The sequence below is a fragment of the Argopecten irradians genome, unplaced genomic scaffold (assembly GCF_041381155.1).
Source record: "Argopecten irradians isolate NY unplaced genomic scaffold, Ai_NY scaffold_0078, whole genome shotgun sequence".
NCBI lineage: Eukaryota > Metazoa > Mollusca > Bivalvia > Pectinida > Pectinidae > Argopecten > Argopecten irradians.
In genome coordinates this window covers 15001-79833 of record NW_027187545.1, presented here as the reverse complement: position 1 = coordinate 79833, position 64833 = coordinate 15001, and the positions used below count along the sequence as shown (strand labels likewise).

Genomic DNA, 64833 nt, shown 5'->3' with positions numbered 1-64833 from the left:
CAAAATCTCATCTCATAAGGATGCTTACAGTCATATTTGGTTAAATTTCGACCAGCTGTTATGAAGAAATTTATGTTGAAAGACGCCCGCTGAAATCGCAAAAGCTGACCTTGGTCATTTATCGACACGATGAACTTTATAAATGAAGATAATCAACTGATCATGTTTTTTGTATGTGAAATTCAGAACCATCTGATATTAATGTTAGAAGTGTAATACACTTTATTTGTGCGAGGAAATTTATATGGGGTTTTGGGCGTAGCGCCCCGGAGGCCCTAGAAGTGTAGACATGATTGTTAAAGATAGAATCCATGAATGTAAATACACGCCTTCTGTTGTTTGGGTCCCCCAAGATTTCAAAGACAGTATTGAACTAGGAGATCGTACAGGGCAGGCACTGTTGGGATACTTTTTGACAAATTCACATTAAAAGTAAAAGACCCAGCAACCTAAAATAACGACATGCTTTGTACAACAACGATACCGTTACATGTAACTGGTCCGTAGGCACAGATCACCATACTCTAGTTCTTCATCTAGTTTTGTTGTTTGGTTTAGCCTTTAAGTGCTAAATGCTATGAGGCCAATTATGCAAATCAGTAAACGATAATAGATTTTAACCATTTTATTAAAAAAAATAGAACTTTACGGTAATGAAGCCCGAGGTGGGAGTTTACACGTTATTTCATTCAATTTGCTGCTAGCTTCTCGTCAAATAAAAAAAAATATCGGTGATATCTGGTTACAATACTGATCATTATTAGGATGCACACAATGGTCAAACAAACAATACATAAACAATACCTACAGCTATTTCTTCATCTGAAGATTTTTGGCCATTGCTTTTCGCGCTCTTTTCTCAATGAAATCCTGAAATTTTAAAATATAGAAGCTCAATTTTAATAAATTTAGTGACGTACAATTTTACATATTTCGAAAATAAAAGCATGAATACCGATACGAGTTTTATCTTGCGAGCCGAGATCGTTCGAGTTTTGTTTTCAATCTACCTAACACCAGAATGTGATCCGACTCGGTCCAGAATCAACCACATTATTTGGTGATGTTACAAGTTTATCAAGTAACGAGTAAACCTTCAATTCTATTTTTTGGAATTGTTTGAAATATTTCAAAAACCTGTTTGCAATTTACTGCCTTAATTGAAGTTGTCATAGATAAATATATACATAACTACACCAAAAATATGTCCCTCGCATAAAGGTCTTAAACTGATTCCGCAAGAACTTAACTATTTTTCTTTACTGCTTTGTCAAATCACGACAAATTCCGATCTTATCTTGTAATCAGGCAATAATTCGAAGATTCTAGAATTCATTAAAATGTAAACATTCTTGGGGAAAATGGTTTATCCCAGACAACACTAACAACGTCAATAAATAACAATAGGACGCTTCTTCACGAACCATATGGAAAATTTGCCCACGAAACCAATTTTCATTAAAATAATTAAAAATGTTATAAAGAAGCTAACAGGAATAAAAGATGCCAAACCCTTCCAAATAACGTTAAAAACAATTCAATAAAGGTCCCCGAGCAGGTCCTGTGCTAATTTGCTAAATTAAAAGTTTGCCACATTAACGGTGTTGTGACAGGGTTCGCTTACTTTTTGAATCCTCAACAATGGTAATCAAAATAATGTTTTTATTGTCATCAAACAGTATCTATTATATCTAAAGATAAGTAATTTAAATAATTACTTCTATTATTGAATCACAAAATTTGTATGTGCAAATTTAGAGCAATACGCAATTTTGAGGCTCACATGTTCGAAAACCGTAAACTGTCGAAATATAGGGGGGGGGTCGTGGGTGGGGGGGGGGGGGGGAGGGGGGGGGGGGGGGGGGGGGTTTTTCGGCCGATGTCTTCATTATAAACATATGGTAATCATCAACCCACTTTCAGTTTTGAGAGCAACCAATAAATATTTTCTAAAACCGATTGCCTCATTAACCTGAAGTAAATATTGTGAAAAATTTCTAGAAAAATTAGGTGACTCTGGTAAATTTTGTCGATTAAAAAGGTTAACCAATATGACTAGATAGTCTAGATTTTTTAGAATCCATAGATTACATACATGATAAATGAATAATGCTTCTATTTTGCATCATCTCCAAAACACGAAACTTAGTGTGTATAACATTAATATATACATCCAATACTCCTCTTTAAACGCTTTGAATAAGCTACCAAATTGGAATTTTATTTAACTAAGTGATATCTTGTAGAAAAATATTCAAGATTTTAACATAATCAAAATTCTAATACAAATCTGTTTAGGTGTTTAAAGACTCTATAATAAGCTATTTTGCATTTGACAATAGCTTCACTAATATCATCATGTTCCTAATGATTTTATTATTAGTAATTATAGAGCATATTTAACAGTGCGAAGAGGGTTGATTTAAAATGGGATTCTGAGATACTATTGTTTGGATATTGAGTCAGGGAAAGAGGTTTTACCAGGTTACATGGGTCATGAGTATACATAACCGCTACTAGTAGTTCAAATATTTGTCAGGGCTAACACTTCTGATAGATTAACATTTAATGTCTATTTAATGCTAACAAATGTAAATCTCATCACTTTAACCATATAAGATTATTACCTTGTTTTAGATTTTAAGTTTAATTTGGTCGGGAAACCATTTATAAATCATTTTTAAGATTTAGATTACAATAATAAATAATTCTTGTAATCTTGCAAAATAACTAACTGAATGTAGCAGTTTTAATAATGAAAATAAACGTTAATTGTAAGTAGATTGTAAACACTTGATTATATCTTTATTGTCAATAATTATATTTGATTTCCATGTTAGTACTATTTGAAAATTAGAAAAATTAAAATAGCTTTACTGAGTATTATACACAAAAGAAAGGCTTCGATCACAGTACATGTACATTATGTATATCGGCCTTGGTAAAGAGTGTGTGGCGATGAAACCGTCTTATTCCATATAATACTATATAAAACTGACTTTGAGTTTAGAATATATGAATTTTATTAGTAATTCTGAAGTATTCCTTATGGACAAAAACATCTCTGAAATGTTTATTAGCGAATGTGTTATAATCGTACAGAAATAATGGAGAAACAGTCAAACAGAAAATGAGAGTGTCTGATCAAACTGGAAATCATTTAGATGCAGTGTATTACATATACTGTATGTTACTTAGCTTTGTGTCACGTATAAAGTAATTTATTTGGCTCTCCCTGATATGTATAATTCATGTTGTTACAACCAAATTTCTTATAAAATCAAAATGTGATACCTGAAATGATATACCTTTAGCCATTTTGATTGATAGTAGGATGTGTTTATGATACACAAAGCTAATTATGAAAAATAAAACTGTGGACCTCAAAAACGTTTGACTGTTTCATTAACAATAAAAGATGCTGTTAGTTTTTAAATTGGAAAAAAAAACTGAGTTAACCTTTATAGAGGGATTCATGAAAAGTCTCGCAACGAAACTACAAAAACTTGCTGAAATACAAAACATCAGGTTTGGTGTGAACCCGAGGACCTATATACAAAGAAGTTGGAAACCTCATTCAATAGTCTTTTTATTACAGTTCAATAAAATGGGCATCCGTTTATTAGGCCGTTTTAATAGGCGCATAGCAAAATACTTTGCCCTGGATTCTTTTAAAACTACTAAAGTAAGTGTATTCTTATCAAACCCTATATTGTTTCTTGCATCGGTTTGATAAGAACCACACTTTTCCGAGATTGGAATTTATTTTGGATATGATTGTTTATGAGAAGCATTTTGAGCGAAAACATAAGACACCATAGTTACTATTAACACTCAGTATCTTTTACAGCAAAAAGACGTGGCATCTAATAATATTGGATAATCAACATAAGATGTCGATCATCACGCGTTAATTTATTCAAAAAAACAACAATCACTAACACATATAACACATTTTTATCTTTCTATTATCTCAAGAATCGATACTTCAATTAACCATCGTGCCAAACAATTAACTGAGCGCTTTTTAAACATACATCCCAAAGTTTCACTCTCATCCCTGCCGAACCCCGCTAACAAGTCGGAAAATCTATGGGTATACTGTTTCTGATTGCATCACCAAATGTTTTTGTAACAATCATAAAATCTTAAACAGCTAAGATACAATATATTAAATATAGTTAAATTAATCCAATATCGCAACATGAAAATAATAGTGTCATATATAACAAAATTTAGTAAAACGCACTCTCTTGCGAGCGATCTTTTTATTCTAACAATACACTAGACGTGAAAAGCTGCGTGATTTAGCCTGCCATTGAGAGCACAGCAAACTTACAACTGAAAGCACAATAATAAAACAGGCAACCATTATACATATATGTCACCCTCAATATACTGAGATGTGATTAAAATGGTCATTACAAACATAGATATTCATCATTACATAATAATCCTAACTACTACCACGACCCTTTTTTTTTTCTGACTTTTTGTTAGCATTTCATTACTTAATATGTGACCATTCAGAGGTAACCTTCGTTAACAAAAACACAAATCACTTTCACTGCGAAAGGCATGCATTGAGAGCAATCAATCATCTAGCTTGAGAAAGTGGAATGACACACTCATGCGCCTGAAAGTTCCGGAAATATCGTTTGTTTTTTGTGACATAAATATTTTTTCTGCAATAATTATTCTATATATAGGCTAAAACAATCATATTACTTTACGTTTAAATGTAAACAAATGAGAGACAATAAAATCTGATTAAGAATGTAGATTTTCCTTTGTTTTCATTAATTTTACGATTGCAAAAGGCCGTGGTGCGACCATGGTGTAATATTACTTAAAATACACCTTGCCTCTCTAAGACTTTTAAACGACAAATTTACCGGTCCACAATTTTTCTGAAATTTTCACTACAAATACTTCAGGTAATAAGCCAATTTTTAGAAAATATTTTTGGTGCACTCAAACTGGAAGTGGGTGAAATGCCATCGTTAATAATTGATATGGCCAAAAATAACACCCAAAATTTCGATATTTTCGGTCTTAAAATTGTAGCCAAAATTTTATTTACTACATTTTACCTACATATTGTGATCAAAACATGTTATTATTTATACTCTTCATAAAATAATACAGTTTTGATGACATAAAACATTATTTTGATACCTTTTTGGATCAAAAGGTGGAACCCTGTCAATAACTAAACCTCTGACTCTGGCATACTCTGTCCTTAATTAGGCCACAGCACAGGCCCCGTGGAGACCTTTATTGAGACATTTTTTAAACGTATTCCAAGGTAATGTCTCTTATTGAGTAGCTAAGCATTGATAATTCCTTTTACAACATGTATACATTTAAACCTTTCATATAAACAAATCCGATTAGGTTCTACGTGGCGCAAATTTCCATATTATCGAGAAAAAAAACAAGAGTCCTTACATCAAAACTTTATTATTTACCCCATATAAACACAATGTAAGCTATAATATGTCCAAAATGAAGGCATTTCAATACTCCGACAAAAAGGGACGACTATGAGTCATACTTTTGAAATCGTTTCCCCCCTAACCACACAATTGCTTCATGATCCAAGACGCAAGGATAAAGAATGATATTAACGATCTGATCGATGTCCATCTGTACATTGTCTAATTAATCAGACGTTTTACTCGAACAAAACAAATGGAAAGCGCGGTCCAGCATGTATGAGCCGAGTGGACAAGGATTAAAGGCGAGAGGGGTGGTGAGGTGAGTGGAATTGGATGTTAGGGGGCAACCAGTGGGTGGGGGGAGGGCTGTGGTGTGGGGGGGGGGGTGGGAGGGGGATGGTGTGCCCTGGTGAAGAGTTGTGGGGGGGGGTTTGTGCCATGGGGTTGGTAGGGATATGGGTTTTATGTGATTATGGGGGGGGGGGGGGGGGGGGCAAGTTGTAATGAAGGGCAAGATTATGAGTTTTACGAAAGGAAGGATAGCAACGACGCTTGAATAAGCCGCAGTCGTACGAGCAATTAATTACACGTCCGTATGGTCCTTATTTAACCCTGGCTGGTTTATGAGGTGAGTCCAAGTACATACAATTAAACCATACCAAGCCCAGGACACGCCCCCCCGGGAAATACTTTGATATCTAGATAGCGTGTGTAGACTAACCTAAACAGTTTGGTTTTTAGGAGTCATATTGGCTACAGGTGCGCGTCCATGAGTGAGCGCTGGTAGTGTGGGAAAAGTAAATATGACATGAACCTACGGCGGAAGACCGAGAATGAAATATTCGGCGTATATCGTAGCGCATCGTACAGAGAGTGGAGAATCTACTGTGATAAACTCTACAATCTACGATTCTATAAAACGAAATCACACACAAATAATTCAGATCTTGCCTAGCCGTACTATAGTCAGTGCGAGTTTATTGTAAATTACTGTATTATGTAATGTAGTTACAAATGTATGAGCCGTCATTTCTCATTACAAATTGACTCGCGAACAATATAGAAAAGAGGCAGTCCAGGGCTAACTCGCGCGCGCGCAGGCAAGAGCAAACATTACTATTTGATATTAAAAATGCTTTATTTTTTATATTTAATTTTGACAACTCTGCAAAACCGTTGACTGATCAAAATATACAAGTACATATACCATTATTAACTGTTAACGTTAATGGCTCTAAAATATACAATATGAGAACGAAATTATTTTAAATGAAAAAGCCAAAAATAAATCCAGGGCGTTGCAGTGTAATATCACGACTTAAAAAAATTGTTGCCTGTACGACTGGCAGCTATATAACGATAATTCTACCCGAACCTACCCTTATCACGTGATCCAACTTACGTACGAAGCGAGTAGCATGAGCCTTTTATACAACATTTTCCCGGCTTATACTAACGAAACGCGGGAAAATGCAACAAGAGGCCCAAGGGCATTAACGGTCATCTGACTTCCTTGGCAATAGTAAAATTAATCATATATGGGGTCATGGTAGCCACCTTTGATTTGTGGATCAACAAGAGATCATTTCAGGATCATTTCATGCAAGTTTCAGCTAAATCGCACTGGTAGAACTTGAGAAAAAGTTCAAAATGTGTTTTCAAGACGGCGGTTGTGGTGACCATCTTGTATTTCGGATCGACCCGAAAAATAACAACACTTTGTCGAGACCATGTCAGGATCATTTCATGCAAGATTCAGCTAAATCGCACTTGTAAAACTTGAGAAGTTCAAAATGCGTTTTCAAGATAGGGGCCATCTTGGATTTCGGATCCACCCGAAAATTTTGTCGGGACCAAGTAAGGATCATTTCATGCAAGTTTCAGCTAAATCGCACCTGTAGAACTTGAGAAGAAGTTCAAAATGTGAACAGTTAATGCACGGCGCACGACGACGGATGAAACATGATGACTATAGGTCATCCTGACCCTTCGGGTCAGATGACCTAAAAATGTGTACTTTTGTTTGCGAAAGCTTTAGCAATTGTCTTTCTTTTACCGATAGGCTGAAAATAGCCAATCTTTTTATTTACAAAAGCTTAAGTGTTAATTGTAGCCCACAATGGTTATTAAAATCGCTTTTCGCCCGTGGACCGTTCGTCCTTCACAATTTTTGTTACCGCTATTTCTCAGAAAGTACTGAGATCTTTCTATTAATGTGCAGGTTTACCTAGGAGACTAGTTATGCATATTGAATTTTGAGACCGATCGGTGAACAAGATGACCAATATGCCGCCATCTTGGATTTTGATAATTGAAGTTGGTTCTTGATATATCTCAGAAAGTAATGAAATTATCTTTTTTCAAATTTCATATGTAGTCAAAGTGTGAAAATGATACTCTCTTTCCATTGACAGACTATATCATTCTTTAGTGGGCGCCAAGATCCATTTAGGATCTCTTGTTGTAAGGTGATAAGGAGCCATATAGGCTACAGAGGTCGCCATTAGACATGCTGATGTTACGTTGTTCCAACAACAAGTTTTATATATTAGCAAGCGGTCTGGTGGGTTCTGTCTCCTGGCATGGAAACCCCAAAGTCTATAAAAGTGGTAGTTCCAGCTCCTGCATAGCGCTCAGTATTAAGGGAGCCAGGGTCATGGAAGGACGGCTTCCCATGCATGCGGTGTGTAGTGTGTATGATGTGTGTGGTGCGTGTTTTTGGAGACTGCGGTATATTCGTGTTGTGTCTTCTTATATACTTGAATAATGGGCCATTTTATAGTACTATATCACTAAAGCATGCCGTCGAAGACACCAAGCAATATACCCCATTATACTGACAACACACTGAAGCATAATATTAACGTAAACAACACGATGATCTTTAGAGCTAAAGACAAACAGATAAAGTTATATACTTACCCAGCATGGTTTCATGTTGTAGTACACAAATCTAATCTTTGTCGGTCAAGGATTAGTAATACTGCGTTATAAACACTGCTGGTTTCCGTTTCTGACACCGCAATGCACACTAATCGTTACTCAAAAATCCAACATTATGCAAGTAACTCACAAAAGATCCGACAATTTATGATTTGGTGATTTGACCAGTTTAATACCTCACTTATTTTAGAGCAGATATTAGTGTAGTCATTATTTATAACCATAAAACTACTACATGAAATGACACACCATAGTCTTTAAAAGTGGTAGTTTCTGCTCCTTCTTAGATTACAGCAATAAGGGAGTGGAAAGACCGGTTTGCAAAGATTACCGGCAAAGACGTAAAAATGTAACGGGCAACATTATATGGGATTTCTAATTTCAAAGGTCATTATATCGCCTGCATCCTGTCATTGAGGGTGATTTTCTATACATTGTTTTCGTGATTAAGTAAAGTTGATAGTTGATAGCTAAATATTCCATGTTTCTGTGTTAAAAAGGATACACAAGGGTAATGGTTTGTATAAAAACACAAGATATTTTTTGTGATTTGAAGTCAATTTTCTTTTGTAGAATGGAAAGAGAATCATAAACAGCCTGAAATAAAGAAGAAATAATAACTCATGTAATAAGGTAGCTCCATACTTTTGGGAAAACCCATGTCATTTTTTTCTAACAGGTCTTATTTTCTTGCATTTTTCATGTAGATTTCAAATCTGTAAAGATAAATAGGTGTTCTCGAATTACTTTTTGAGATATTTGAGCTTGAAATATACCATCCATGCAAATTTGCTGGCCGAAAATAGAAAAACTCATAAAATTATGTTTTCTGTAATATTAGGGTGAATGTAGTCTCGATGCTGTTGATGTTTTGTACTAAATTTCTAACGAAAGAACAATATACAAAACTCTTGTATTTTTACAAATGCTAGCTAATTTTTGTTATTTCCCAGGACCGTTTCTATACGTAATTATCATGTGTTGCCATATTTTCGCCTGTAAAAAATCGATGAATAGGCCAAAAATGAAATGAAAACCCATGTCAATTTCACAATATTTGTATATGATATGCCCAAGGTAATATGTTTTTCAAATATCATATAAACACATGGGGTCCTCGATCAAAATTTCACAATTTTGTAAGCTTGAAGTTTGTAACTTGCAACCCTACCCCCATTTCATCCAGTGCTAAGGTGGGTCATATTTGACTATTTATTGAAAATCATCCCGCAAAAAAACATTCCACATTAGTTCATATGTTTTTGTGATATAATATCTGGTTTATGTCTGTTTGCTTTTAAGATTTTCTCCAAATTTTGTGTTTAAAGGAGTCCGTATGCGATTTTTTAGAATTCCGGAATTTCGATCCGGACGGTCCCCTCTTATCATTTTATAGCGACGAACGGCGCTTCCGGTGTTTGAAAATCCATTCCCATTTACGACAGGGACCGCAAAAACCTCAGAGATAGCATAACATTTTCACTTCATTGTTTTTATTTGATTTATTTAATGATTTCAAACATTCTATATTACATGTACACAATTTTCACCTATTGAAAAAATATCCAAGTGGGATGTCGTGGCGTATCGGAAACCATTCTGGAATTCAAAACAACCTCCGCAACTTCCGGTATAGCGTCGTATGAATTGGCGCGGTTTTCAAAAGTATGGACCTACCTTAACATTACAGAATCATTATTATCTGGTCAAAACATAAATGTTATAAACAGGGATACTTACAATAAGCGGTATACGTATACGCATACGGATATGTACATGTACGTATTGGAAGGGGAGTGACCATTATTCTTAAAATATTCTTTCTATTTTCGTGTTTTGAATATTGAATTTAAAATAAACTCATACTACCATGATTTGCATGCTAGAAGTACAATACTCTTTAGCATGTCAATACAGTACCTGAACCGTTTAACGTTTCCAAATTTGCGTTTCGTTTGCGTTTGCGTTATTTCCGTTAGCAATCGTTAGCGTTAGCAATCGTTTATCGTTAATCGTTATCGTTTGCGTTAGCAATCGTTAATCGTTAGTTGCGTTTACAATCGTTTGCGTTAGAAATCGTTTGCGTTAATCGTTAGCAGGACCCACTTCCGCTAACGTTAGCCACTAAAAATAGAACCAAATGCCGGTGAGATGCTTTGACGATCCGGATATGATATTACGTTTACCGCTTCGTGTAGAAGCGATTATCATAACATCTATGAAATAAAAAAAAAATATGAATAAAGTGTATTGTATTGCATTCTATATCTCTTTTGGATGTATATATGTTTGTTAGATGTGGTTGAAATAAAAATATGTACAGTAACAAGATCGCATACATGACGTACGCTCCTATCTGTGAAAACGTTCTGAAATACTCGTATTTAAATGACATTTCAAAACTTAATGTGATTATCACTTTTTTACCATTATTATCAGAAACGTAGTTACTATGATTTCTGCGAAAGCAATTCAAATATTAACGAAACTGTCTTACAGAATATTAATGTCAAAAGCATTATTTTAGAAAGAATCCACGACAACTGAAAGATTACACAAGAAAATAGCTAAACAGATAATAAAAATATAAAAATGTTATTACAGACACGCTGCATAATATTCGTCTTGTTATGTTAAATATTATCAATGTACGAAGAACGCAAAAAAGACTCGGGAGATTTGTAAATAAATTCGTGAAAAAAATCATTAATATGACGAGTTTGAACACGGGGAATAGGTGAGATTTGGCATTTACATGTACATATTTTTCAAACGCAATTAATTAGTACTTGTATCTATATGAAAATGGAATGAATGATGTAAATGTTTGCAATGTACGAGTCAAGGACGTATAAATCCTTGGTACGAGTATACCTACAACTACATAAAGAACACGTGTAGAGAATTCGAACTGTGCAGGGGTACATGTATCTGTACGTTACATTGTAAGCCTTCACACCGTACTGTACGCGTGTCAAATCAGACACGGATATATACGTTTAGCTCATATCAATAAAAACTGGACAGTCACCTTCTCACATGTGTTCGTTGTTATTTGTACCTGGAATCTTTTCAATTCCCAGCGTGACGCGCACGGGTATTTTACCTGCACAGGTTTATAGGTCACGACTGGTGTTACCTTGTGTCGACCCCCTGTAGCTGGCCACGGGCGGAGTTCACCTGTAATTAACACCTTCTTGGGAGGGAGATTAACTGTATACCCAACTTACCTGTGCCCCGTACAAAAATGTACACTGTGACAGTACATTTCACGGACATAATTTATATGTACTGTCGTATTTCAAAATTTTGATGTGTGCAATATGCTTTCCTATAGATTACGGTGGAATGAATTAGCTTACACTTATACATTGTATGAATAATTAATTTGTTTAAACTGTAAATTGAGGAGTTGCTTGATGTGAAATGTGATCAAATAACTATATTTCTTACACCAGTTACAAATATACGTAGACAATTTTACAGTTATCTTCAGTGTTCATACATGTATGCATGTGCATCACTATCTTCATCGTCGTTGTCATCAATGATTATGCATAATTGAATTAATTTGAATATAAACAACTGGAAGTGAAATATTTTCATTCTTTATATCTTTATTATATGCATGAACTATAAAATGAGAGAACTGTAAATGGCGAAACACGAATTCAAATGTTCAATCTTTAATCTTTATTACAGTAGCTGTGGCGTATGTACGTGCATTTGTAAATGTACATGTACGACCCTAGTCAATTGTAAGCAATGAGCTTTTATGAATGCACACCCTAGTAATATACAGGTGTAATCCGTTATGAAACAAATATTCCGAGAATACAATTTTCCATGATAAGCGGAAGAGCCTTTCGACAATCTGAAAAAAAACCCTGAAACTTGTGATTGATGCGGGAAACACGATAAAATGTAACTTATTACATTTGTTGAGTTATGGAACATCGATAATAGAAATCAAACATATAGATGAAAATTTGATTTACAGCATTTTAAATGTGTTTTAGTCCGAATGATTCTGACTATCTATCCGGATGTCAGTATAAAAAGCGGATAGATAGTCAGAATCATTCGGACTAAATGTGTTTGTGTGAAAATATTTCCATTTAAAGTACATGTACCAGTATACGCATGATCGCTTCACTAATTATATATAAAGTTATGACATTGTGACGGTAATATTATTAATACAGTGTTGTTGTAACAATTTGTTTGTTATTTCTTAAAATGTCGGACAAATATGACACTTAGAATAATACAATTCTCTCTTAATACATACGGTTGTACAAGTAATTTGTAAACGTACGTGTGAAGTGGAAACTTCGTATCGAGTACAGTCGTGTTTGACTTCATTGTGTGATTATCAGTAAAGAGATGTTGTAACAATTTGTTATTTCTTAAAATATCGGGTAAATATGACACTTTAGAATAATACCATTCTTTCTCCATACATACAGTTGCACATGTCATTCATTTTGTAAACGTACATTATTTTGTCCATGGAAACTTTGCATCGAGTACTGTCGTCTTTGACTTCATCGTGTCCATATAGTTTTCATAGGCAAATGTTTATATGATATACAGAAACTTTAATCCCGAACATACTCCAGTTTTGCCTGTACTTTCGTTTGTATTTCAAAACATCAAGATCCGTAATTCATTTACCGTCAAGCCGTGTCCGTGATTATAACAATGGTATTTCCGGTTTATCATAGCCGATCGTTTTGCGTTTTGCGTTAATCGTTAATCGTTAGCCGGTATTGCGTTAATCGTTTATCGTTAATCGTTAATCGTTAGCGTTAGCAATCGTTAGCGTTAGCTAACGGACGATTTTCTTGCGTTGCGTTTGCGTTAGGCTGGGAACGTTAAACGGTTCAGGTACTGTAACCATCATGATCTCTGTAAGACTACTCGCTTCTCCCCCGAGAAAAAATATTACGATTTGGAATGGCTAAGATGAGTTTTACAATGTATTTTGCTGATTTTAAAGCGTTCTTAACACGGTAAATTTGCGATTCAAAGGGACAATTCAATGAGGCTAATTCGTTACATACAGTACTTAATGCGTCTAACATTCCCTCGAAACGAGCGCGAAACGCAAAACGCAAACGAAATGTTAAACGAAAACGAACGAAAACGCAAACGAAAAACGAAGAACGCAAACGAAAAAACGAATAGTGTAAAACGAAAAACGCGTTTCGTCAAGCGCTAAACGCAAAACGAAAAACGCAAACGAAAAACGAAAAACGTAAACGAAGTGAAAGCGTGACCGGAAGACCAGAATGCAATCATAAATGTCGATCGGGACTCCGGTAGCTTAGTGATCCGGATTCTGAAAGCGATGTCTATTTTACGTTCGCAATTTTGATTTAGTACGATTTATCATTATGAAAAATATATCTTGTCTTAGAAAATATGCAATTGTTATAAATATATTACCAATAAGTATGTGATTACGTATATATATCCAAGCATTAATACATTTTTTAAACTTATAAAGCGAGATTTTAAAAATAATTATAAAACATGCATGTGTACAAATAGTCTTCAATCAATGCTAGTATCTATAAGTCTGCTCTGAATTTGTCACACATACTAGTACTGTTTTATAGAAATTATCAGTTTCAGAAAAGAAAACACTTCAGAAGAACTTCTTATTTTAGTGTAGGTATTGTGATATAGATATCAATGTGGACACTCACCTGTAGCATTTACCCGACCCATTCGGAGGTCTTATATAAATTTGCTTTATAATTCACGGACAACACATGTACAACACTCTACCCCTCTCCATCCCCACTCCCCCTCTCGATTTACCTGCTTTCATTTATACCATTTGTTATTTGACAGCGGCATATTTTGATTTTGTGTCAACTTGTATCACACCTGGTCAAGTGCAGTCACCCATGAACAATGGCTCACTGATTGCCTCAGACGCGCACGGCCCCTCACATGTTTATTTAGGCTACGATGTATAATACGCGTACGTGACCCCGTGCATGTACATGTACCAAAGCATACCACAAAAACAACAATTTTGTGTTATTCTAGTCATTACAGAAAACCAGCTATATGGTGTTTTATTCTTCGTGTGTTTTGTTACATCAACATACCAATAAAATACACGATCAATTATATGAATGGCGAATACGTGTAAATACAGAGATACAGTTGAATGTACATGTATCAACTGTCAGTTCGTGTTGGACGATTATGTATATATATGTAAGTCAATTATGATTTAATATCTATTGACTTCGGTACGTTCTTAATTTCACATAAAATATGTTTAAAAAAAAGTATTCGTTTTATGGTTGAGATATTATTAATTGTGTTATTTTATTATCAGAATAGTGTGTATCACTAGAAAATAATGTGATCCAATGCTAACAGTGATGAGTCGGATATAATTTTTTTATAATGTATGCACCAGTGAGTTATATATATATTATGACCAGCAGTACGGCGTCCTGTGGCGTGAGTTCACACCTGTCTGTAATCCTTCAGTCCACTTTATCGAGCCCCGCGGGTGTTACAAGTGTATATTGTACCTGTCCCCCTGTAGCACATACACGTGTATAGCTAGTACTATATAAGACCTTGCAGAAAGGTATACAAATGATCCTTACTATCAGACAATGTGTGTAGGTTACATGTATCAAATGTAATTAATGTCTAGATACAAAAGGATTTTTTTTAAATTTATTTGTGTATGTTTACTACATTGTCCAGAACACGTAAATTTATCGGCCTACACCGTCGTTTGACTCCACTTTTAGTTTAGCCAACACATGCGCAGTCAACCATTCCTAATCAAATATCAATGAATAACATCCGGTAAACGAATTGGAACGCAAACGCACGCAAACGCAAACGAACGAAATCCAAAACGAATCAAAACGCAAACGAACGCAAACGAAATCGAATCAAAACGCAAACGAACGAAAACGCGAAACGCAAACGAAAAACGCTCGACGAAACAAAACGCAAACGAAACTAAACGAAAGAAACGCAAACGAATCTAAAACGCGTTTGAGGGAATGTTAGACGCATTAAGTACTGTAACCACGAAGCAAAATATAACATAAATGTATTGTTCTACAATCCTTATGAAACATTTGACAAGAAATAGTGACAAATTCCATAACATTGTTAAGTATCTTAATTAATATCATTGAAATTCCAAATCGTTGATCAATACGATTAAGCAGGTACAACATGTACGCTGTACCCTTGCCCGAGTCAAAGTCACGCACGTTAAACAAAAGCAATACATAACCACTGAGGAGTTGATGAAATTATTTTTAAACAAAAATATGCATCTAATAATGTTAACACAACTGAAGGAGCGTTTTGAGAAGTTCTAGACAAAAAATTCTTTACCACACAGGCAAGGGTCAGGGTTCGGCATACAAGGCTGTGTGTAATGGCGATTGAACAGTTCACATACATTTGACTACAGTGGGATTTTCTGACATATCACAGTTAAACCAACTAATCCAATTTCCATTAGTACTGGTTAGTATCCGAAATATGTGCAAGTTTCAATGTACTCTTAGATCGAATTGTCTCTTTAAAGTTACCTGCATTTAAAAATGATAATTGTGAGTTCGTAACTGCTCGATCTGAACATACCGGATTCACACCATCGGCACATTGTTGTGTAACTCAAAGTAATAATGAATTGAAGACATATAAACAAATAAATCTTTTAAGAAGCATTTTTTTAAATAGTATAATCCCTTGATGGACATTTTTAGTCTAGTTCGTGTGTATTGAATTTTGATTATTAAAGGTTTGAACATTACGTGCTTGAACGTTTTTTTTCTAAAATTAAGTACAAAAATGTGCATGAGGACCCTTTTTTCTTTCAAATGTGCATTTTTAGAACATTTCACTCGGCGAAAATGGGGGGCAAAAAGACATATTTGCCCCTTGCTCCCCCCCCCCTGAATCCCCCTACCCCCACCCCCCACCCCCGCTTCCTACGCCCCTGATGAATAATGGTCGCTCCCCTTTCAATACGTAAATACGTATCCGTTTACGTATACCGCTTTTTTAGTATCCCTATAAGTCAGTGTTAGCGCAAGGGCCATAAACAACTTATTTTTCCATATACATCATTTCAATTCAAAACGCCATGATTATAGAATTATTATTTTATCTATATATACTATTGCACTACTAATTTGTTTGGTAAAACATTAGATTACATACCCGGTTCGAAAAACAAAATTGCAAACTAGGTCCAAATATCGACACCATGATGAATACTACTACGGGAACTGCTATCAGAATCAGAAACGTGTCGTCATATTCGATTGGTCGTGCAACCAAAAGAAGTCCAAAGACGGACAACGCAGTAATGGCAAGCGTAGCTAACGTAAGTAGGACGACACACTTTTTAGTTCCTAGTGGTTTACACATGAACAATCGCTTCAAGAGGAACGTATTGTTGATGTTCTGAACCATCTCTCTGTAGAGCTTCGCAGATTCCTGTAACACATCATGTATAATGAAAGTGATGGACTCGATCTAATCAACTATGAAAATTGTCTTACGAGCACTCTTCCTAAGGTGATATTTGTCACTTTAGGGTGAAACGATTTGATAAACAGGCAACAAAATCGCAGAGAAATTGACACAGTAACCTTGAAGATGTAATATGTAAGATCTTTGATGAACAGTGCCTTTGAATTGCCGATTCACAATACTATTTCCATGTATGGAAGGTTGCATTCAAGGCAACGTTTTTGTTTGGAAACCAAACGGTTGAAGAATATCTATAGTGTCCGTCCTACATGACTATACCCACCTCTATTGATGATGTCTTCAGTTTGTTTAGTTCTATCTCCGTTAAGTCATTAAAATGATAGCTTGGACTACAACATAATCTGAACGACTGTTGTTCTGGGAACTTAGTTAGTATGACTTGGCCACTTCCGTTGTTTTCCATTCCATCGTGTCGGTTTTTTGGTGGCTTAACGTCTAAATCAGAAACGCAAAACAATTTATGTATGCCTGATTAGGAAATAAGTTTTGCTTGTTTGTTTGATTAAATTAACGTCATATGAAGAGCCAGAGTCATGTAAGGACGGCCTCCCATGTATGTGGTGTGTGTGGCGTGTATGAAGTGTGTGGTGTGTGTTTTGGGAGAGTCAGGTATATTCGTGTTGTGTCTTCTTGTATAATGGAAACTGTTGTCCTTTTTATAGTGCTATATCACTGAAGCATGCCACCGAAGACACTAAGCAACACACCCCGCCAGGTTATATTATAATGACAACGGGCCAACCAGTAGTCCCACTCCCTAAATGCTGAACGCTAAGCAGGAACAGAAACCCCCAGTTTTGTAGACTTGAGAATGAGAGGCAGATGTTTATTTGTATTATCTTGCGAGGTGTTTTCTTGGAAGAGAAAGAAAATAATAATGAAGTCTTCTTAACCCCTAACTGCACAGATACGCATTTGAACGCATCTCTGCGATCGTAGTAGTAAAACATGAATTATCCGGTAATATGATGAATTATATATACATGTATCATTGTGAATAAAATATCATTAGAAAGTAGAAATAATATGGACACAATTTTATTCTATTCATTTTCGTGTCCAAGAACTGGGAATTTGTGTATTTTGCAATTACAAAAGTATCATTTTATAACAACTACAAAAAGGATTTTCCGCTAGAATATTCGTGACGTCGTCAAATAATGTTGCATTTTGGCGATAAAAATCAGGAAGTTACATGAAACACAACAACAAAGTTAACCCACATTACACAATATCTATCATATGCATGTGAAAGTAAAAGATGTACTGCAGGTGCGCGTACAATTATCGCGTTACAAAAAATACGTGATTTACACAATCTTATTAGTCTTTAGTCGTTGGAGTTACCAGGTTAGGTAAAGCATATTTATAATATTCAGGAAATATTATCCAGAAAATAGATCGAAAATTAGCATCTCCGTATTGCTTAAAATAGAACAGATTATCACGTGATGAATTCTAGTTTTGATCAAAATGGCGGGCGTTTCGAGTAACAGTGATTTGACAGATGACGAATTCGAGAAGATGTAAGCAGTGACGAAGAGGAAGGCTCGGATTTTGATCAGAATGACGACTGGAGCGATCATTCACTCAGTTCGGACAGTGATATGGAGGAGGAAGAGGAGAACACGGAATCGACGCTAGGAAATCTCGACAGCCAGGCAAGTGAAATAGATGGCGGATTCTGATCCGATACATTGTGTGATGTACACATTGGGTCGTTTAAAGAGGTTACGGGCCCAATCTACAACATCGACCTTGGTTCCCCGATTCTTCATTATTTCTTCCTGATGCTATCGGAAGTATTTTTTCAAGTACAGACCAATCTGTACGCTCACCAGAAAGGACCAGACGGAAGATGGAATGAAACGACTCCAGAGGAAATAATGGCTTTTGTCGGAGTACATATATTGATGGGCGTGGTCCAGGTGCCAAACATCAGGATGTACTGGTCTGCGAACAAGTTTTTAGGTTAGTAATATATAATAGTTACTGCTTGATTTCTACTCTTTTAGGCTACACAAAGTTCGTCCCATGCTAGAGCATCTTCGGGGTAACTTTAGCATGAAACCGCAAAAACACCAGGCAATATAAGAAGGAATGGTACGACATAAGGGCCGATATAATGCATAACAGTACATGCCAGCAAAAATCTGTCAAGCTGGGACTAAAGGTAAAACCATTATCATATTATTGTATTTAGAAATGAAATTGTGTCATCTGTTTGCCCACAAAGGCATGTTTTACAGTTTTTAATCATCCATAAAAAATATAATATTATCATCAAGGATCTATATAATATATACACGCCAGTCTTATTTTCAACATATTTTACTACCAGGTAGTTATATATAGATGAATTACAAATTTTAACATAATTCATACAATGAATATGATTGTTTCAGGTATGGATGCGATGTGATCCAAACGGATATTGTCATGACCTTCGACCTTACATGGGCAAACATGTCATTTTCAGAGGGCGGGATCTCACTTGTGTCGGGCCTTGAGGTGGAAAATTCATCATGTATTCTTTAAATTGAATAGCTCTTTACATGATATTGTGCTTAATATTTTAATTAGTTTGGTGTGTAAGTGACTTTGAACTGTCTGCTACTCAAGGATGTTTATTCACCAATATAAATATGGACATTGCCATCAGTTATATTTACATTGAAGCGTTTTTTAGAGTTTGAAATATAAAATGTCGATTTAGGATTTGTGGGTATTATTGTTGTTTAGTTATTATTATCCCATGGGTAATTTTCGTATTAGTTGTAAAAAATCAAATCTAAAATTGTACGTTTAGTATTTTGTTAAGTAATTCAAGTTCATGTTACATTTTATATAAATTTATCACTGAATACAAAAAAGTCTCTAAATCTTATATACTACTAGATATAACAGACATCACTATCTATATGGCGATTATCACTAAATGCTATATGTTCTATTTATAGCATATAGGGTAACTATAGCAACCGAAATATAGTAAATATTAATGGAAAATTAGAAACATCAAACATCAGCTTAGACCAATGCATGCATATATGGTATTGTTATACAAAATGGTTACTCAAAGTGGTTTAAAATGCATTTTGTACTTTTCCTTTATTACTTAAATATTTCTTTAAAAATCCTGTGCAGTAAGCAAGCTTTATTGTGTGTTTTGATAAGCTGTGATATATTCGTGTTGTATCTTCTTGAAATAGAGAAACAAAATTAATCACATGACCGTTCTTAGATGATTCTGGCTGTTAATAGGACGTTAAACCTAATAAACTAAACTAAAGTAATCAATATATATATTACCTTGATGAGTAAATGCATCCTCCACTTTAAGTGCGACATCCTGCGGTTCAGCACTAATTCCGTCGATGTATGTAAGGTATTTTAATTTTAATGGTAGCTCACATTTCTCCCGTAAGAGGACCATAATAAAATTATTTATATGATGGTCAGCGAGGTATGTATGTGCCATGTCTACCTCCATGTCACAAAACTTCTTCTTCAGAAAGCTTCTAGTCACAACGAAGAGAATCTTTTGGCATATCTTCATAAAACTTTCGATGTTCTGCATAATAGGCCGACCTGGTGTGAAGTCATGTTCTGACATCATACATCTAAAAATAATGGAATTTGTTATGTTATTTATGTTTTTAAAGTCTTTCTTAAATTATCAGAGTGTTGATACATGTATCTCTCATCTGGTTTAATTTAGTAATTACAAACATATATTTGGTTTAGAACGTGGCACAGCAGTGCCATGTATTTGCTTTGGCATGCATTGCAGTCATGATTTTCTTATTAAAATACAAATGTTATACCATATCTATTCAAAAACATTCCGCGATTAAGTCTCGCCAAATGCACTCTTGCCCAGGTCCAACAGTTTGTTAAAAAATGAATCTCTAACCATTTTAGCCCTGTCCCTCAGGCTCCCGAGGAAGGGTGAGTTTAACTATTTATACATTTTTAACCCCCGTTTTATAAGGATACTTCATACAATGTATGTGAGATATATATTGGTAACGGTCAGAGAGAGGTCGTATATAGCGAAGTACGTTCAAATTGACCTAATTTAGCCTTGCCACTCAGACCCCAGCGGAAGGGTAAATTCAACTTTTGAATCCCCAACCCATACTAAGAGTGCTACACAAAAAATAGAGCAATATCCATTAGTAACTTTAGGAGATGACGTTCTAACCAATTTCAAGGTCAACCCTATCATTTGTATAATTTGAAAGTTCCCGATCCATAAGGATGTCCCATTCAAAACATAAGCGATATGTACATGTATTTCATAATTTTCAGAGAAGATGTAGTTGCCACAATGTGATCAAATTGACCCCCTTTTGCCCGCTCCTCAGGCCCCGGGAAGTAGTCCAACCTTTTGTACAATTTTGAATCACTAAACCATTTATAAGAATGCTACCAGCCAAAGGAGGGGGTATCACTTTGGGCCATTTAAAAATCAGTGACAAGCAAAATATTTTGCATAAAGATTGTTAGGGTCAGCTGCCTAGTGTATGCTATTCAGAACATACTGGATTCATGGTTATAGTCCTAATTGAAAATATTAGAATCTGTAAATATTGGGTTTTTGAAATTCAGCTAAGAAAGCTGATGAAAAATAGATAAGCATAATGCAGGAAAACATCTTGTAATAATGAGAAAACATCTTGTTATAAGGAAAAAACATCATGTAATAAGGAGAAAACATCATGTTATAAGGAGAAAACATCTTGTTATAAGGAAAAAACCTTAGGATAATGAGAAAACATCTTGTAATAATGAGAAAACATCTTGTGATAAGTAAAACATCATATAATAAACAGAAAACATCTTGTTATAATAAGGGAAAAAACATATTGTAATAAAGAGAAAACATCTTGTAATAATAAAAACATATTGTAATAAGGAGAAACAACTTGTAATAATACGAAACATCTTGTAATAAGGAAAAATCATCTTGAAATAGGCAGAAAACAACTTGTAAGAAGGAAAAAAACATCTTGTTATAAGGAGAAATCATCTTGAAATCAGGAGAAAACATCTTGTTATAAGCAGAAAACATCTTCTAATAAGGAGAAAAAACTTGAAATGATGAGAAAACATCTTGTAATAAGGAGAAAACATCATGTAATAAGGAGAAAACATCATGTTATAAGGAGAAAACATCTTGTAATAAGAAAACATCTTATAAAAAGGAGAAAACATCTTGTAATAAGGAGAAAAAACGTCGTTTGATAAGGAGAAAATATTCTGTAATAAGAAGAAAACATCATGTAATAAAGGAGAAAACATCTTGTAATAAGGAGAAAACATCTTGCTAGTATAAGAAACATCTTGTAATAAGGAGAAATCATCTTATAATAAGGAAAAAACATCTTGTAATAAGGAGAAATCATCTTGTAATAAGGAAAAAACATCTTATAATAAGGAAAAAAACGTCTTATGTAGCTTGTAAAAAGCCACAACGGATTTGAATACAGTCAAAGGGAGACATTCAATAGATAAAATAGAGTAGATAGAATAATATAGCATGTAATTGGCAATAATTGATTTGGATACAGTCAGAGGGAGACAATCAATAAATAAAATAGAGGAGCTAGAATAGTTTGTAGCTTGTATAATATAATACGTTTTATTTCACAAGATATTGTTATAGACTTACAACTTCCTAACTACTCGTGTGTGTCCCAGGTCTTGCAATATGGTACAGTACCATGGCCAAATAGTGATCTTTAATCTCCCTGCTCTCGTTGTTATGTAATATGCGTACACGTTAACTATTATAAATAGAGATAACCGGGGTTTGTCGAGAGGGAGACAGCTAGACAGGGCTAGAGAGAGAGAGAGAGAGAGAGAGCTAGATTGGACCACACACCTTGTGTGTGGTCCAATTTTGGACCACATATCAACGATGACTCTATATAACATATGACGTACAAAAGAATAAAATGTTGACAAAACCATCGGAGTCAATCATCATTCAACAACTCTCCACGCACAAGAAGCTATGCGGACCCAACTAACGAAGACTACGTGTACCTGACGAGCTATGAACCATGATCAACTATACAATCAACAATACAACTTTACAAAACAAATTCAAAAACTTTTTATTATACTTGCATCGAAATTAGTGACAATAGATTTGCCCTGTTAATTATCTAGTAATAAGTATTTAGGTAAAAATTATGAGCAGAAAACTCTTAAATACAATATGTAATAGCCAAGTCTTGTTATTTTTATTAAATACTCAAATTATTTGATCTATTGATATATATGATATAGGCATTATTAGTGACTATTTATATCACTATACAGCCATAAAAAAGAAGAGATATTAACATAGTACAAGTTTGCTAATTCAACTCATATTCAGACAAATTATTAATTTTCAATGAACAGCATGCATATGACAACTGAGTTTGTCGTTGAAGGTGCTGGCTGAAAGAATAAATAGGAAGTTAACGAGAATAATGCAAGTATCTTTTATACATACATGTATATAAGAAATACTAAATTCATAATTACAGATAAAATTTAAAAGTAGAGCAATAAAGAAAGGAAAAAAACAGAAGAAAAAAAAGAAATTCTAATGAAAAGAAAACCATGAACAATAAACCATATAGGTATAATTAGGAAATAAATAAGTTATAAGTTGATAAATAAGTAAGTAACTAAAATAAGAATAAACTTGAATAACTTGAAAACAAACACACAAGCCAACAATAAGTAATGCTTGGACAAGCGAGCAAAAAAAAAAAACAAAACAAAAAAAAAAAACAAAAAAAAAAACACGAATTAAACAAAAAGCTGTCCATGCAGTGGCTAGACAAGCAAGCTAAGATAGATATTAGATCAGGTCTTGCTTATGCTTTTGTTGCAAAACGAATACTAATTCGCATAGTACTTACTATATATTGCTGCAGGAAATATCTGAAGTAAAAAAACTGAGTTCATATTAGTAGGAAGTAATAAATAGGAAATTTAATATAATAAATAAAACTTCAATTAGGCAGAAGATTATTATAATTATAATGGTCATGGTAAACAGGTGGTATTTACATATAAGTTATAGATAACATATTAAACTAATTACAAGTAAATCATATGGATATGATAAAATAAGAACTCATTCTATAAGTAGCATAATATATCAAATTTATAGATTACATGTTTTTTATTATGCGATTTGCTTAATACGACCATTTTGAGATAGTAGATTGGTATAATAGTAATGAAGGTCAATGTCTATAGTTCACCATTAAGACATTGACAGTGGTGTTGAGGTCATCGAACCAGGCAACGGGTAGCAACGGGATAAAGGTAGGCGCACTAGCATTGAGATCAGAGGGTAAGCCATCCTTCAGAGGACCTGTAACAGTGTTAGTTGGCACATGGAGGGACCAGCTTGGTTTGGATTTTGTGATATTGTTTTAATTTTCAGGAATATTTCAAGGTCGCTTACACTTGTGACATGAATAATAGAATCTTGTAGAGTTTTGACCATAATCCTGTACAATAATTCATGTAACTGCGTATAATTATAAAGATATATACTAATTAAATGTTTATTATAAATTAGTATGATTAATACGAAGTTGTTATAGTAAAATTCTAAGAATCACAAACTGATTAAAAGAAAATTAATTTAATATCACAAAAAACATAGCATTACTGTTGAGCTAAGCTTAGGTTCCATCTAAACAAAGGATATACTACGCATAATAAGTGGATTATCCTGTAAGGTAATCCAACGGGTAATACAGAGGCTAATATTTCGTAAAGGCTGAAAGGATTTTTCAATGAAGAGATCAATATCTTTTCAATGAAGAGATCAATATCCTTAAGCGATTTTCTATTTATATTAATATTCTTTACTTCCATATAGAAATGTATCGGTACTAAAGTGACAATGTATATTAATAACATTGAAATTAAGTAGGTCAGATGCTGGCTCCCGTAAGGTACAATTGATCATGGTATGTTGATGTAACAAAACACACGAGGAATAAAACACCATAGAGCTGGCTTTCTCTAATGACTAGAATAACACAACATTGTTGTTTTTGTAGTATGCTTTGGTACATGTACATGCACGGGGTCACGTACGCGTATTATACATCATAGCCTAAATAAACATGTGAGGGGCCGTGCGCGTCTGAGGCAATCAGTGAGCCATTGTTCATGGGTGACTGCACTTGACCAGGTGTGATACAAGTTGACACAAAATCAAAATATGCCGCTGTCAAATAACAATTGGTATAAATGAAGCAGGTAAATCGAGAAGGGGAGTGGGGATGGAGAGGGGTAGAGTGTTGTACATGTTTTGTCCGTGAATTATAAAGCAAATCTATAAAAGACCGCCAAATGGGTCGGGTAAATGCTATAGGTGAGTGTCCACATTGATATCTATATAACGGGTACGGGGACCTCCTCTGGAGTCATATATATACATGTAATATATAACTACCTAACCGCTAGACCTAGGGTTTATACTTGCAGTAGGCAAACGTACATGTTCACAATACCTACACTAAAATAAGAAGTTCTTCTAAAGTGTTTTCTTTTCTGAAACTGATAATTTCTATAAAACAGTACTACTAGTATGTGTGACAAATTCAGAGCAGACTTATAGATACTAGCATTTATTGAAGACTATTTGTACACATGCATGTTTTATAATTATTTTTAAAATTTCGCTTTATAAGTTAAAAAAAATGTATTAATGCTTGGATATATATACGTAATCACATACTTATTGGTAATATATTTATAACAATTGCATATTTTCTAAGACAAGATATATTTTTCATAATGATAAATCGTACTAAATCAAAATTGCGAACGTAAAATAGACATCGCTTTCAGAATTCGGATAACTAAGCTACCGGAGTCCCGATCGACATTTATGATTGCATTCTGGTCTTCCGGTCACGCTTTCACTTCGTTTACGTTTTTCGTTTTTCGTTTGTGTTTTTCGTTTTGCGTTTAGCGCTTGACCAAACGCGTTTTCGTTTTACGCTATTCGTTTTTCGTTTGCGTTTTTCGTTTTTCTTTTGCGTTTTCGTTCGTTTTCGTTTATTATTTCGTTTGCGTTTTGCGTTTCGCGCTCGTTTCGAGGGAATGTTAGACGCATTAAGTACTGTATGAAATTTGAGAAAGATCCCTTCAGTACTCTATGAGAAATAGCGATAACAAGAATTGTTAACGTAGGGACGGACGGACGGACCACGGACAAAAAGCGATTTGAATAGCCCACCATCTGATGATGGTGGGCTAACAAAAATAGAACAAAACAGAAAATTAAAATTTTAGCAAGTCATGAGAGAGAGAGAGAGAATCATCCCTACAGTCGAGTTGATTTGCTGTGAGTCTGCCAGTCTGGCAGTCTGGAGAGCACTAAAGTTTGCTGTGAGTCAACCAGAGGATTTGAACTTTCTGAATCTGCCAGAGCACTTAAATGTTCTGTGAGTCTGCCAGAGGATTTGAATTTTCTGTGAATATGCTAGAGCACTTGAATGTTCTGTGAATCTATCAGTGCACTTGAGTATTCTGTTAATCTGCCAGAGAACTGGAATTTTCTGTGAATCTGCCAGAGCACTTTAATGTTCTGTGATTCTGCCAGATAATTTGAATGTTCTGTGAATCTGCCAGAAGATTTGAATGTTCTGTGAATCTGCCAGAGGACTTGAATGTTCCATGAATATTGGCAGAGCACTTGAATGTTCTATGAATCTGCCAGAGAATTTGAATTTTCTGTGAATCTGCCAGAGCACTTGAATATTCTGTGAACCTTTGTTTGTTTTTGTTTGTTTGAATATTTTAACGTTCTATTAACAGACAAAGTCAAGGTAAGGACGGCCTACCATGTATGCAGTATGTAGGGTTATGTGAAGTGCGAGGTGCGTGTTTTGGGATTGAGAGACTGCGGTATGTTCTTGTTGGGTCTTCTTGTATAGAGGAACTGTTACCCTTTTTCATAATAGTGCTATAACACTGAAGCATGCCTCCGAAGACACCAAGCAACACACCCCACCCGGGCACATTTTACTGACAATGGGCGAACCAGTCGTCCCACTCCCGGTATACTGAACACTAAGCAGGAGCAGAAACTACCACTATTATAGACTTTGGTGTGTCTGGGCCAGGGGACAGAACCCAAAGCCTTCCTCACAGGGCGAAAGCTCAACTCAGGACCAAAAGTGAGGCGGAATCTACCAGAGCACTTGAATGTTCTGTAAATCTGCCAGAGGATTTTAATATTCTGGGATCTGACAGAGGATTTGACTGTTCTGTGAATCTGCCAGAGGATCTGAATTTTCTGTTAATATGCTAGTGCACATGGATGTTCTGTGAATCTATCAGTGCACTTGAGTGTTCTGGAAGCCTAGCAATTTTTATGGGGAGACTCCTGTGACCTCGAATGAAGGTCAGGGTCATTCATTTGGAAAAAAAATTGGTCGCCCTTATTGTAGCATGTCACAGGCCAGATATCAATATCCTTGCCATTTTGGTTATCGAGAAGAAGTTGTTTTCATGGAACATTTTGCACAGCGCACGACAATGGACAGAACAAAGGTCATATGACGTACATAGCGTAGATCACATGGTGTTAATACTAGACAAAAAATAACAACTTGCCGCGATATCATTATTGGGACTTCTTGGACATCGTTTTAGTCCAAATATTTGATGCGTTAATTACACTGGTAGAAGTATTTTTTAAGCATTTCAAGCTCTAAAAAGTTCCTGCGAAAATTACACATGTGCAAACTTTATACAAGATTTTACTGTAGTCAGTATTCACTGTACTTGTTTGTTCAAAAATAAAAGAAAAATCATATTAATGTCCTTTATTACAAATAAAATCTTTACATAGGATATGTAGTACATGTGCTGGTATACATTTCTGACTTATCATAAAAAGAACAATCACATTTTTTACAGATGTATTATTCACCTCACTTCTCTCCCACAGGGACTTGATACAAGTATTTATATTATTGATACATGCATATTATATTTAACATTACGATTTGTGTCAAGTTCCTGTGATCTCTCTGTAATTTTCTTACCAACAATAATTATTTTTTCAGTGTTTTCACACTAAAACTGACTTTCTCATTGGCAGACTTTTTGTGTTTATACAGGTATGAACAAAAAATCTGAAAATGAGAAGAAAACCAAATGTTATCATCTTGTCACAATAGAGATATTGATGTTGCAGGTAGATCTTGAAAAATAATCCTTTAAAAAATAAATAGAAAATACATGTTAGTATCTTACAATACAAGATTTATTTTGGTGCGAGACTTAGGAAAGCCCGGATGACGAGGTTTTGCCGATGGAGTCATCTCGGCTTTCCGTGTCGAGCACCAAAATAAAACTTTTATTTTAAGATACTAACCGTGTATTATGTTTAACCTGCAATCATTATGGCAGCAAAATGAAAGCAAATTGACAGTAATTTACTTGGTTTTGCTCAAAGCAAGATGCTTCTTTGATGCAGAGGTTAAGATTTATTCAATAAACCGAATGAAAGTGTACTTTTTTTCACTGCCGTGGGAAAGAAATAAGCGCATTCACAAACAGTATCCGTAATTTCTATTCATAATGAGGAAAAACTGTATAAAGCTAGTATATTAATAATCCGAAATAAAAGGCCAAAATAAATTCAAAGTAAAATCAAAATCATTTCTATGGAATATATATTCAGCCACTATAGGGCCTTCTTCAGTCCGAAATAACACTAACACAACGTGTTCGTCTACATGTTTGTTTACATCTATTGTGTGCAGGTACCTGCAATTCTATTCAGTGTGATATATCACTGAAACAAAATGAAAATACACAAAAAACAAATAAATACCCATTTAAGAATTACTTTACAATAATACCTTTGCCATCAGCCAAGAAAAAGACCACACCGCCATATGAGATTTTCGATATCGTAAAAATGACGTATTTACGGTGAATTCGACGTCACGTTTTAGTGGGACTGAATGACGTTTTATTCACCGGAAGGTTCAAGTTCTGGATCAAGTTAGAAAAAGTTCCATCAGATGTGGAACAAATTCACTTGACCGTATTGATGGATAAAGCATTTCGTATTGACAGATAAAGCACAAGTTTATCCGGCAGTAGTTATCGGTCAGTATGTAGGACAGATGCGGGATGGATGAAATTATATATCTTAATTTAAACCTATTTCATTTTGTCTGGTAGTCTAAAAAAATTTGTCATAAGCATTGATGTCATGATGTTTGCATCAGGTTATGTAGATTTTTTTTTCTAAACTTATCAGAATCCGCCATGTGGATTATACATGTCATTAAATTTGTTCAAAATTGATAAGAAAATCAGTAAGACTCATAAAAAAGTAAGAAAACGGATATACTATATGTGTAAATTCCTAAATACACAACACTTAATGTTTCCGAACATTGCCAAGTATCTTGACTATACATGTATATATATCACAGAACATGGTGATACAATATAGCAAGAGGTCCAGAGAGCCTGTAACGCTCACCTGTGGTAGAGGCAGACCTACCATTTGTACAATTTTAAATTCCCATCCCATAAGGATGATATCAATACAATCTGAGGGCTATCAAATGATAAGTTTCATGGAAGAAGTCGATTATATGGAACTAGCCAAATTGACACTTTTGGGCCTGCCTGTCAATTTTGAATTTGGAGTCAACACCCCATACAGATTTTAATAGTCAAATTTTGTCAGACCAACAGTTACGAAGAAGAAATCCATTGTTGAAGGATAGATTGACTCCGTACTATGACAAAAGCTCACCCTGGTCTTTTGGACAAGGTGAGCTAAAAGTACTATCTATAGTTATTGGTATTTTTGCAGGTTACTTTTTTTGTTTGCCATTTCAACCAAAATGTTCGTGGTTTCATGATCTGGTATATCAAGGTTGTCAACCAACAAGAAGACAGAAGACCATTGTCACGATATGTATTGTATACCTGTTTGTGTTATCGTTACCGGTCCGCATTGTTGTTGGTGGCTCATTGTGATCAAAATAAACAATATTTTTATCTGATTCCAAGAAATTGTTCAGTTTAATTTTACAAAAAAAATATTATGTTTTTTAACCGTGATACATATTAACATCTAGTGTGACAAAATAAGACTACAGAAACACTTAACTAAAACGAAAAACAATATTTCTTCACGTTGACTCAACGTGATTTTTTTCACGTGAAATTCACATTTTTGCCCCGTTCCAGGTGAAAGAAATATTGCCTGTGTAGATAGTACTAATTCATGATATATTTTCAGTGTTAGTTATAGCTTGATTTGAGAATACTTCACAAACTATGAAAATATTAGAGGAATTTAAAATATGTCTATCACATGTCATGTAACTACAACATTTTTTGTTCGAAAGCAACATGTATTTTACTTTAATTCGTAATGTCGACGTGATAGGTACGCTATATATATATTTTACAAGATGTCCCAGTTTGCTATCAAGTTGCAAAACCCTGTCAGTTGCGGATAACAGCGGATATATTACAGCGCATATAAAAAGCATGTATTGAGTATATATTGCGTACGAATATATCGTATGTAATCTGAATGATTTCCACAATCAAAATTTTGTGCTGTTCAAAAATCGTGGGAACGGAAAAACATGCATTTGCGGAAAATTGCGGACGAGTGCAGATATTGAGCGGCCGTTATAAGTGCGCTTTACGAATATTGAGTACATTCAGGGAATATCAGCCAATTTTGTGGGCAATGCATTCGCAAATCTTCATTAACTGCCAGTGGGACCGGGCCTTTTTTAAACAAAACCCTGATAGCACTAACATAACACACTGAGAAGATTTTTTTTTTCTTTTTTTTTAACGTAATGTAAAATATATTGAAATAAACATCAGTATTAATAAGAACTACTTCAAATCAATTGCAATTCATGGCGATTTAATTCAGAATTTCTGTGAAAATTAAGTTCGTTTACTGTAGTTAGTCTACTGATAGACTCCATTGTACTACGTCTCTTTGAATAGTACATACTTTGCTGATATGATATATTTGCCTAACAGAATGGGAGATAACTCCTATTGGTTAATGCACAATTGTTAATTTGTCCTTGTAAATTATGATTTATTATATACTATAACTAGTATGTCATATTTACAATTAGATCAAGCGGGTACTACAGTAATAGTAAATCATACACAACGAAAATTCAATTCAGCCAAAAATGCTAAACTTGGTTGTATAAATGGAATTTAATTTCATGACTTTTATCGCTTTTTATATGCAAATGCTGTCTATATCATATTCAATAAGAGCCACAACCGAACAATTATTTCCTGAATGCTAGACATATATAGTACATAATTTACTATTATCATATGTGCCAATTAGATATATTTTGCACCAATATGTGTTTATTCTAGTACTATATACATTGATACTAATCTTCACTGAATAAAATAAATACGAAATAACGATGGTTTGAACCAATGAAGGTGTCCATTTTGACGTCATTTTTTCTGGGCGAAATCTACGGGATTTTTTTTTCCAAATTGTATAATATTACGCTCGCAAACACATGGCAATGAAAATGAGTAAATCGAGTATTGATAATTTTATTAAACATTAAATGTTAAAGGCCCGCCTAAGTTCTAATCAACCCAGGTTACTTGAATATCACTGCACTAGACGGCAAAACAGCTAAATGAATCATATATTACACATATGGATCATTTGTTTGGTGTTGCAATCTCATAGGCCTTTGGTATAGATTTTCTTATGATTTAATTTTAAGAAACTTTAAATGTTTGTTTCGGAAACATTGTGGGCCTTTTACTTTTATGGAAAATTGGAGGAAATTAGAAAAAATTTCCATTTTGTTGAGCGGCCTGTCCCAATTTCAATCCTAATATAGATTTTCACTCATATCGCACTCAGGGGGACGTCTTAAAGTTCCCTTTTAGCAGCACCGTAAAAGGAAATTTTTTGTTATCTCTTGGAAACATTTTATCAGCGCGCCATTTAAATAACACGTCTTTCAAAACATCAAGAGAACCACAAAATTAAAACACAAACAGTATATCTCACTTTAAAATATTGTCACACAGTCACAGTTAGATAGTAAAAAGGTTATTTTGCTGGTGGCGCTCCGCCTCTTAATTTGTTGTAGTGCACGGATGTTATGAAGGCGATCATTAATATTTGGGAGGATACGCTGGAGATCCCATGGGTGCTGGTTGTTGGTAGGGTCCAGGTTGTTGGTAGCCAGGCTGTTGGTAGCTGACCTGGTTGCTAACTGTAAAATAGCCATATTTCATTGCATGCATTAGCTAAAGGCGTTACATAATGTTTTTATATCATTTTATGGAATACTTTGTTACCAAATCAAATCGGTGAGTAAAATTGCTCAAATTGATAACCGTGAAGTGGTCAGTTTAAATTATTTTGTTCTAGTTTTTCTCTCTATAGTTGTCTCCATTTTGTTTATAAAAGGCGAAAGAACATCAGTTACTTACCCATATTGACGTTATTAGCTGGTTGTGCCATGACCACACCGACAGTCTTCTTCTTGTTGCAGTGGTGACACAGGCATACCACGAGGATGATACCCCCGAAAAATAGGACTGCAGCGATCACACATCCAACGATAAGGCCAGTGCTGAAACAAGCGTCCGAGTCTTATAAAAACTTTATGATAAGTGACAGTTGTGGCGTTGTTGATGGCGGATATGATGATGGTGGTAGTAGTGATTTATGATATATGTATTTGTAGTTGTCGTTGGTTACTGTTGTTGTTGTTGTTGTTGAGAGGACATATGTTTTTATAGTGTAAAAGGAGCGGGTCGGTGTGGTTTGTACATAGTGATAAATAGGTCTCTTTCACTCAGCTGACTGAACATGCTTCTTTGGCTCAGTCGGTAGAGCCGTAGTTTTTCTCACCGAAGACACTCGGATTCGATTCCAGGTCGGAGCACTCGACAAGAATCATATGTGCAGTTTCCCTGTTCTTCTACAATAATATGCGGTGTTAATTGAAGAAGTTTATCAATGGAAAGGTTCAAAATATACTGTGAGGGTTCAAGAGGTTGTCTTTAAAAATAATATATCTAAGAATAAACGCAGCTTTTCTGAATTGAATAAATTTTCAAAAGATTATTATTCTATTATGGCCCTTTCCAGAGGGAACTGTTCTCCTATAGTGTTGTCTGGTGAGGTATAGTCCTTCATCATTATTTTATGAAGTCATATATTTGGTCACGTGCTCATTCCCGGGGGACTATACTTTAGTATATTTCTCGTAGTCTGGTATAGTCTCCCGTAGTCAGGAAGGACAGAGAACTGTCGCAAAATATACCATGGCTGTTATCCAATCGCATTCCTAGTAATTATCATGTGATGTACTAAAAACGTTACATATTTACGGTACGAACAAAGAAGTCGTTTGTGTGTTATAGCGGTGGCAATGGGCAAGAAGAACTTTTAACAATCTTGTCTGTCTTGTTATAAACGAATAATTTAATTTCAAATGATATGCTAACTTCTATTGGTTAGATCTTTGAAGCTACTTCTATAGACCAAAAGAACAATACGTCGAGTATTATGACGTATACATATATGATTTTTTTCGCTGGAAATTTTAAATGCAGCATAGTCATTGGCCAAACTAAACTATTGTATAAGATATCAATTCGCAATAATTGAATCTGTTCTATTGTAAAAGCAAGTACAAACATGGAAATTAACGCCTTATAAGTATCACATAGAGTTAATCACATTAAATTAAAAGCTTTAATCTCAATATTTTTGGGTTCGTGGAGTTTAGACTGAAAACAGACGGAGATTCTTTTTCACAGACGATTCTCGTCTATGAAGAATACCATTCCATGATTTTATGAAGTCTATACATACATATACTTACTAGTTTGCACAGCACTCCTGATTGTAATAGGTTCCACAGCAGCCATGTTCACAGTAGACGTAAAAGTGCCAGGTATCACTGCCTCCTAGTGAAGCTTTGCAGTCTTCAGCAGACACCAGACTATCTGTAGACACAAGCATAAATACTAATTCTAAAACACGAAGTTAACATGTCTTAAATAACTGCTTGAGATCAAAAGGATAATTAGAAGAATGATGAAGTTCTTCTGAAGCACATATATCGTATTATCATAAACTGATATTTCATTAAAGTTCAGTCTGTCTTATTTAGCATTTATTATCTTTTTTTGATTAATTATGCTAGAAAAGATATCTAGATTTTTTTTTCAGCTTATCCGAATATTTTCATTATAATGACCAAATAAATAAGAACATGGATTTTGATACAACGTTGTTTAATGCAGTAAAAGTTGTGCATATTTAGTATGTCTATCCGTGCTAAAGTTGAACACGACCAGAAGATTTTGACGTGGGCCAGAAAGGATTTAAATACATAAAAAAGTATAATTTGATACTGAATTGATTTGGACTTGAAGTTTTTGGTTTGTTTTATGGAAAATAAACAGTCAGGTCCATTTAAGGTTATAAATTGTTAAGGAGGCTGGTAAAAGCTGGAATGTCCGGAGAAAGCAAGCTACCTACATTCAGAATCGAATGAAGATTCGAAAATCTTGTTTACTTGTTATATCATTTCATTACTTAACCATTGATGTCGCTATTTTTTAACTTCATCGGGGTATGAAAGAAATATCGATTGCAAACTGTGTAAATCCGCACGAATAACCCGATGAAGTTAACAAATAGTTACAGCAATGCTTCTTATTATTTTTCAGACTACTTGCTAACATAAATTATGTTTAAATGTACGATTCCATTGATTTTCTAATAGATTTTTTTTTCTAAATCAATACGCAATGTCGACGTCTCTATAAGACGCCATGATAACGTTGAGTTTTCGTGCCATTCTCGGATATTTTAATAGTATGAAGAAGAAGAATCTGCCAATCAGAAAGGCCGATTAAGTATGAACACATATACTAATTATTTAAATTTGATTTTTTAGTTTTTTTCTTACTTTCATTCATTATTTTTTCTCAGTCAGTTAAGGGCATATCATTAATCTCTTGATGTACAGCAAAAAGTGTTATAGTTCATCTACCATAGAGGGGGAAAACATTTAAAAAAACTATTTAAGAGGGACATTTTCCAAAGAAGAAACAGATAAACCCCTGTTGAAGGAACAACCTACCACTTACTTTTTTCTACCTAAAATGTCAATCAAATTATCGCTACAAATTATTATAATGTATCCGTCAACGGTCCCTCGATAACAACAATAGTCAATTAACAAAAATGACGATAAAAATACATAATGGCAAGTTTAACCTTTTCTGAAAATGTGAAATCAAACTTAAGCTCAAAACTTTTCCAAAAAAATCCGTTTTTCTACGTATTAGGGGCGTGTCCTTAACACGGTTTAGAGGGAATTACAGAACGCATTTGTAAAAGTTTCAAACTATTGTCGATTTCAGAAGTAATTCCCCGTGTAGCAAACATTTTCAATGACTGCAAGTTTAATTCACCAACAACGAACCCCCAAACAACTGTATTATTTCTTCATATACAGTTTTGGACTTACGGCGAGACATCAGTTAATGTAGCGACAACGAGAAATGTTTATTATGACAACATTCAAGCATGATCATAATTTAAAGAGCTAATGTCTTTGTCTCACGCACATGAACTGATAAGACGGTCATGCCGTTTGGATATTTCATTATAATACAATATAAATAGACTACAATGTATGCCAAATTTACGGTTTGAACTTAAAAACAAAACGTATGTACCCGTGTGTTATAGTTTAGTTCAGGACATTGTGTAATTCAAGCGAGGATTTAATTATATATGTTAGGGATTTGCGTCTGACAAATACAGACTTGAACATTATTCAGGAGGCACGAACCCATTTTCTCAAGACACGTTATATACCGGGCCTTATTATTGTTACCATTATTTGTTTTGTTTTTTTGTGCATTGTTCTCGTACCGATAGAACGAACATACGTACCCGGCCTTCTATACCTTTCGGTCTTTTCTAAAGACGACACCATTATCTGTCTAGAAGTCTTTAGAGTTACAATATTGCAGCTATCGTACCGATAAGAGCGTTGTCCATTTTTAAATATCTCTTTTGTGTTCACATAGTTTCAGACAATTGAAAAAGTGACTCCTTTGGTGGCCTATTTGAATAAAACTGAGTTCTCGCATTAAAAAAATTTTTGCCGTTCAGAAACAAAATAAGCATTCATATCGTATGGATATGTATAGTATGTGTGTCTGAAACCCTACAAAGGCAATATATCTGCAGGTCAAGTTGACCCAGGTGACACGAAAAAATCTTGACCTTTAATTGACCTGAAATTGATCTGAAATGCAACTGAAACTGAGGTAAATTTCACAAGAAGCTGCAGGTCACTTTCATTCTAGCAGTCCAATTGTAAAACAAGAGGGGCAATGTTTTAAGTATTTATCGGCCTAACGGCCTCCAAGTGTTCTTTCTACCAACAAACTGTATATTTGTCTTGTATCGGCTTATAATCTATACTTAATACCCTTGTTTAAATAAAAAGTAAAAAGTACTGAATAAACGGAGGAAATAAGCATTTCATACTCTCATAATTCTATATTTCATAAATAAAGTGTTTTTCGTATTCAATCACAAGTCAAATGTGCCATCATTGTCATACTCACCAATCAAGAAGAGTTTTTAATATGTTATTCATCACCAAAAATTACAAACATTTTGTTAACCACAATACTTATAATGTAAAGGTTTCAATTTTACAATGTCAATTAATAGTTCAAAGTGAATATTTGCAGTACAGCCAAAAATCGTGGTATTACTCCTACGGTGCACACAATCAAACTAAGAAACGTCTACCATTTCATTTCATATTTTAAAGATAATATCAGTAATTGCAAAGTGACCTAACATAAAGCATAAAAAACAAGAATTTTTACGGTCAATTAATTCTACATTGCAACTCATGTCTATAAAGCATTATACATGCAGTGTCCATGTCGTTTTGAATGATTTCAATTGATTACTGAAAACAAAAACATGTCAATAATATTTAAAATCACATAGTTCCACTTACTTGCTAAAATTCCACAAAACAATGAAATAGAAATTATATCAAACATGATGGCCGAATACAATCAGTGCGATCACTATAATCCTAGCTATAATTCCGGCTAGATGTTTTATCTAAATGGCCAAATACACGACCTTCTCGAGCTGATCAATCCGACTCGGTTAACGCGTAGTTAAATTGTCCACAAAACATAAGGTTCATTGTCTCTTCAGTGTTGTGGTTACGTGATTGCACGTAGTCACAAACACATTATCAAACTCAATAGACATTTGAACTTATGTTTTGTAATGTTCATACTCATGAATCAAGAAGGGCTTTTGGTATTTTATTCGCCACCAAAAGTTAGGAACGTTTTGAGAACTTCAACATTTGCAATGCATAAATGTTTATTTTATATGGGCAAATAATGGTTGAAAATGTGTTTTAGCAGTAGTGTCAAAGATCATTATGCTTATATTTACAGGCATAAAATAAGTACATACGGTCTGACCATAGTTGATCCAAAAATCATCACATTTTAGTCAATATAGATCTCTATATGATATACTTCCACTTCACACACATTTTCTTACAATCGGATTACTAATTAACTAGGCAAACCATTGGCGAATAAAATCTGTGAAGTAAATATGTCAGACGTTGATGGCAGATGCAGCGATTTTTCATTGTAATCTGTGAGGTTAGAACAGCCAGTGATGCTTTAAAAAAAATTAAAAGTCACATATTATACTATTATATTACCTAATTGTCAATTTGGTATTGTGTGGGTACTTCATAACATTACGGTCTATGTATAGTGTATAATGCTTCTTCAAAGGCTTTTACATGGGCATGTTTTGAACACCTAAGACATTTCTTTAGGAAAAGACTGGCAAATTAGTGTTTGTCATGTTCGAAACAAAAAAATGACATAATTACCTCTAACTTTAAGTTATATTTGGTATAAAAATAATGGTAAAGCTTGCACTGAATAGTTTTAATATTCGTTATTTAAAATGTTAAGTTTAAAAAAGTTCAAACAACTGAACAAATACACGGGCTTTAATAGTGTCGTTTTTCTAATGTTATCTCCTTTGAGGCCATTGGAAATAAATACTTACAAATTAGGCTTGTTTTCCTTTGTTAGCTACAGTTAATGACCAATACGCCTCTCTTTTTGTGTAATGGTAGTTGAATTGTAGCCTTCTCTTTGGATGGTTACTTACACACTTCTCTAATTTTAGTACCTAGTGGTTGTATATATGGTGACCCCATGGCACCGAAGAGGTTAATATAAATATATTTGGAAAGTTATATGATTTATTAAGTAGAAAACGTCTTACCAAAGATATGTTATTATAAAATCTTCCAAATGTATGTACTGTAAACCAATTTTTTCGCGGTTACTAAATTTTGCGATTTCCATTTCAAAACAAGTTCACGAAGATAAAGATTCGAGGGTTTAAAAATTGAATTGACATTCATACAATATAAGCAATATAAGTATGTAAAGATATAAATTTGTGGAAATAAACTTTCGCGAATTTACTTGGATCACAAAATTCATGAAATTAACATGTAGGCTACAGAAAGATGCTTTATTGTAATTTTCATGTAAAATATCTAAATGTTTAAACTATTTATTTTAAAATCATTATAATCTTCCTAGTAGGGTAACGATGCCTAGTAATGATGGCAAAATATATCCCAGCCTTTAAGTTCTGTCCTTTTAGATATTACTCTTCTTATTAAGTGCTGTAGGGTATATATGTGGTATCAGCCTGGATAACAGGCTTTTGCTAGTATTTAGCTATGGACATACATTTACAATATGAAACTGATGTAGAATCACTGGATCCAATCATTCAACTTCTTCTCCCTTACACAGTTATATTAAGATACACTGCTCTTTGAAAATTAGTTATTTATGCATAAGAGCATATGATTCAGTAAATCTTTGTTACAATTTTATATAATAAATTCCTTTTGTTTCTATACTAACATGTATTTAATTTAGTAAGTGGGTGCCTGGGAATCTCAATTGACCTAGAAAATAAGCCTGTAGTGTTCTACAGTGTAAATGAAAGTTGGTGTAGTTGTTATCACTCTCAAGTGATACGAGAACGAGCTCGCTCTCCTCCGCCACTACATATTGGTGGGCCTGCATTGTAGGCCGAACCTGAATCTGCACTAGTGAAGTAAAACATTTTTGTCTAAAACTACTCCAATCACTGTAGTGTATTTTACATTTAAAATGTATGATAATGTGTGAAAAGTATTTTTTTTATAAGAGAAAAAGTTAGCAATTTACAGATAGTTATTTATTGCTTTTGGCGTACATGTATATCAATGGCGAATACGTGTAAATACAGAGATACAGTTGAATGTACATGTATCAACTGTCAGTTCGTGTTGGACGATTATGTATATATATATAAGTCAATTATGATTTGATATCTATTGACTTCGGAACGTTCTTAATTTCACATAAAATATGTAAAAAAAAGTATTCGTTTTATGGTTGAGATATTATTAATTGTGTTATTTTATTATTAGAATAGTGTGTATCACTAGAAAATAATGCGATCCAGTGCTAACAGTGATGAGTCGGATATATTTTTTTTATAATGTATGCACCAGTGAGTTATATATATATTATGACCAGCAGTACGGCGTCCTGTGGCGTGAGTTCACACCTGTCTGTAATCCTTCAGTCCACTTTATCGAGCCCCGCGGGTGTTACAAGTGTATATTGTACATGTACCTGTCCCCCTGTAGCACATACACGTGTATACATGTAGCTAGTACTATATAAGATCTTGCAGAAAGGTATACACATGATCCTTACTATCAAACAATGTGTGTAGGTTACATGTATCAAATGTAAATAATGTCTAGATACAAAAGGATTTTTTTAAAAATTTATTTGTGTATGTTTACTACATTGTCCAGAACACGTAAATTTATCGGCCTACACCGTCGTTTGACTCCACTTTTAGTTTAGCCAACACATGCGCACTCAACCATTCCTAATCAAATATCAATGAATAACATCCGGTAAACGAATTGGAACGCAAACGCACGCAAACACAAACGAACGAAAGCCAAAACGAATCAAAACGCAAACGAACGCAAACGAAATCGAATCAAAACTCAAACGAACGAAAACGCGAAACGCAAACGAAAAACGCTCGACGAAACAAAACGCAAACGAAACTAAACGAAAGAAACGCAAACGAATCTAAAACGCGTTTGAGGGAATGTTAGACGCATTAAGTACTGTATGTGTGTTTCCCTAGGGCCCTAGTTGTGCATATTGCATTTTGGGACCAATCGGTCAACAAGATGGCCGCCAAGCAGCCATCTTTGATTTTGATAGTTAAAGATTGTTATCGCTATTTCTCACAATGCACTGAAGGGATCTTTCTCAAATTTCATATGTAGGTTCCCCGAGGGCCCTAGTTGTGCAAATTGCATTTTGAGACCGATCGGTCAACAAAATAGCCGGCAGAAAGCCATCTTGGATTTTAATAGTTAAAGTTTGTTATCGCTTTATCTCAAAAAAATTGAATGAATCATTCTCAAATTTCATATGTAGGTTCCCCTAGGGCCCTAGTTATGCATATTTCGATTTGGGACTGATCGGTCAACAAGATGGCCGCCAAGGAGCCATCTTGGATTTTGATAGTTGAAATTTGTTACTGCTATTTCTCAGAAAGTATTGAAGCGATCTGTCTCAAATTTTATATGTAGTATGTTTGAAAAAGTTTGAAAAGCAGAGAAAAGATCCCTCTTTCCATTGTCAGACATAGATTATTCTTTGGTGGGCGCCAAGATCCCTCTGAGATCTCTTGTTAAAATTGCAAAATTAGTAATTCGCCAAAATAGCTTACTAAACAATACTGAGACAAACAAACAAACTATAAAAACAGTCGTTTTAGCAGCCATCGCTATGGTAGTGAAAATTTGATTTGCGAAATGTTGAGAAATTGTTTAGGCATATACATACTCTTACAGCCAAATTACAATTTTTAAGGTTGCTAAGATTTAATTTCACGAGCAATATACACTTAGCTTAAATCTGGCCATGAAGGTACCAGAATCAAAGCCTGTGTCCAGAGCAATATACATTGAGCTTAGATCTGGCCATGAAGGTACCAGAATCAAACCCTGTGTCCAGAGAAATATACATTGAGCTTAGATCTGGCCATGAAGGTACCCGAATCAAATCTTGTGTCCAGAGCAATATACACTGAGCTTAAATCTGGCCATGAAGGTACCAGAATCAAACCTTGTGTCCAGAGCAATATACACTGAGCTTAGATCTTGGATTATCTTGATCAGGATAACAGGGAAGGGGGATCAATATTTTCTTAATCGTGTTCAAAAGGGAATGTTACCCACAGTGTTCAACGACGGACAATAAGTCATCATACTGTCCTTATTTTGACACTCAACGACGGATAATAAGTCATTATACTGTCCTTATTTTGACACTCTACGACGGACAATAAGTCATCATACTGTCCTTATTTTAACACTCAACGACGGACAATAAGTCATCATACTGTCCTTATTTTGACACTCAACGACGGACAATAAGTCATCATACTGTCCTTATTTTGACACTCAACGACGGACAATAAGTCATCATACTGTCCTTATTTTGACACTCAACGACGAACAATAAGTCATCATACTGTCCTTATTTTGACAAAGGAGATAAAACAAAAATATCGTTACATGTACTGTATAACTTTCAATTTGTTAACTTTTCATATATTTTTTAAAAATCAAATAATATAGCAGATGATCAATTGTGTCATATAAATGAATATACAGTATCAAATTACATGTTTGTATGCACTCAAGTACAACATTAATCTAGTCACAATGTATTTGAGCCAGAGTCAATGAAGCTACCAAACTCAATTCTAGGGTACTACGTAGAGGGTTGCTTGTAATAATGAAAAAGCATATTGTAATAATTAGAAAACATCTCGAAATAAGGAGAAAACATCTTATAATAATGAGAAAGCATCTTGTAATAATAAGAAAACATCATGTAATAAGGAGAAAACATCTTGTAATAATGAGAAAGCATCTTGTAATAATAAGAAAACATCATGTAATAAGGAGAAAACATCTTGTAATGAGAAAACATCTTATAGTACTGAGAAAACATCTTGTAATAAGGAGAAAACAATTGTAATAAGGAGAAATTATCATGTAATAAGGAGACAACATCATGTAATAAGGAGAAAACATCTTGTAATTGGGAGAAAACATCATGTAATAAGGAGAAAACATCTTGTAATAAGGAGAAAACATCTTGTAATAAGGAGAAAACATCTTGTAATAAGGAGAAAACATTTGAAATAAGGAGAAAACATCTTATAATAATGAGAATACATCTTTTAATAAGGAAAAACATCTTGTAATAAGGAGAAAATCTTTTAATAAGGAGAAAATATCATGTATAAGGAAAAAACATCATGTAATAAGGAGAAAACATCTTATATTAAGGATAAAACATCTTGTAATAAGTAGAAAACATCTTGTTATAAGGAGAAAACAACTTGCAATGATTAGAAAGCATATTATAATAAGGAGAAAACATCATGAATAAGGAGAAAACATCTTGTTATTAGGAGAAAACATCTTGTTCTAAGGAAAAAAATCTTAGGATAATGAGAAAACATCTTGTAATAATGAGAAAACATCTTGTTATAAGGAAAAAACATCATGTAATAAGGAGAAAACATCATGTTATAAGGAGAAAACATCTTGTTATAAGGAAAAAACCTTAGGATAATGAGAAAACATCTTGTAATAATGAGAAAACATCTTGTGATAAGTAAAACATCATATAATAAACAGAAAACATCTTGTTATAAAGGGAAAAACATATTGTAATAAAGAGAAAACATCTTGTAATAATAAAAACATATTGTAATAAGGAGAAACAACTTGTAATAATACGAAACATCTTGTAATAAGGAAAAATCATCTTGAAATAGGCAGAAAACAACTTGTAAGAAGGAAAAAACATCTTGTTATAAGGAGAAATCATCTTGAAATCAGGAGAAAACATCTTGTTATAAGCAGAAAACATCTTCTAATAAGGAGAAAAAACTTGAAATGATGAGAAAACATCTTGTAATAAGGAGAAAACATCATGTAATAAGGAGAAAACATCATGTTATAAGGAGAAAACATCTTGTAATAAGAAAACATCTTATAAAAAGGAGAAAACATCTTGTAATAAGGAGAAAACGTCGTTTGATAAGGAGAAAATATTCTGTAATAAGAAGAAAACATCATGTAATAAAGGAGAAAACATCTTGTAATAAGGAGAAAACATCTTGCTAGTATAAGAAACATCTTGTAATAAGGAGAAATCATCTTATAATAAGGAAAAAACATCTTGTAATAAGGAGAAATCATCTTGTAATAAGGAAAAAACATCTTATAATAAGGAAAAAAACGTCTTATGTAGCTTGTAAAAAGCCACAACGGATTTGAATACAGTCAAAGGGAGACATTCAATAGATAAAATAGAGTAGATAGAATAATATAGCATGTAATTGGCAATAATTGATTTGGATACAGTCAGAGGGAGACAATCAATAAATAAAATAGAGGAGCTAGAATAGTTTGTAGCTTGTATAATATAATACGTTTTATTTCACAAGATATTGTTATAGACTTACAACTTCCTAACTACTCGTGTGTGTCCCAGGTCTTGCAATATGGTACAGTACCATGGCCAAATAGTGATCTTTAATCTCCCTGCTCTCGTTGTTATGTAATATGCGTACACGTTAACTATTATAAATAGAGATAACCGGGGTTTGTCGAGAGGGAGACAGCTAGACAGGGCTAGAGAGAGAGAGAGAGAGAGAGAGCTAGATTGGACCACACACCTTGTGTGTGGTCCAATTTTGGACCACATATCAACGATGACTCTATATAACATATGACGTACAAAAGAATAAAATGTTGACAAAACCATCGGAGTCAATCATCATTCAACAACTCTCCACGCACAAGAAGCTATGCGGACCCAACTAACGAAGACTACGTGTACCTGATGAGCTATGAACCATGATCAACTATACAATCAACAATACAACTTTACAAAACAAATTCAAAAACTTTTTATTATACTTGCATCGAAATTAGTGACAATAGATTTGCCCTGTTAATTATCTAGTAATAAGTATTTAGGTAAAAATTATGAGCAGAAAACTCTTAAATACAATATGTAATAGCCAAGTCTTGTTATTTTTATTAGATACTCAAATTATTTGATCTAATGATATATACGATATAGGCATTATTAGTGACTATTTATATCACTATACAGCCATAAAAAAGAAGAGATATTAACATAGTACAAGAATAGCTAATTCAACTCATATTCAGACAAATTATTAATTTTCAATGAACAGCATGCATATGACAACTGAGTTTGTCGTTGAAGGTGCTGGCTGAAAGAATAAATAGGAAGTTAACGAGAATAATGCAAGTATCTTTTATACATACATGTATATAAGAAATACTAAATTCATAATTACAGATAAAATTTAAAATTAGAGCAATAAAGAAAGGAAAAACAGAAGAAAAAAAAGAAATTCTAATGAAAAGAAAACCATGAACAATAAACCATATAGGTATAATTAGGAAATAAATAAGTTATAAGTTGATAAATAAGTAAGTAACTAAAATAAGAATAAACTTGAATAACTTGAAAACAAACACACAAGCCAACAATAAGTAATGCTTGGACAAGCGAGCAAAAAAAAACAAAAAAAAAAAACAAAAACAAAAAAAAAACACGAATTAAACAAAAAGCTGTCCATGCAGTGGCTAGACAAGCAAGCTAAGATAGATATTAGATCAGGTCTTGCTTATGCTTTTGTTGCAAAACGAATACTAATTCGCATAGTACTTACTATATATTGCTGCAGGAAATATCTGAAGTAAAAAAACTGAGTTCATATTAGTAGGAAGTAATAAATAGGAAATTTAATATAATAAATAAAACTTCAATTAGGAAGAAGATTATTATAACTATAATGGTCATGGTAAACAGGTGGTATTTACATATAAGTTATAGATAACATATTAAACTAATTACAAGTAAATCATATGGATATGATAAAATAAGAACTCATTCTATAAGTAGCATAATATATCAAATTTATAGATTACATGTTTTTATTATGCGATTTGCTTAATACGACCATTTTGAGATAGTAGATTGGTATAATAGTAATGAAGGTCAATGTCTATAGTTCACCATTAAGACATTGACAGTGGTGTTGAGGTCATCGAACCAGGCAACGGGATAAAGGTAGGCGCACTAGCATTGAGATCAGAGGGTAAGCCATCCTTCAGAGGACCTGTAACAGTGTTAGTTGGCACATGGAGGGACCAGCTTGGTTTGGATTTTGTGATATTGGGTTTAATTTTCAGGAATATTTCAAGGTCGCTTACACTTGTGACATGAATAATAGAATCTTGTAGAGTTTTGACCATAATCCTGTACAATAATTCATGTAACTGCGTATAATTATAAAGATATATACTAATTAAATGTTTATTATAAATTAGTATGATTAATACGAAGTTGTTATAGTAAAATTCTAAGAATCACAAACTGATTAAAAGAAAATTAATTTAATATCACAAAAAACATAGCATTACTGTTGAGCTAAGCTTAGGTTCCATCTAAACAAAGGATATACTACGCATAATAAGTGGATTATCCTGTAAGGTAATCCAACGGGTAATACATGTACAGAGGCTAATATTTCGTAAAGGCTGAAAGGATTTTTCAATGAAGAGATCAATATCTTTTCAATGAAGAGATCAATATCCTTAAGCAATTTTCTATTTATATTAATATTCTTTACTTCCATATAGAAATGTATCGGTACTAAAGTGACAATGTATATTAATAACATTGAAATTAAGTAGGTCAGATGCTGGCTCCCGTAAGGTACAATTGATCATGGTATGTTGATGTAACAAAACACACGAGGAATAAAACACCATAGAGCTGGCTTTCTCTAATGACTAGAATAACACAACATTGTTGTTTTTGTAGTATGCTTTGGTACATGTACATGCACGGGGTCACGTACGCGTATTATACATCATAGCCTAAATAAACATGTGAGGGGCCGTGCGCGTCTGAGGCAATCAGTGAGCCATTGTTCATGGGTGACTGCACTTGACCAGGTGTGATACAAGTTGACACAAAATCAAAATATGCCGCTGTCAAATAACAATTGGTATAAATGAAGCAGGTAAATCGAGAAGGGGAGTGGTGATGGAGAGGGGTAGAGTGTTGTACATGTTTTGTCCGTGAATTATAAAGCAAATCTATATAAGACCGCCAAATGGGTCGGGTAAATGCTACAGGTGAGTGTCCACATTGATATCTATATAACGGGTACGGGGACCTCCTCTGGAGTCATATATATACATGTAATATATAACTACCTAACCGCTAGACCTAGGGTTTATACTTGCAGTAGTCAAACGTACATGTTCACAATACCTACACTAAAATAAGAAGTTCTTCTGAAGTGTTTTCTTTTCTGAAACTGATAATTTCTATAAAACAGTACTAGTATGTGTGACAAATTCAGAGCAGACTTATAGATACTAGCATTGATTGAAGACTATTTGTACACATGCATGTTTTATAATTATTTTTAAAATCTCGCTTTATAAGTTAAAAAAAATGTATTAATGCTTGGATATATATATATACGTAATCACATACTTATTGGTAATATATTTATAACAATTGCATATTTTCTAAGACAAGATATATTTTTCATAATGATAAATCGTACTAAATCAAAATTGCGAACGTAAAATAGACATCGCTTTCAGAATCCGGATCACTAAGCTACCGGAGTCCCGATCGACATTTATGATTGCATTCTGGTCTTCCGGTCACGCTTTCACTTCGTTTACGTTTTTCGTTTTTCGTTTGTGTTTTTCGTTTTGCGTTTAGCGCTTGACCAAACGCGTTTTCGTTTTACGCTATTCGTTTTTCGTTTGCGTTTTTCGTTTTTCTTTTGCGTTTTCGTTCGTTTTCGTTTATTATTTCGTTTGCGTTTTGCGTTTCGCGCTCGTTTCGAGGGAATGTTAGACGCATTAAGTACTGTATGAAATTTGAGAAAGATCCCTTCAGTACTCTATGAGAAATAGCGATAACAAGAATTGTTAACGTAGGGACGGACGGACGGACCACGGACAAAAAGCGATTTGAATAGCCCACCATCTGATGATGGTGGGCTAACAAAAATAGAACAAAACAGAAAATTAAAATTTAGCAAGTCATGAGAGAGAGAGAGAGAATCATCCCTACAGTCGAGTTGATTTGCTGTGAGTCTGTCAGTCTGGAGAGCACTCAACTTTGCTGTGAGTCAACCAGAGGATTTGAACTTTCTGAATCTGCCAGAGCACTGAAATGTTCTGTGAATCTGCCAGAGGATTTGAATTTTCTGTGAATATGCTAGAGCACTTGAATGTTCTGTGAATCTATCAGTGCACTTGAGTATTCTGTTAATCTGCCAGAGAACTGGAATTTTCTGTGAATCTGCCAGAGCACTTTAATGTTCTGTGATTCTGCCAGATAATTTGAATGTTCTGTGAATCTGCCAGAAGATTTGAATGTTCTGTGAATCTGCCAGAGGACTTGAATGTTCCATGAATATTGGCAGAGCACTTGAATGTTCTATGAATCTGCCAGAGAATTTGAATTTTCTGTGAATCTGCCAGAGCACTTGAATATTCTGTGAACCTTTGTTTGTTTGTTTGTTTGAATATTTTAACGTTCTATTAACAGACAAAGTCAAGTAAGGACGGCCTACCATGTATGCAGTATGTAGGGTTATGTGAAGTGCGAGGTGCGTGTTTTGGGATTGAGAGACTGCGGTATGTTCTTGTTGGGTCTTCTTGTATAGAGGAACTGTTGCCTTTTTTATAATAGTGCTATAACACTGAAGCATGCCTCCGAAGACACCAAGCAACACACCCCACCCGGGCACATTTTACTGACAATGGGCGAACCAGTCGTCCCACTCCCGGTATACTGAACACTAAGCAGGAGCAGAAACTACCACTATTATAGACTTTGGTGTGTCTGGGCCAGGGGACAGAACCCAAAGCCTTCCTCACAGGGCGAAAGCTCAACTCAGGACCAAAAGTGAGGCGGAATCTACCAGAGCACTTGAATGTTCTGTAAATCTGCCAGAGGATTTGAATGTTCTGGGAATCTGACAGAGGATTTGACTGTTCTGTGAATCTGCCAGAGGATCTGAATTTTCTGTTAATATGCTAGTGCACATGGATGTTCTGTGAATCTATCAGTGCACTTGAGTGTTCTGGAAGCCTAGCAATTTTTATGGGGAGACTCCTGTGACCTCGAATGAAGGTCAGGGTCATTCATTTGGAAAAAAAATTGGTCGCCCTTATTGTAGCATGTCACAGGCCAGATATCAATATCCTTGCCATTTTGGTTATCGAGAAGAAGTTGTTTTCATGGAACATTTTGCACAGCGCACGACAATGGACAGAACAAAGGTCATATGACGTACATAGCGTAGATCACATGGTGTTAATACTAGACAAAAAATAACAACTTGCCGCGATATCATTATTGGGACTTCTTGGACATCGTTTTAGTCCAAATATTTGATGCGTTAATTACACTGGTAGAAGTATTTTTTAAGCATTTCAAGCTCTAAAAAGTTCCTGCGAAAATTACACATGTGCAAATTTTATACAAGATTTTAATGTAGTCAGTATTCACTGTACTTGTTTGTTCAAAAATAAAAGAAAAATCATATTAATGTCCTTTATTACAAATAAAATCTTAACATAGGATATGTAGTACATGTGCTGGTATACATTTCTGAATTATCATAAAAAGAACAATCACATTTTTTACAGATGTATTATTCACCTCACTTCTCTCCCACAGGGACTTGATACAAGTATTTATATTATTGATACATGCATATTATATTTAACATTACGATTTGTGTCAAGTTCCTGTGATCTCTCTGTAATTTTCTTACCAACAATAATTATTTTTTCAGTGTTTTCACACTAAAACTGACTTTCTCATTGGCAGACTTTTTGTGTTTATACAGGTATGAACAAAAAATCTGAAAATGGGAAGAAAACCAAATGTTATCATCTTGTCACAATAGAGATATTGATGTTGCAGGTAGATCTTGAAAAATAATCCTTTAAAAAATAAATAGAAAATACATGTTAGTATCTTACAATACAAGATTTATTTTGGTGCGAGACTTAGGAAAGCCCGGATGACGAGGTTTTGCCGATGGAGTCATCTCGGCTTTCCGTGTCGAGCACCAAAATAAAACTTTTATTTTAAGATACTAACCGTGTATTATGTTTAACCTGCAATCATTATGGCAGCAAAATGAAAGCAAATTGACAGTAATTTACTTGGTTTTGCTCAAAGCAAGATGCTTCTTTGATGCAGAGGTTAAGATTTATTCAATAAACCGAATGAAAGTGTACTTTTTTTCACTGCCGTGGGAAAGAAATAAGCGCATTCACAAACAGTATCCGTAATTCTATTCATAATGAGGAAAAACGGTATAAAGCTAGTATATTAATAATCCGAAATAAAAGGCCAAAATAAATTCAAAGTAAAATCAAAATCATTTCTATGGAATATAATATTCAGCCACTATAGGGCCTTCTTCAGTCCGAAATAACACTAACACAACGTGTTCGTCTACATGTTTGTTTACATCTATTGTGTGCAGGTACCTGCAATTCTATTCAGTGTGATATATCACTGAAACAAAATGAAAATACACAAAAAACAAATAAATACCCATTTAAGAATTACTTTACAATAATACCTTTGCCATCAGCCAAGAAAAAGACCACACCGCCATATGAGATTTTCGATATCGTAAAAATGACGTATTTACGGTGAATTCGACGTCACGTTTTAGTGGGACTGAATGACGTTTTATTCACCGGAAGGTTCAAGTTCTGGATCAAGTTAGAAAAAGTTCCATCAGATGTGGAACAAATTCACTTGACCGTATTGATGGATAAAGCATTTCGTATTGACAGATAAAGCACAAGTTTATCCGGCAGTAGTTATCGGTCAGTATGTAGGACAGATGCGGGATGGATGAAATTATATATCTTAATTTAAACCTATTTCATTTTGTCTGGTAGTCTAAAAAATTTGTCATAAGCATTGATGTCATGATGTTTGCATCAGGTTATGTAGATTTTTTTTCTAAACTTGTCAGAATCCGCCATGTGGATTATACATGTCATTAAATTTGTTCAAAATTGATAAGAAAATCAGTAAGACTCATAAAAAAGTAAGAAAACGGATATACTATATGTGTAAATTCCTAAATACACAACACTTAATGTTTCCGAACATTGCCAAGTATCTTGACTATACATGTATATATATCACAGAACATGGTGATACAATATAGCAAGAGGTCCAGAGAGCCTGTAACGCTCACCTGTGGTAGAGGCAGACCTACCATTTGTACAATTTTAAATCCCCATCCCCATAAGGATGCTATCAATACAATCTGAGGGCTATCAAATGATAAGTTTCATGGAAGAAGTCGATTATATGGAACTAGCCAAATTGACACTTTTGGGCCTGCCTGTCAATTTTGAATTTTGAGTCAACACCCCATACAGATTTTAATAGTCAAATTTTGTCAGACCAACAGTTACGAAGAAGAAATCCATTGTTGAAGGATAGATTGACTCCGTACTATGACAAAAGCTCACCCTGGTCTTTTGGACAAGGTGAGCTAAAAGTACTATCTATAGTTATTGGTATTTTTGCAGGTTACTTTTTTTGTTTGCCATTTCAACCAAAATGTTCGTGGTTTCATGATCTGGTATATCAAGGTTGTCAACCAACAAGAAGACAGAAGACCATTGTCACGATATGTATTGTATACCTGTTTTTGTTATCGTTACCGGTCCGCATTGTTGTTGGTGGCTCATTGTGATCAAAATAAACAATATTTTTATCTGATTTCCAAGAAATTGTTCAGTTTAATTTTACAAAAAAAATATTATGTTTTTTAACCGTGATACATATTAACATCTAGTGTGACAAAATAAGACTACAGAAACACTTAACTAAAACGAAAAACAATATTTCTTCACGTTGACTCAACGTGATTTTTTTTCACGTGAAATTCACATTTTTGCCCCGTTCCAGGTGTGAAAGAAATATTGCCTGTGTAGATAGTACTAATTCATGATATATTTTCAGTGTTAGTTATAGCTTGATTTGAGAATACTTCACAAACTATGAAAATATTAGAGGAATTTAAAATATGTCTATCACATGTCATGTAACTACAACATTTTTTGTTCGAAAGCAACATGTATTTTACTTTAATTCGTAATGTCGACGTGATAGACGCTAGCCGAGAAAAAGGAGAAAAAAGGCACAAATGTTCAACAACACTGGGTAAAACAAAAAAGATTTGAAAGAACCTGTGTAGATAGTACTTGAATTTCGAGAAGGACAAAAACTCCTAGATGTGGAAGATGTTTCAAATCTCGCTAGAACATTCGCCCCAAATACAATTTTTACTTCATTTCTATGATACAAATATCAGACTTTTTCACACATTATCTTGATTTATATTATTTATGTGATCAAGGCATTTGCTTGAGGGAGCAAATACCTTAGTTTTTAGCTTTTGAATTCATGATATATTTTTAAAGATTTTAAGCCTTAACTGTAGAGGTCTCAACAAACAGTGAAGGACGTTTTTAATTACCTCAGGCAAAAGAAATGTGGTAGGACACTTCATTTTGTTTAGTCTGTGTTTTTAGTAATGGGAATCGCTTTGTGATGTTTATTTTTAACAATGATAATTGAGCTTAGGATTTCGAACTTTGATGTGTTCTTATAATGAGCGGGTCTTGTAGACCTTGGTTATTCAAATGAAATGATGTCATATTAAAACAAAGTGGAAAATCTCACCTGGGTACAAGAGAGATTGCCTTAATGGTAGATAGAGGCTTTTGGAAAGTTCACTATATCCACTATCTTAACATAAATCATATGTTGACCCAAATAATGATGGACCAGATTTCTGTGACAATATCCTACTGTGCAGATAGAAAAAGAAGGGAAAATAAGACACAATAACCAACAAAGTATTTTTGTAATTAGAAAAAAGAAATATATTAACAAGAATGTTATAAGATTTGTTAAAGCGGTCGGTTCGCTCACTATGAGTTTGCAAAATTGTTAAAAGTCTAAAAAAAAAAATGGAAAAAGTTCCCAGGTCCTGACGGCTACACTGTTTGAATTCTTCAAATTTTTTGGCCAACCTCGCTTTTTTATGTTATAAAATTTTATCTAATGTGCTTGCAAAATATTTTTTTAAAAAGCCGTTTTATCGCGAAAATATCAGACAGCTGTTATGACTTGTTGCAATTTGACTTTGAAAAGGGCCTTCGATTTAAATTTTATACACTAACATAACAAAGCTCTCTGATGTCTTTTTTTCTGACTTTTTCCATCACATGTCATTGTAACTACAAACCCAATATCGAAAAAAACTAAATGTATATGGTTTGGTGAGTAAGAGGCCATAGCATTTTTTACTTTCCTGGGAGTTAAATTCGTACTCAACATAAAGTTATTACTAAAATTAATCTTTTGAGAGTATGTCTTTAGTACTATTGGTTAGCATTACTGTTGTCAAAACAATTATACGCTAAAGAACAGCTTTTGTACAATTTATATGGAATGGTTTTTAATAAGAGACAAAAATTGTTCAAAACTGGTTAGGATGATAAATGTTGGATATATTTATCAAGTCTTGTAACAATATCACTTGCAATTTTTTTTATGGCTTTAATTTGATACAAAATTACGAGAATTTTGTGATAAATTTCGTATAATGTCGACGTTATCAAGATAGGGCGGATATTCGCTATACCGAATATAAAATTTTACAAGAATGTCCCAAGGTTTCGCTATCAGTTGCAAAACTTTTGGGAAGGACCCTGTCATGACAGGATTGCGGACCCCCTACCAACAGCGGATAATATTGGGTTTTCACAGCTTTTAGCATTTCATAAATAAGCTCAAGCCCCCATGTAATTGAGTATATTTCAGGTTTGCGTACAATAAAGGTTGGGAATATATTATTTCATGACTATAATGTAATGAATGATTTCCACAATCAAAATTTTGTGCTGTTCAAAAATCGTGGGAACGGAAAAACAAAACATGCATTTGCGGAAATTACAGGCTTGCGGACATCGAGTGCAGATGTATATTGAGCGGCCGTTTAAAATAAAGTGCGCTTTACGAATATTGAGTACATTCAGGGAATATCAGCCAATTTTGTGGGCGAATGCATTCGCAAATCTTCATTAACTGCCAGTGGGACCGGGCCTTTTTTAAACAAAACCCTGATAGCACTAACATAACACACTGAGAAGATTTTTTTTTTCTTTTTTTTTAACGTAATGTAAAATATATTGAAATAAACATCAGTATTAATAAGAACTACTTCAAATCAATTGCAATTCACGGCGATTTAATTCAGAATTTCTGTGAAAATTAAGTTCGTTTACTGTAGTTAGTCTACTGATAGACGTCCATTGTACTACGTCTCTTTGAATAGTACATACTTTGCTGATATGATATATTTGCCTAACAGAATGGGAGATAACTCCTATTGGTTAATGCACAATTGTTAATTTATCCTTGTAAATTATGATTTATTATATACTATAACTAGTATGTCATATTTACAATTAGATCAAGCGGGTACTACAGTAATAGTAAATCATACACAACGAAAATACAATACAGCCAAAAATGCTAAACTTGGTTGTATAAATGGAATTTAATTTCATGACTTTTATCGCTTTTTATATGCAAATGCTGTCTATATCATATTCAATAAGAGCCACAACCGAACAATTATTTCCTGAATGCTAGACATATATAGTACATAATTTACTATTATCATATGTGCCAATTAGATATATTTTGCACCAATATGTGTTTATTCTAGTACTATATACATTGATACTTATCTTCACTGAATAAAATAAATACGAAATAACAATGGTTTGAACCAATGAAGGTGTTCATTTTGACGTCATTTTTTCTGGGCGAAATCTACGGGGTTTTTTTTTCCAAATTGTATAACATTACGCTCGCAAACACATGACAATGAAAATGAGTAAATCGAGTATTGATAATTTTATTAAACATTAAATGTTAAAGGCCCGCCTAAGTTCTAATCAACCCAGGTTACTTGAATATCACTGCACTAGACGGCAAAACAGCTAAATGAATCATATATTACACATATGGATCATTTTTTGTTTGGTGTTGCAATCTCATAGGCCTTTGGTATAGATTTTCTTATGATTTAATTTTAAGAAACTTTAAATGTTTGTTTCGGAAACATTGTGGGCCTTTTACTTTTATGGAAAATTGGAGGAAATTAGAAAAAATTTCCATTTTGTTGAGCGGCCTGTCCCAATTTCAATCCTAATATAGATTTTCACTCATATCGCACTCAGGGGGACGTCTTAAAGTTCCCTTTTAGCAGCACCGTAAAAGGAAATTTTTTGTTATCTCTTGGAAACATTTTATCAGCGCGCCATTTAAATAACACGTCTTTCAAAACATCAAGAGAACCACAAAATTAAAACACAAACAGTATATCTCACTTTAAAATATTGTCACACAGTCACAGTTAGATAGTAAACAGGTTATTTTGCTGGTGGCGCTCCGCCTCTTAATTTGTTGTAGTGCACGGATGTTATGAAGGCGATCATTAATATTTGGGAGGATACGCTGGAGATCCCATGGGTGCTGGTTGTTGGTAGGGTCCAGGTTGTTGGTAGCCAGGCTGTTGGTAGCTGACCTGGTTGCTAACTGTAAAATAGCCATATTTCATTGCATGCATTAGCTAAAGGCGTTACATAATGTTTTTATATCATTTTTATGGAATACTTTGTTACCAAATCAAATCGGTGAGTAAAATTGCTCAAATTGATAACCGTGAAGTGGTCAGTTTTAATTATTTTGTTCTAGTTTTTCTCTCTATAGTTGTCTCCATTTTGTTTATAAAAGGCGAAAGAACATCAGTTACTTACCCCATATTGACGTTATTAGCTGGTTGTGCCATGACCACACCGACAGTCTTCTTCTTGTTGCAGTGGTGACACAGGCATACCACGAAGATGATACCCCCGAAAAATAGGACTGCAGCGATCACACATCCAACGATAAGGCCAGTGAATAAAAACTCTATGATAAGTGACAGTTGTGGCGTTGTTGATGGCGGGATATGATGATGGTGGTAGTAGTGATGTATGATATATGTATTTGTAGTTGTCGTTGGTTACTGTTGTTGTTGTTGTTGTTGAGAGGACATATGTTTTTATAGTGTAAAAGGGCGGGTCGGTGTGGTTTGTACATAGTGATAAATAGGTCTCTTTCACTCAGCTGACTGAACATGCTTCTTTGGCTCAGTCGGTAGAGCCGTAGTTTTTCTCACCGAAGACACTCGGATTCGATTCCAGGTCGGAGCACTCGACAAGAATCATATGTGCAGTTTCCCTGTTCTTCTACAATAATATGCGGTGTTAATTGAAGAAGTTTATCAATGGAAAGGTTCAAAATATACTGTGAGGGTTCAAGAGGTTGTCTTTAAAAAATAATATATCTAAGAATAAACGCAGCTTTTCTGAATTGAATAAATTTTCAAAAGATTATTATTCTATTATGGCCCTTTCCAGAGGGAACTGTTCTCCTATAGTGTTGTTGGATGAGGTATAGTCCCTCATCATTATTTTATGAAGTCGTATATTTGGTCACGTGCTCATTCCCGGGGGACTATACTTTAGTATATTTTCTCGTAGTCTGGTATAGTCTCCCGTAGTCAGGAAGGACAGAGAACTGTCGCAAAATATACCATGGCTGTTATCCAATCGCATTCCTAGTAATTATCATGTGATGTACTAAAAAACGTTACATATTTACGGTACGAACAAAGAAGTCGTTTGTGTGTTATAGCGGTGGCAATGGGCAAGAAGAACTTTTAACAATCTTGTCTGTCTTGTTATAAACGAATAATTTAATTTCAAATGATATGCTAACTTCTATTGGTTAGATCTTTGAAGCTACTTCTATAGACCAAAAGAACAATACGTCGAGCATTATGACGTATACATATATGATTTTTTCGCTGGAAATTTTAAATGCAGCACAGTCATTGGCCAAACTAAACTATTGTATAAGATATCAATGCGCAATAATTGAATCTGTTCTATTGTAAAAGCAAGTACAAACATGGAAATTAACGCCTTATAAGTATCACATAGAGTTAATCACATTAAATTAAAAGCTTTAATCTCAATATTTTTGGGTTCGTGGAGTTTAGACTGAAAACAGACGGAGATTCTTTTTCACAGACGATTCTCGTCTATGAAGAATACCATTCCATGATTTTATGAAGTCTATACATACATATACTTACTAGTTTGCACAGCATTCCTGATTGTAATAAGTTCCACAGCAACCATGTTCACAGTAGACGTAAAAGTGCCAGGTATCACTGCCTCCTAGTGAAGCTTTGCAGTCTTCAGCAGACACCAGACTATCTGTAGACACAAGCATAAATACTAATTCTAAAACACGAAGTTAACATGTCTTTAATAACTGCTTGAGATCAAAAGGATAATTAGAAGAATGATGAAGTTCTTCTGAAGCACATATATCGTATTATCATAAACTGATATTTCATTAAAGTTCAGTCTGTCTTATTTAGCATTTATTATCTTTTTTTTGATTAATTATGCTAGAAAAGATATCTAGATTTTTTTTTCAGCTTATCCGAATATTTTCATTATAATGACCAAATAAATAAGAACATGGATTTTGATACAACGTTGTTTAATGCAGTAAAAGGTGTGCATATTTAGTATGTCTATCCGTGCTAAATTTGAACACGACCAGAAGATTTTGACGTGGGCCAGAAAGGATTTAAATACATAAAAAAGTATAATTTGATACTGAATTGATTTGGACTTGAAGTTTTTGGTTTGTTTTATGGAAAATAAACAGTCAGGTCCATTTAAGGTTATAAATTGTTAAGGAGGCTGGTAAAAGCTGGAATGTCCGGAGAAAGCAAGCTACCTACATTCAGAATCGAATGAAGATTCGAAAATCTTGTTTACTTGTTATATCATTTCATTACTTAACCATTGATGTCGCTATTTTTTAACTTCATCGGGATATGAAAGAAATATCGATTGCAAACTGTGTAAATCCGCACGAATAATCCGATGAAGATGAAGTTAACAAATAGTTACAGCAATGCTTCTTATTATTTTTCAGACTACTTGCTAACATAAATTATGTTTAAATGTACGATTCCATTGATTTTCTAATAGATTTTTTTTTCTAAATCAATACGCAATGTCGACGTCTCTATAGTGACGCCATGATAACGTTGAGTTTTCGTGCCATTCTCGGATATTTTAATAGTATGAAGAAGAAGAATCTGCCAATCAGAAAGGCCGATTAAGTATGAACACATATACTAATTATTTAAATTTGATTTTTTAGTTTTTTTCTTACTTTCATTCATTATTTTTTCTCACTCAGTTAAGGGCATATCATTAATCTCTTGATGTACAGCAAAAGTGTTATAGTTCATCTACCATAGAGGGGGAAAACATTTAAAAACTATTTAAGAGGGACATTTTCCAAAGAAGAAACAGATAAACCCCTGTTGAAGGAACAACCTACCACTTATCTTTCTACCTAAAATGTCAATCAAATTATCGCTACAAATTATTATAATGTATCCGTCAACGGTCCCTCGATAACAACAATAGTCAATTAACAAAAATGACGATAAAAATACATAATGGCAAGTTTAACCTTTTCTGAAAATGTGAAATCAAACTTAAGCTCAAAACTTTTCCAAAAAGTTTCCGTTTTTCTACGTATTAGGGGCGTGTCCTTAACACGGTTTAGAGGGAATTACAGAACGCATTTGTAAAAGTTTCAAACTATTGTCGATTTCAAAAGTAATTCCCCATGTAGTACACATTTTCAATGACTGCAAGTTTAATTCACCAACAACGAACCCCCAAACAACAGTATTATTTCTTCATAAACAGTTTTGGACTTACGGCGAGACATCAGATAATGTAGCGACAACGAGAAATGTTTATTATGACAACATTCAAGCATGATCAATATTGAAAGAGCTAATGTCTTTGTCTCATTCACATGAACTGATAAAGCGGTCATGCCGTTTGGATATTTCATTATAATACAATATAAATAGACTACAATGTATGCCAAATTCACGGTTTTGAACTTAAAAACAAAACGTATGTACCCGTGTGTTATATTTTAGTTCAGGACATTGTGTAATTCAGGCGAGGATTTAATTATATACGTTAGGGATTTGCGTCTGACAAATACAGACCTGAACATTATTCAGGTGGCACGAACCCATTGTCTCAAGACACGTTATATACCGGGCCTTATTATTGTTACCATTCTTTGTTTTTTTGTGTATTGTTCTCGTACCGATATTACGAACATATGTACCCGGCCTTCTATACCTTTCGGTCTTTTCTAAAGACGACACCATTATCTGTTTAGAAGTCTTTTGAGTTACAATATTGCAGCTATCGTACCGATAGAGCGGTGTCCTACCCAATGGATATATAAAGGGGACAACTAAGCACGAAAAAATAAGAAAGCACCACAAAAACGAAAAATGAAGCTTCCATTTTTGAATATCTCTTTTGTGTTCAATTAGTTTCAGAAAATTGAAAAAGTGACTCCTTTGGTGGCCTATTTGAATAAAACTGAAGTTCTCGCAAAAAAAGGTTTGCCGTTCAGAAACAAAATAAGCATGCATATCGTATGGATATTTATAGTATGTGTCTGAAACTCTACAAAGGCAATATAACTGCAGGTCAAGTTGACCCAGGTGACATGAAAAAATCTTGACCTTTAATTGACCTGAAATTGATCTGAAATGCACCTGAAATTGAGGTAAATTTCACATGAAGCTGCAGGTCACTTTCATTCTAGCAGTCCAATATTAAAACTAGAGGGGCAATGTTTTAAGTATTTATCGGCCTAACGGCCTCCAAGTGTTCTTTCTACCAACAAACTGTATATTTGCCTTGTATCGGCTTATAATCTATACTTAATACCCTTGTTTTTTACTTACACAATAAAAAGTACTGAATAAACGGAAGAAATAAGCATTACATGCTCTCATAATTCTATATTTCATAAATAAAGTGTTTTTCGTATTCAATCACAAGTCAAATGTGCCATCATTGTCATACTCACCAATCAAGAAGAGTTTTTAATATGTTATTCATCACCAAAAATTACAAACATTTTGTTAACCACAATACTTATAATGTAAAGGTTTCAATTTTACAATGTCAATTAATAGTTCAAAGTGAATATTTGCAGTACAGCCAAAAATCGTGGTATTACTCCTACGGTGCACACAATCAAACTAAGAAACGTCTACCATTTCATTTCATATTTTAAAGATAATAACAATAATTGCAAAGTGACCTAACATAAAGCATAAAAAACAAGATTTTTACGGTCAATTAATTCTAAATTGCAACTCATGTCTATAAAGCATTATATATGTTGTGTCCATGTCGTTTTGAATGATTTCAATTGATTACTGAAAACAAAACAAAACATGTCAAACATATTTAAAATCACATAGTTCCACTTACTTGCTAAAATTCCACAAAACAATGAAATAGAAATTATATCAAACATGATGGCCGAATAGAATCAGTGCGATCACTATAATCCTAGCTATAATTCCGGCTAGATGTTTTATCTAAATGACCGAATACACGACCTACTCGAGCTGATCAATCCGACTGGGTTAACAATAGTTAAATAGTCCACAAAACATAAGGTTCATTGTCTCTTCAGTGTTGTGGTTACGTGATTGCACGTAGTCACAAACATTATCAAACCCTATGGACATCAAACGTTTTGAGAACAAATTATTAAACCCTATGGACAGTTAAACGTTTTGAGAACAAATAATGGTTGAAAATGTGTTTTAGCAGTAGTATCAAAAAGCAGTATGCTAATATTTACAGGCATAAAATAAGTACATATGTCTGACCATAGTTGATCCAAAAATCATCACATGTTGAATGTTGAATGTCGAATGTCGAATGTCGAGCTGCACAACATTCAAAAGTCCGTTCGTTAATCAGTTATATGTAAGTTCTGAATGTTGAATGTCGTTTGTCGAGCTGCACAACATTCAGATTTTGTTCTCGTTGGCCAGTTATTGGTTCTTAATGTTGAATGTCGTATGTCGAGCTGCACAAGATTCAGATTTTGAATGTTGAATGTCGAGCTTCGCAACATTCAGATTTGTTGTCGTTGGCCAGTTATTGGTTTTGAATGTTGAATGTCGTATGTCGAGCTGTGCAACATTCAAACTTCTGTTCGGTGGCCAACGATATTGGAAAGTTGAATGTCGAATGTCGTATATCGAGCCAACTTCACACATCCGGCAAATTAGTGTTTGTCATGCATGCTCGAAACAAAAAATGACATAATTGCCTCTACAATGTACCTTTAAGTTATATTTGGTATGAAAATAATGGTAAAGCATGCACTGAATAGATTTAATATTCGTGTTTTAAAATGTTAAGTTTAAAAAAGTTCAAATAACTGAACAAATACACGGGCATAATAGTGTCGTTTTTCTGATGTTATCTCCTTTGAGGCCATTGGAAATAAATACTTACAAATTAGGCTTGTTTTTCCTTTGTTAGCTACAGTTAATGACCAATACGCCTCTCTTTTTGTGTAATGGTAGTTGAATTGTAGCCTTCTCTTTGGATGGTTACTTACACACTTCACTAATTTTACTACCTAGTATTTACTTGGGTCACATAATTCAAGAAATTAACATTCAGGCTACAGAAAGCTGCTTTAAAGATGCTCCACCGCCGACAGAGCATAAATGATATTCATCATTTGAACAATAATTGGTGTTTAATCGTGTATATATATATGCCTAATCAACACAAAAATAACATAAAATAATTTGTTTTGCCTTTGGTGCATGCGCAATCATTACTTTATTATATATAAGATATAGTGCCACGGATTTTTTTTCGGGATGCAATTAATTATTTTTCATATTTTTAACTTGAAGTAAAATTAGAAGCTCAAACTTTTCAATGGTGGTAATGGTGTAAAGTAAGTAATTTTTTTAACTGAAGAAAAATACAAAATCGTCTGCTCCTGTTTTTGATAGTGTAAAAATACCATTTGTCAGCGGTGGAGCATCTTTAAAGTATCCAAATATTGTAATGATCATGTAAAATATCTATATGTTTAAACTATTTATTCTAAAATCATTATAAATCTTCCTATTTGGGTGACGATGCCTAGTAATGATGGCAAAATCTCTCCCAACCTTTAAGTTCTGTCCTTTTAGATATCATGATTTACGTTACTCTTCTTATTAGGTGTTGTGGGGTAATATATCTGGTATAGGCCTGGATTACAGGCTTTTGCTAATATTTAGCTATGGACATACATTTACAATAGGAAACTCATGTAGAATCACTGGATATAATTATTCAATTTCTTCTGCCTTACACAGTTATATTAAGATACATTGCTATTGAAAATGTATTATTTATGCATAAGAGCATATGATTCAGTAAATCTTTGTTCAATTTTATATAATAAATTCCTTTTGTTTCTATGCTAATCATGTATCTTAATTAAGTAAGGGGTGCCTTGGAATCTCGATTGACCTAGAAAATAAGCCTGTAGTGTTCTACAGTGTAAATGAAAGTTGGTGTAGTTGTTATCACTCTCAAGTGATACGAAAACTAGCTCGCTCTCCTCCGCCACTACATATTGGTGGGCCTGCATTGTAGGCCGAACCTGAATCTGCACCAGTGGAGTAAAACATTTTTGGCTAAAAACTACTCCAATCACTGTAGTGTATTTTACATTTAAATTGTATGATAATAAGAGAAAAAATTAGCAATTTACAGATAGTTATTTATTGCTTTTGGCGTACCTTACGGGAGCCAGCATCTGACTTAGTATGCATTAGTATATTTTAATTTAGTTTTTTAATTTTAATTTAATTAGTATATATCTATATAATTATACACAGTTACATGAATACTATAATCTTGTAGGGGTTTTGACCATGATGGCAGAATTATGGTCAAAACTCTACAAGATTCTATTATTCATGTCACAAGTGTAAGCGACCTTGAAATATTCCTGAAAATTAAACTCAATATCACAAAATCCAAACCAAGCTGGTCCCTCCATGTGCCAACTAACACTGTTACAGGTCCTCTGAAGGATGGCTTACCCTCTGATCTCAATGCTAGTGCGCCTAGCTATATCCCGTTGCCTGGTTCGATGACCTCGACACCACTGTCAATGCCTTAATGGTGAACTATAGACATTGACCTTCATTACTATTATACCACTCTACTATCTCAAAATGGTCGTATTAAGCAAATCGCATAATAAAAACATGTAATCTATAAATTTGATATATTATGCTACTTATAGAATGAGATCTTATTTTATCATATCCATATGATTTAATTGTAATTAGTTTAATATGTTATCTATAACTTATATGTAAATACCACCTGTTTACCATGACCATTATAATTATAATAATCTTCTTCCTAATTGAAGTTTTATTTATTATATTAAATTTCCTATTTAGTACTTTCTACTAATATTAATTCATTTTTTTTTACTTCAGATATTTCCTGCAGCAATATATAGTAAGTACTATGCGGATAAGTATTCGTTTTGCAACAAAAGCATAAGCAAGACCTGATCTAATATCTATCTTAGCTTGCTTGTCTAGCCACTGCATGGACAGCTTTTTGTTTAATTGGTTTTTTGTTGTTGTTTTTCTTTTTGTTTTGTTTTTGCTCGCTTGTCCAAGCATTACTTATTGTTGGCTTGTGTGTTTGTCTTCCTTTATATTCAAGTTTATTCTTATTTTAGTTACTTACTTATTTATCAACTTATAATTTATTTATTTCCTAATTATACCTATATGGTGGTTTATTGTTCATGGTTTTCTTTTCATTAGAATTTCTTTTTTTTCTTCTGTTTTTCCCTTTCTTTATTGCTCTATTTTTAAATTTTATCTGTAATATGAATTTAGTTTTACATTAATCAACAATGTTGTCTTGATATCATGTATAAAGCATATTATTATAAGTTTTAGAAATTTTGTTTTGTATCAGTGTTGTATGTTAATTGTTAGTTAATTTTGTTGTATCATTGCTTTAGTCAGGTTCCCACACCCCTTAGTCTTCGTTAGTTGGGTCCGTATAGCTTCTTGTGCGTTTTTTTGTTGAATGATGATTGACCCCCCAACCCCCCCCCTGTAATGAGTGATTTTTTATGTGGTCGAACCCCCCCCCCCCCCCCTCCCCCCCCCCCCTCCTCCCCCTCTGTCCCCCCCCCCCTTCCCCCTTTTGAAACCCCCCCCCCTTTCCCATAATTTGACCCTCCCTAAAAACAAGATGTTTCGTCCTTTATCCCCCCCCCCCCCCCCCCCCCCCCCCTTTTGCCCCCCCCCCCCTTTGCCCCCCCCCCACCCCCCCCCCCTTTTAGTTTAAAGACCGTCCTATTTTTTATTTTCCCCCCTTTTTATAGTTATACAAAGATGCCCCCCCCCCCCCCCACTGTAAAATCAATTATTCTAAAAAAGCCCCCCCCCCCCCCCCCCCCCCCCCCCCCCCCCCCCCCCCCCCCCCCCCCCCCCCCCCCCCCCCCCCAAACCCCCCCCCCCCCCCCCCCCCCCCCCCCCCCATAAGATTTTTTTACCCCCCTTCCCCTCCCCCCCCCCCCCCTTACAAACCAAAATTCTACAAGATTGCCCCCCCCCCTCCCCCCCCTTTTTTCCCATTTCCCCTTACCCCCCCCCCCCCCCCCCCCCCCATTTTTTTTTTTCCCCCCCATTAAAGTTTTTCCCCCCCTTTTTTTTTTTTCCCTTTGTTTTCCCCCCCCCCCTTTTTTTTTTTTCCCCCCTTTTTTTAACCCCCCCTTTTTTTTTCTTTCCCCCCCCCCCCCCCCCCCCTTTTTTCCTTTTATTTTTCCCCCTTTTTTTCCCCCCCCCCCCAATTTTCCCTTCAAATTTCCCCCCCCCCCTTTTTTTAAAAAATTTTTCTCTGTTTTCCCTAAATTCCCCCCCCCCCAATTATCCCCCCCCCCCTTTGTTTTCTCCTTATAACAACCCCCCCCCCCCCTTTTTTATCCCCCCCCCCCCCCCCCCCCCCCCCCCCCCCCCCCCCACCTGTTTTTTTTTCCCCCCCCTTCCCCCAATAATGGGAGCCCCCTTATAAGATGTTTTCCCCCCCCCCCCCCCCCCCCCCCATTTCCCCCCCCCCCCCCCCCCCCCCATCCCCCCCCCCCCCCCCCCCCCCCCCCCCCCCCCCCCCCCTTTTTCCCCCTATAATTTTTTTCCCCCTTCCCCCCTTCCCCCTTTTTTCCCCCCCCCCCCCCTTTTTACCCCCCCCCCCCCTTCCCCTCCCCCCCCCCCCCCCCCCCCCCCCCCTTTTACCCCCTCCCCCCCCCCCCCCCCCCCCCCCCTTTTTCCCCCCCCCCCCCCCCCCCCCCC

At 34.5% G+C, this 64833-nt stretch overlaps 2 protein-coding genes across 3 annotated transcripts; both read right to left on the bottom strand.

The window, feature by feature from the left end:
* Positions 1-16613: 16613 nt before the first annotated feature.
* On the bottom strand, positions 16614-20572 carry LOC138311650 (uncharacterized; the record flags this gene model as incomplete). The annotated part of the gene is made up of 3 exons (XM_069252912.1): positions 20262-20572; positions 17212-17384; positions 16614-16892 (listed from the first exon to the last, which is right to left on the bottom strand). Coding segments are annotated over exons 1-3 (759 nt in total), but the record flags the coding sequence as incomplete, so codon positions are not given.
* Positions 20573-27802: 7230 nt separating this feature from the next.
* LOC138311649 (uncharacterized) lies at positions 27803-60066 on the bottom strand. Of its 2 annotated transcripts, none has more exons than XM_069252911.1 (4): positions 59906-60066; positions 56647-56770; positions 32490-32632; positions 27803-32269 (listed from the first exon to the last, which is right to left on the bottom strand). In XM_069252911.1, the coding sequence occupies exons 1-4, from the start codon at positions 59949-59951 to the stop codon at positions 32169-32171; spliced, it is 414 nt and encodes a 137-aa protein (XP_069109012.1). In that variant the 5' UTR covers positions 59952-60066; the 3' UTR covers positions 27803-32168. The 2 variants fall into 2 exon arrangements, with proteins under 2 accessions (XP_069109012.1, XP_069109011.1); XM_069252910.1 differs by lacking the exons at positions 56647-56770; positions 59906-60066 and adding exons at positions 33893-34016; positions 37073-37232.
* Between the last annotated feature and the right edge of the window lie 4767 nt (positions 60067-64833).

What these genes read in the sequence shown, in the direction of transcription:
- LOC138311649 (XM_069252911.1), bottom strand. Translation starts at nt 59,951, where the DNA reads ATGTTTGATATAATTTCTATTTCATTGTTTTGTGGAATTTTAGCAA. An exon ending in CAGGAATGCTGTGCAAACTA is followed by an intron (nt 32,633 to 56,646) that starts GTAAGTATATGT and finishes CGCTTGTTTCAG; the next exon opens with CACTGGCCTTATCGTTGGAT. An exon ending in AGCTAATAACGTCAATATGG is followed by an intron (nt 32,270 to 32,489) that starts GTAAGTAACTGA and finishes GCTATTTTACAG; the next exon opens with TTAGCAACCAGGTCAGCTAC.